General features: G+C 44.0%; 6 protein-coding genes across 10 annotated transcripts in view; 3 read left to right on the forward strand and 3 right to left on the reverse strand.

Moving 5' to 3' along the window:
* The first annotated feature begins 922 nt into the window (after window positions 1-922).
* Window positions 923-16013, forward strand: LOC119170018 (uncharacterized). Its single transcript, XM_037421035.2, has 6 exons — window positions 923-1623; window positions 7492-7803; window positions 9666-9814; window positions 10470-10706; window positions 12617-13382; window positions 15599-16013. The coding sequence occupies exons 1-6, from the start codon at window positions 1168-1170 to the stop codon at window positions 15806-15808; spliced, it is 2130 nt and encodes a 709-aa protein (XP_037276932.2). The 5' UTR covers window positions 923-1167; the 3' UTR covers window positions 15809-16013.
* Window positions 16014-20641: 4628 nt separating this feature from the next.
* LOC119170016 (membrane-associated progesterone receptor component 1) lies at window positions 20642-30952 on the reverse strand. The gene is made up of 3 exons (XM_037421033.2): window positions 30575-30952; window positions 28076-28225; window positions 20642-21014 (listed from the first exon to the last, which is right to left on the reverse strand). Exons 1-3 carry the CDS (start codon window positions 30909-30911, stop codon window positions 20854-20856), a joined length of 648 nt encoding a protein of 215 aa, XP_037276930.2. The 5' UTR covers window positions 30912-30952; the 3' UTR covers window positions 20642-20853.
* An 871-nt stretch (window positions 30953-31823) lies between these two features.
* On the forward strand, window positions 31824-37546 carry mIF3 (mitochondrial translation initiation factor 3). Of its 2 annotated transcripts, XM_075881189.1 has the most exons (4): window positions 31824-32184; window positions 32971-33259; window positions 34520-34683; window positions 37408-37546. In XM_075881189.1, the coding sequence occupies exons 1-3, from the start codon at window positions 31895-31897 to the stop codon at window positions 34679-34681; spliced, it is 741 nt and encodes a 246-aa protein (XP_075737304.1). In that variant the 5' UTR covers window positions 31824-31894; the 3' UTR covers window positions 34682-34683; window positions 37408-37546. The 2 variants fall into 2 exon arrangements, with proteins under 2 accessions (XP_075737304.1, XP_037276931.2); XM_037421034.2 differs by lacking the exon at window positions 37408-37546 and having other exon boundaries at window positions 34520-34929.
* LOC119170015 (uncharacterized) lies at window positions 37224-51846 on the reverse strand. Its single transcript, XM_037421032.2, has 9 exons — window positions 51576-51846; window positions 50636-50751; window positions 50477-50567; window positions 50273-50355; window positions 48558-48631; window positions 45924-46010; window positions 44184-44407; window positions 39288-39344; window positions 37224-37933 (listed from the first exon to the last, which is right to left on the reverse strand). Exons 1-9 carry the CDS (start codon window positions 51705-51707, stop codon window positions 37316-37318), a joined length of 1482 nt encoding a protein of 493 aa, XP_037276929.1. The 5' UTR covers window positions 51708-51846; the 3' UTR covers window positions 37224-37315.
* A 103-nt stretch (window positions 51847-51949) lies between these two features.
* On the forward strand, window positions 51950-52737 carry LOC119169331 (cytochrome c oxidase assembly factor 5). Its single transcript, XM_037420440.2, has 3 exons — window positions 51950-52291; window positions 52407-52508; window positions 52606-52737. The coding sequence occupies exons 1-3, from the start codon at window positions 52184-52186 to the stop codon at window positions 52645-52647; spliced, it is 252 nt and encodes an 83-aa protein (XP_037276337.1). The 5' UTR covers window positions 51950-52183; the 3' UTR covers window positions 52648-52737.
* A 14494-nt stretch (window positions 52738-67231) lies between these two features.
* The window catches only part of LOC119170014 (uncharacterized), a 13752-nt gene continuing 10976 nt past the window's right edge, over window positions 67232-70007 (reverse strand). For all 4 annotated transcript variants that reach the window (XM_037421030.2, XM_037421027.2, XM_075881194.1 and 1 more), the window contains exon 5: window positions 67232-67687. In XM_037421030.2, coding sequence (XP_037276927.1) covers window positions 67545-67687 — 143 coding nt within the window. In that variant the 3' untranslated portion in view covers window positions 67232-67544. The remainder of the gene's footprint in view (window positions 67688-70007) is intronic.

Genomic DNA, 70007 nt, shown 5'->3' on the forward strand with positions numbered 1-70007 from the left:
GCACATCGGAGTGTTGATAGCATGACCTACTACACTCCTGACCTGTTCAGATAGCGGGGTTCCTATGGGAGCGCGTGTCCCCGCTCTCGTTCAATCGCTCGCCGTAGGTGGCGCTACCTATAACCTGTTCGTCTGCTTCTTTACGGTTGTTTTGTAGGCGCTGGTATAAGAATGCCTGCTTTCTGTGGTGAACTGTCGGCATATATGTGACTATTTCTTCCCATACATTGCTGGTCAAGTAAGCTGTTCAGTGCGCTTAAGAATTTATAGCACACTGGTTGACAAACGTGGAAACCCGTGGATTTACATGATTTTGGACAGCCTATGCGTTGTCGCGTGCATTTTATTGCAAAAAAAATTCTGAATGTCTTTTAGTATTATTATTTCTGGATATTTCTAAATTGTGGATCATAAATTCGCACTACGAGTGCTTTGTTGGTTAAAATTTGACTACAAAGAGTGAAGGTGACGTCAGCGAACAGGTGCTGCCTAGCGCCACGCCGCTCGTAGGTGACGGCCCTAGCGGCAGAAGGTATGAACTAGAACGTGGGCGCTGGAAGAGGTGCTCTCTGGGCAGGTCAGGAGTGTAGTAGGTCATGGTTGATAGCACGTGGTTGATGGAGAGGGTGCACTGATGGCGCTGGTAAACATGCTTATGTGTATACTTTCGCGGTATTTGCATTTTCTCACATGCGAGATTTTTCTACTTTATGCCTAAGAATTTAAACAATAACGACACTACTTTTTATTCATTTTGAATGAAACGTTTTTGCTTGGTCAGTGGCGAGTTAGACAATTTGAACGTTATTCAGCGGCATAGCGCAACTGAGCAGGCAACGCTGCACAAAGCTTACTGCAAACATGGCGGCGTTCCTAGTAGATTGTCTCGCCAGCGTAGCTGCGCGTTTCGCCTTCGTGTTCTCGTTTCATTGAAAGGCGATTTCCTCCGCTCATCGCGCAAACACCGCCACTGAGAAGCTCTCGCGTAGCGGTAACTTTAATTTAGCATCTCAGTACACCGCAAATACATGTAGGCTGCACAGACTTTGGAAACTTAGGCTCGCTGTCGGCAGCGTCTGCAGCCGCCGCTTTGCAGCCGTCCCTACTACTACTCGCCGTTCTCATCGGTGCGGAGACTTTCGCGCGAGACCTACAGTTCCTGCAAGGATGTCCTCGATACAGACGTGTCGTGACACATCGGACGCGGTGGAACTGTGCGCTCCTTTGGGACTCTACTTGAAAGCGATCGCCCGCTTGAACGTCAGCATACAGCTGCCTCAAATGAAGACGCCCGGGAGGAGCATATCGAGCTGGGAAGTGATGGAGAAACTGCGGCAGACCATCAAGCCGGACGAGTTCACAACTCTGAAGATTAGCAAGACGACTCTAGATTTCATCCGTTTCGAAGGCGAAGTGGAGAACCGCGGCGCGCTCAAAGCCGTTGTCGCTCGGCTCGACAGCAGTACGGTCAAACTGAGCGGTTTCCCCGAGAACTTGCGCGTTCGTGCTGCGGAAGCCAAGGTTCCGTTCCCAACGCGGCACGATTGGGACTCTTACTTCCGCGATGCCAAAGGTATGGACGAGATGAAGCCAGGTGAACGGCCGGACACCATTTACGTGCAGGTGAGGTGCGAGAGCGTTTGAAGAAAAAGCTTTAAAAAAATGCTAGATTGTGCTATTTAAAATGTGAACGATGTGCGTTGTAACGCGCGCATATTGTCCTCGTTTCCCTGTTTAGTTGTGCGTCGTCACGAACGCATTTATGAACGCGTATAAAACTTCCATGAAAGCGTCCAAGAATTTATGTTTAACGAACAAACCTAAAGAACAAACAACTACTGTTAACCATTGTGCTCTCCGTGTTGCCAATTGCCCACGATATTTTTCAAAGTGTTTGGCTAGGTTAGTTACATCAGAAAACAAAAATTACAGTTTGGATTTCTCATTTGCATTGAGGAGGCAGTAGAGCATACGGTTGTGCTATAAATAATTCAGCATATGCGCATCTCGAGAATTCTCGTAGAATCTGATCTGCTGGCCACATCACATTTATAGGATACCAGGTTCTGTAACCATTTTACCCAAGTGCATTTTTGGTACCTCAGCACAGCTGTTGAAAACTACAAATACAAAAGAATCTAATGAGTGATTACAGATAGAAGGCACAGCATGCTGAGCTCATTATTTCAGCTGACGTGTGCTCAAACACCTCACGATTACAAATGTCCTTGCAGGCAGTCGTGTGCAAACAAAGATCTATGAATGATTGAGAAACGCGGTGGCCATGAAAGAGAGGAAAAAAAATTCTTTGCTGTGAGCACTTAGTTTAATGCAGAATAGTGTTCCTGCTTTGTGGTTTATTCTTTTGCAAAAGTCGCAGTAAGACAGTTTTTTATTCTTGAGATAACCTGAATGTGAAAAATATTGTTTTCTAATCATAAAAAGAAAAATTGACTGCTGATGAACAATGAGAAAGGATCAGGCAACTTACAAGATAATAATGGAAAAAAAAAAAAAAAAAAGCGGCCATGCAGTATGTTGGTTTGTCCTGTGTAACTCTGTAAACATTTTGCTGTGTGACGTTGTTTAATGCTGTAGGCATTTGTTAAGAATCCGTTTAAATCACAAGTGGCATTAAAACCAACTGAAGCGACATTTCGGAAGCATTCAAGTAGTTACATATGTAGAGCTGCTTACACGAGAATATTTCATATTTTAAATATGAATGCAGGTATCTTGAAAAATCTAACAAATAATGTCATTTTGGTTAGAGAAAGGTGAAAAGTGGTTTTGATACCACACATAGAAAATGGCACAAATCTTATGTATTCACTAGCTAGCTTGGCGCCTGAGAATAATCTCCGAGGATGCTGCCACCAAGACACAGGAAATCTTGAAGGCCATGTGTTGAGATCTGCTAAGAGAATATAAACTGGCTCTTAATTTCAAAATTTGAGAAATGTCAGCCATGTAAGGGCTTTCGATAGCATGTAATATCAAGGTAAGAAGAAGAAAAAAATGCCCTTCCGTTTGTAGTGCAAAAGCTACAAAAATGCCCATGTGAGTTCTTGTAAGAAAGGAAGTGCAGTTTACTAGGATAAGTTCAACCTGGTTTTCTGTTCGAACCCTAGCACAACTCGTATCTAGGACAGTTGCTGCACCATCTGAACCAACTAGGAGGTTAGCATATTTATTTCGATGGTTATTTAACATATTGACGCACAAGGACAATGACAATAGATAATCATTTCTTAGAAAGTCCGCGTGACAAAGGGAGATTCAAGAAAGGGAAAAAGTTGTCATCCATGCATAACAAGGTAATTCATAACCAGAGTTTCTCACAAAAAAAAGCTTTGAAGAAAACATTGTCCTGGTCTGCAATTCAACATTGCTGGTTTCCACAGAGCTAACCTGAAGTGATTCATAACCGACTGGGTCAAGATCAAATTCATTTCTAATAGTTCTTCGAACGTCACAGCGTTTTCACTAAGGAACAGTGTGTTAGATATGAAGGCAGTGACACAAACTTCACAAAAGCAGCTCGGGTCACTTTGTCTTCCTGAGATTTGCCTATTGGGCTCATGTAAATGTGAGCTCATTTGGTCTTTAGCAATTCATTGCTAATTAAGCTCAAGCACCACCCTCATAACAAGCTTGTGTCCTCCTTTTTGGATTAGATTATATTCATTGGCAACATTGTGGGTGCAGAAGACTGAGGCGCAAAAAATATATCGTGAAGCAGGAAGAACAGAAGAGAAAAAAAATAACAGCGCCAACTACCAACTGTTTAATGATCGTCTAGGAAACGCGCAGGAAAGAGGACAAAACCGCGCATGCGTGCACAGCCAACAAACATCGCACAGCGTCATGATCAAGGCACTAAGTTATCCAAAAACTGCATTTCTGTTGAGTACAACACAATAGATGTATCACTGATACAATCGGACCCTTTCTTTTTGATAAAATAGGCTTCCAAGAGCTCTCTAGCTATTTGTTTTTTGCTCCTACCAAGAATCACCGTTTTCTCAAACAATGGCACACATCTGCAGGCTTTTCAGTGCGCTGGAAGATGCGCATGCTCACTTTTGCCTAAACTATTGGCATGCTCCCTCAGTCTGTCATTGATGCAACGCCCCGTTTGACCGATATAGAACTTGCCACAGCCTAGGGGAGTCCCATATACCACGCCTTGTGTGCAGCGCCTAAAAAGTCTTGTGGGCTGCTTCTAGCAGTCCCTTTGCTCATCGCATGTGATACACGGGCACAATTGAACAAGTTTGTTGGGAGCTGAAAAGACGACCGGAACGCCGTAACGGGAAGCCACCTTCTTGAGGTTATGGCTCACACGGTGTATATACGGGACCACCTCAGGCTTAACCCGCTCTCTCTCCTTCGGGCGCGCATTTGCATTAGCTACTCTGCCTTTCACCCTCTGCAGCAGGGATTCCACCACAGAACTAACTACAGACTGAGGGTAGCCAACCTTCGAAAGTCTTTGAAGTTGACGCATAAAGTTAGCTTTCATAACATGCTCACGCCATCTGCGTAGTGCCAACTCTAAGCAAAGTAGAGCGATTCTGCGTTTCACAGTCTTTGAATGCGCTGAATCGTGAAGTAACAACTCCTTCTTACTCCGAGGGAGGTACGCACAGCATACGTGATCAGCCGAAATTGTCAGGTGAAGGTCCAAAAACTGCAAGGAGCTATCTTCCAGAAGTTCATTAGTGAACGTGAGCCCCTTAGCATTTGCTCTACAAACATCTAAAACCTGCTCAACCATCACAGGGAAAGGAAAAGGGCATCTATTGTCAATAACAACTAAAAAACCATCTACATATCTAAATACTTTAAGAACATTTGGATGAGATGGAGTAAAAATACTTTGTAGTGCGTGATCAAAGGATGATAAAAAGACTTCACATAAAATCGGGGCTACCTGTGACCCAATGCAAATGCCCTTCCTCTGTAAAAACATGCCATGTTCAAAAGAAATGAAAGTGTTGAGATATGTTTTCAAGAGGGTAACAAAATTAGCAGACGACATGTCCATTTTAGACACAAAGGTGGCTTCGCCACTATTTTCTATACACTGCTTAACTGCCCGAAGTAGCTCCGGATGCGGAACTGAGTAAAAAAGGTCATTTACATCTACGGAAAAAAAAGGTTGCCTATTTCACGGTTTCCGCAAAAGAACCCAAATACTTCATCAGAATTTTTGTCAAGAAAGGGCCATGAACTTCAAGAAGTTTTAGAGCTTTGAGCAAAAAACTACTAACCTGATATTGCCAAGTTCCACGCTCACTAATGATGGTGCGGAAAGGTAAGTCGGCTTTATGCGTCTTAGCACTGAAGAAAGCAGTAAGGGAATCCTTTTGCTCTTGCTTATCTGTTTAGCCAAATTGATTATTGATATGTGGGGTTTAACATCCCAAAACCACCATATGATTATGAGAGACGCCGTAGTGGAGGGCTCCGGAAATTTCGACCACCTGGGGTTCTTTAACGTGCACCCAAATCTGAGCACACGGGCCTACAACATTTCCGCCTCCATCGGAAATGCAGCCGCCGCAGCCGGGATTTGAACCCGCGACCTGCGGGTCAGCAGCCGAGTACCTTAGCCACTAGACTTCTGTTTAGCCAAAGATTCGCACCCAATTTCTTCACACAAAGAGACAACATTTCTCTTGGCTTTAGATAGCATCACATTTACAGGCTGGAAGTTCTTGTTGATAGCTTCTCTTGCTTTTTCATTGTAGGAGTTCCTGGATAAAGCCACAAACCCACCTTCCTTATCTGGAAGCATTAGACAGAGTTCATTGTCTCTAAAATATGTCACTACACGTTACAACACACACTTGTCGCCCAGAATCAGCTTTTGGGGCAGCCTTGTGTAGACTGTCAACGCCTTCCAGCAGGCAGCGTTCACGTTGTTCTTGTGGCGCCTTTCTTGCTAATTGCCGATTCCACGCAAGAAGGTCCTGTGTCGCAACTTTAGGCTCTAGGCCATATTTAGGATCCTTATTCAGGAGACATACTATATTATCATCAACGTTGGTATCCCCTATAATTCTTAGCCTCTCAGTGCGGTCTTTTTTGGTAGATGTCTTGGTCATACTCCTCAGCAGACAGGATAGCATACAGCTCCACGTGCTTTCAATGGCAGTACTCACCACCTTGCGGTAGTTCTTTAGCTTCCTGGTAGCCACCCATGTAGGAAAATTGGTGTGACACAGGCACCTGAGAATGTCGTTGAACAACCTCACTTGGCGGCCCAGCTCAGAACACCAAATCTTGACCATTCTTCTAATATGGCCCCACGAAGAAATAACGGCGCCGAAGAGTGAAGTGACTTCACGGGGCGGGATTCCTTTTCTAATGCAAAATCCTAGATAACGCGCTTGGCATGTCGCCGCCACGATTTTCTGAACCACCGTGTACGCATCAAGGAGACTTGAAGACATAGTATGTCCGATCTAAAGGGAACCGGAGCCCACTGTTTGAGAAAGAACTTGTTTTTGGGCTAGTTGGTGCATACTTGGTGGCTGTGCACGCATGCGTGGTTTTGTCTTCTTTCCTGTGCGTTTCCTAGATGGTCATTAAACAGTTGGTAGTTGGCGCTGTTGTCTTCTCTCCTGCTCTTCTTGCTTCACGATATGTTTTTTGTGTCTCAGTCTTCTGCACCAAGTATGCACCAACTAGCCCAAAAACAAGTCCTTTTGGAACGTTGTGGGCCTCTATAAAGTATATGAAGGCTTCTGGAAAATTTGCGTGCCATGGTTTTAGAAGTACTTCCACGTACATTTTAAAGCAAGTGTTTTGTTACAAAAGTAAATGACTGACGTGCCTTCATTTTCGTGCAAGTGTACTAGGCAGGTGAAAGAAACGAAAATGTAATAGCTTAACTAAAGGTCACAGTGAAGCAAGTGGGGTGCTTGCTGTAAGGAGGCTTTAGTGTTGATTGAAAAGAAAACCCGAGAAACTTCATTCTCAATATAGCCATAAAATGTGAGTAGTAAAATTGAGCTGGTGCATTAGTTTCACTGTTTTAGATTATGTTCTGCTGTGATTTTGCCATTATTTAAAATCATTTTGATTGTTGAGAATGATAACTAGCATTAGTAAAGGTTGAAAAAAAAAACGAAAGATAAAGTGGTGGCATTCCAATAAAGGAAAAACAAACAATTTCTTATGTAGATATTTGCAATAACTATACAACGTAGCGGTGGCCTATCTGAGAACCATATTTGACCTGTCCTTTTCTGTTCCTGCTATTTAGGCAACAAGAAGAACATCAAGCTAGTAGAAGTATTATTCAACAGTGCCTATTTACTTAGGCTGAGGAGTATAATGGAACACCTTGAGCGGTAAAAATTAATTATTTAGTCTATGATTGTGAGGCACTGCGGCATGCCTCACAATTATGTTGCTGTTATGGCATGTGAAACTCCAGAAATAATTGCAAGTAGATTGAGCACAGGTGTTTCCCCGCAGGGCCTACCGTGCAAGTGGTTTGCCGACAAACGACGTGATGCTGATCGGCCCAGTGAGCAACTGGTCTGTCAAGCCTTTGGTGGGCCAGGGCTCGTTCGGCGGCTGGACATTCCCTTGCTCGACCCATACCAGAAGGACGCTGAGACATCTGTGGGGCGCATCTCAACATTCTCCTTCAGTCAGGAGCTGACCTTTGATGTGTATGTCCAGTACATGGAGTATATGGGTTTTGTCAAAGCCATGGACTCTCTGCGTGGCATGAAGCTCATGCTGAAGACGCCTGAGGGACGTGCCTTCACTGCCAACATCAAAGTGCGTACCGTGTCGTGCTGGCCACTGGTACGAGGCGATGGGAAGCTGCATTCCGGCTATTGTTGATGTCTTTACAATCCATCATGAGAAAAAGGCACTAATTTATGTATTGCTGCACCAGGGCATTTTTCTTCAATTCAATTATGAAGCTGCACTGAACTGTATAAAGTTAGCCTACTAACAAACTATATATTGCCTCTAGGTATCTCATTTTAGGCAGCTTATAAGATAGAGTAACTGTGCTATTACAGTAGACTCACGATAATTCAAACTCTGATAATTCATACTTTTGGTCAATTCAAACAAAATTCAATTTTTTGGTTGGCCCTCTATTCTTTCAATGTATTTAAAAGCCTCTTAATTCAAACTCCATCATTTGGTCAGTTCATACTTTTTGCAGGTCCATATCAGAAAATATCAGCTGCTTTCACACCACTATTTCAAAATTTGTGTGCTTATATAATCCTAACAGTCTAAAAATAAAAAATAAGCACCTGAGGCTTTCAAGGGAAAAGGCTTTGCAAATAAACAAATGTTTGAAACAAAGTGCGTGCATCGTAAACCGTGATGCATCTCAACTGGTATTGAGAACTTTGTGCTGAAGGCACATAGCTGTACCAATGAAGTAGTTTGAAATTCACGATTTCTTTAAAAGGTCTGATCAGCAGTAAATGGCCAATAAACTTCTGGACATTACACCTCTGCTTTCTGTTCACTGCTAGCAGTTAGGGCTTAAGGACGCTCAAAATTTTTTAAATGTGATAGAATCAATGCCTAATTATAATGTGTGGTGTCACCTCACCAAGAGTTATCTGGAAACTTCTGATAACTTGAACTTTTTGAAAATTCAAACAAAATTCAGAGGTCCCTTCGAGTTTCAATTAACAATAGTCGAATGTTGTTCACCGGAAAAGCACAGTGGTACTTGGTTAACAGTATGCTAAGGACGATCAGTGCTCACATAATTTTGTATCCATAAAGGCCTCGGATTCATACAAGGTGCTTCAGCTATATCTAGCCAAATTTTTTAAATGTGCCAATGCGCTCTGTAACCACGTGACCAAGTGCATGTTGTTCACTATTGCACATGGCAGTTGTGGTGTGTAGTTTTGTGTCTGTTTATATCTGAATAGTTAAAATCAGCACACACTTTAACGAAATCTCAGCAAGTTTTGTCAAGATTAATGAGGAAATTAAAAAAAAGTTAAGTAAGTAGGTTCGATTTGACTTTTCCATGTTTTCTCATTGTGAGCTTGTGCATACCTGCACAAGTAAAACCAATAGTAGTCATAACAATGGACACAGGCAACAGCCATGCCCGGCATTGAATAAATTGATTCACTTGTGTGAGTCATTAGGAAAGTGCCACAACTAGTTTCATGGTTTTCGATGCTAGTGCTGTAAGACGAACACGCTGTATCTTCTACTCCTAGTTGTGCACTTTATGAAAATGCACACTGAGGCTGCAGGCTGTCATGTGTATAACAGAGGAGTAGACGTGCCACTGGGATCTTACTGGAATGGCTGATTTTCGCAGCTTCCGACACGTGGCGGCACCTTTTCAGACAAGTGCTGTCTCGGAAGCATCCAGCTTCCTCGTAAAGGAAGACAACTTGGCATATTTTTTTTTTTCTTAAAAACCAGGCAAGTAATTTTAAAAACCATACAAGTGTCCGGTAACTGCTACATTGAATGGCCCAAATCATGAAACGTCTTTCTGCAAAATACATTATGAACAAAGCAGCAGTTGGTGCAAGGCAACCTTATTGAGATTGTAAGAGACAAATGCACGTTTTTGTGCACATGATTGTGCATACTTTACATTTGTCGGTGTGACTTCAGCATAAATGGCGTGTGTGCAGGTAGATTTTGACCGGTCAAGGCACCTGAGCGAAGAGAGCATCCAGAGACGACAGCAGGAAAGACTCAAGATCGAAGCTCTCGAAAGGGAGCGGGAGGAGCGAGTGCTGCGGGAACGCCTGGAAGAAGAGCAAATGCGAGAGGCTGAAAGGTGGTTACGGTCACAATGGATTTTATAGACAATCATTAATGAGATAAAACCTAACATAAATGTAGGGAAAGCATGTGGAATGTCCGTTTACTTGAAGAAGTACACACCCAACTGCAAAGAAAAAAAAGCAGGTAGAAAATTACAGAAAAAAAAACATTTTTTAACGGGTGGCAAGATCAATTTGGTTCATATAAGTCAAGAAATCTCGATGGGCCTGGCCACGTTCAGCAGCACGCTTTCTCAAATAGAGGTAATTTTCAAGTGTCCCAATCTTGCATCCGGTACGTCTATATTTAATCATCAATGTTTCGTGCACACCATTTCAGGGACACTGTAATATATAATGCTAATGTTTTTAGCAGGAGCCACAAGATATACACAATGCATCGTTTTCCTCCCCTTCTATCTTCCTTTCCCCTACTCTTTCCTTTTCTCCAGAAGGTGAATGGCAGGCATTCTGCCCCTTCAGATGGCAATGGTCAGCCTGCTCTCTTCCTATTTTCTCTGTCTTTTTGTGTATTTGCGTACTCATACCAAGTAATAATAATAATAATAATAATAATAATATTAACTGCAAAATTTGTAAAATATTAATCTGGCCTCAGTCTCTGCTTTCTGATTTTATTTGAAAGCCAAATGGTTCTTCTGCTTGCAGGCGACGCCAGCGTGAGGAAGAGGAACAACGGGAACGCAGGCGGGAGGAAAAGCAGCGTCGTCGTGAGGAGCGTAAGAGGCGCGAGGAGGAGGAGGAAGCAAGGAAAAGAAAAGAAGAGGAGGATGCAAAAAGGAAAAAGGAGGAGGCATCCAGGAAAAAGAAGGAGGAAGAAGAGGCAATGAAAAAGAAGGAAGATGAATCCAAGAAGAGAAGGGATGAAGAAGAGAGCATGAAAAGGTACATGAGCGGGCATATGTACGGGCATACGAGTTCTGCTGTTTCAAATGGCTGGTACATTGTGGCAGTGATGTTGGCGGCACGTATAGAAGTAGAGAGAGTAACGTGTTATTCCGAGTTCTGGGGTCTACAAACCACAGGGAGGCTTTTGAGTCTAAGGCCTGAATGAGGTGCTACCGAGCATCCTTTGTAGGTTCCTTCAAGGGGTACTGACGCAAAATTTTTCAGGTGTCATTTTCTCATGTTGAATAAAAAGTGAAGAACTGAAGAGCCTAGAAAAAGTACGGTGAAGTGTGAGCTCACCTTTGAAATCGTAATTACAGTGTCCTTTTAAAAGTCGGTTTCGGTTTCTGCTGTACCCTGACGTCACAGCACGGTATGAGCTTCTCGTCACCTGTTTGTAAAAGAACTTGTGACCTTTCCATGGCAACTCCTCACCGTAGCTTCGTTGTTGGTGCAAAAGTGGCCATTTCGGAAGTGTTGGTACTTGACGTCACAACACCTAGCCAGAGTGTCGGTTGAAGTCGCCAAAATCAGCACTGTTGCCTGATACCAGTCGAGTATCGAAGGTGACGGCAATGGAAAATTGACTTTCTTGTCAAAATAAAACATCAGCATTTGCTGAGTGTCCCACGTGCCCAGTGCTGTCCCTCCATAGAGAAGATTTCTATGGCAGAGTACATTCTCCTTCGAAAAGCGGTGTCGGTACCCTCTTGAAAAGCTTTATTGCGCTTGTTTTGTGTAAAAGACTGACGGTTACTAGCTGAGAAAATGAAAGTTATGTCTCTTCTTGATGTTCGCACCCACGCTGCAGTGTGTGTGCAGGTGCCCGCAGAATAATCTGGAAGTTCAGGCAGGCAGCTGTTTACTAGTGGTGCGTATTGGTAGGATAGTAGTGGCATGATCTGTGTATGCGCAGCACCCCTAGCTAGCTAGTGCCGCTCACTAGTGCCGCTCACTAGTGCACCTAGAATGGCGTTGGTTGATGCGAAGTATAGTGTTAGGTGCCTCTTAGCTCTAGTTAAAAGATGGTTTTTACCAGCTGTAGTTGCAATCACACACCATAAGTACTATATTTTCTCACATATAACCTGCACCAAAAAAAAAAATGTGCTTGAGAACTCGCCGTGCAGTTTATATCTGAATTTTTTTGCATGTCTACCTTCTTTTTGTAGAGTTAAAGTCAGAGGGTACACATTATACACAGCGGCGGGTTATATGCGAGGAAACACATGTTGGCCAGTCAGGCACGTGGTTTTGAAAAGCTAGTCCAACATAAAGGATAAAAGGTGGCAAAGCACATGAACATGCACGCACACACAGCATGTTACAGAACCCAATCGTCCAGCCTTCCTGTCGCAGTGCTGATGCACACCTAGCATAAGTTATTTAAGACAAAACCATTCTGTATGCACTTGCGAGCAAGCCTTGCTTGCTGGGGAGATCCCATGCGCTCAGACCACGGCAGTATTGTTCCACCAGTGCGCTCTGCCAGTAAATGGCCATCTGTCTGACATTCTGAATTATTGTGCGAGCATCTGTATATTGTTACATCACCGCTTTGAAAGCATTTTTGCATGTTTGGCAGTTTCTTGTGCAGCACGATTGTATGATAGCTTGCTTCGTTGAATTTGTTGTCTCTAACATGCACTGTATTCTATAAAAAGAATGCATTGCTGGGCTAGTTGGTTCATAAACTTGGGAGCGCAAAATCAACAGTGACAGGAAGAAACGCAGAAAGATAGGACAGGGTGCCCTGTCTTATCTTTCTGTGTCCCTTCCCGTCTTCGTCGATTTCGTGCTTCCTAGTTTCAAGAGTGTATCCTGTGTTTATTGCGTAGTCTATAGTTGAGCTGATGGCAGTTTCTTAGCATGCACACTCATGACACACCATTCGTTTTTGTCACTAGGTACCAAGAGGAGCTGAGGAACAAGTGGGAGGAGGAAGAAGCTAGGCGTAAGAGAGAAGAGGAGATGAGGAGGAAGAAGGAGGAGATCAGGAAGGAAGAGGAAAGCCTGAGACGGAAGAAGGTTGAAGCAGAGCTTAAAAGGCACAAGAGTAGCGACCGCAAGAGGAGCGGCGAGCGCAAGAAATCCAAGCGCAAGCGAAGAAACAAGGAGGAAAACTCTTCGTCCGACGTAGATGAGCGGAAAAGGCGGTCAAGCGAGCAGAAGCTGACTGAACACAAACGGCTTGCTGAACGGCAGCGCATGATGGAAGAGCAGCAGTGGTTCATCGAAAAACAGCATCTTGTGGAACAGCAGCGCATTGCTGAGCAGCAACGGCTCACTGAACAGATGTGGCATGCTGAACAACAACGCCTTATCGACCAGGAAAGACTCGACGAGCAGAAGCGTCTGGCCGAAGAGCAACGCATCATGGAGCAGGAGACGCTTGCCAAGCTTGAGCGAATAGCCGAACAGGGGAGTGTTGCTGGACAGCACCGAATAGCTGAACAGCCGTTAATTTCAGAGCAGCTGCAAGTTGTGAAGAGTGATTCTATTGCGGAAGACCTGTGTATCTTTGACGTGGAGCAAGTTGCCGATGAAGAGCGTATTGCCGAGCAGCATCGTTTGGAGCTAGAGTCTCAAGAAAGACAGCAGGAGTGTGCTGCGGAGGCAACACGCAAACTCCAGGCAACCCATTTGCTTCAGGAACTTTTTGATCTTGTTCGGGTGAGTGCACTGAGCAGTGTGATCAATATCCAGACTGGTTTGCTGTTGCAGATGTAGATCTCAGTCATCCTACATAAGTGAAAAAAAGGTGACAGAGTGGCTAGTTTCAAAGCTCAAAATGCACGCACGTTTCTGGTAGAAAGTCCACTTTGTTTTGTGTGTCATTTTACCGCAGAACTGCTTGAAATAAGATTGATGCCCAGAAGTGTGGTAGCTAGTAGATTGTACGTGCACCCTTAGAACAGTATGACCAAGTGCCAAAAATGGGCATGTTTGGGCTATTGTGAAATGAGCTTGTGATGCGGTGGTTGAAGCTCCTTTGTATTTCGATATGAAACGGCCACTGTTAACTCTTTTGCGTTCTGAAACTTTTGCCCACCTTCTGGTTCCTATGTGAAACTACTTTGCCAGTTTGTGGTGTCATTAAGCAAAACACAAACTGTGCAAGAAAAACTCGTAGAATATTTATTTTTTCACTTGCATTCTGCAGGCAGCTCCTTTTCCAATATCTGAGCGGCGTGTGATTTGAGCCACTTACTGGCACTCCAAATTTTTTCACACGCATTGCAGTTTGTTTCACGCACAATATTGTCCATCAGTTGGTCTAAAAAAAAAGCTGAAAATAATCCAGCTCACATTTATGATTGGAAGCGATTACTTGTCATCCTGGGTTCATTGCAGTGAAGGAAAACGAGTGAAATCAGACACATTATCCGCGTTCACCTTCCAATCCGCACCTGTGGTCGCGCACTGTTCCCTTGTGTGTCGACAGAGGTGCTGTCCCTACTGTTGTATTCTTCGTGTCTCACTCCTGTCGAATTCTTTTAAACGAATACTGAACGAATTTGGGAAAACTGAATGAAACATCAAGATTCTACTAGCAAAATGTAACTGTTTGACAAACTGAGCGTATTTCGTATATTTTTTAGCAGTTGACCGCTTTTTTTGAGGATTGTCAGCGTGTGGCATCTGTACGATAGCGCGAACTGTCGCATCACAGGCACCGCAGTGCTCTCGCTGTTCCTTTGGACAGTGAGACTATGACTGAGTGTGTGCGCGTGTGCTGTGTTTATTTTTCTTTCCTCTCTGTCTTTCATCTCCTCCATCCCCCTCTCATGTGAAGGGTAGCAAACCGGCTGTCTATAGACTAATTAACCTCCCTGCCGTTCTTTTTCTTCATTCCTTGGACAGTGAGATGTAAAGGGCTGAGGTATGCCTCTCCATTTAGGGGCTTTACCTAAACCGGGAGAATTGTTCACTGCCAGTGCTGTTGGTGGTGGTTCTGGGAACCCTGTAGTGGAAGCTCAGCAGGTCGAGAGCAGTGGTTGAAAGACGTGGCTGGCATTGTTAACATGCCCAATGCTGGGTGCATGAAACATCACCAAGCGTCACCGCCTCTAGTTCATGGCATGGTCGCTAGATGTGGCAGTTTGTGAAAAAGCATTAAATTGATCATTTTCCTCTAGTTTCTGCCGGAAGTGAGGGTTTTCTATCAATTTCAGGACCACATTTTTGGTTTTGGTTGCAAATCTTAGCAAAAATTTTGTTCAGTATCCAGGGACACTAAAGAGAAACAATGGCTTGGTTTAGATTCACAAACTTCTCTGAGAACTCTAATGCCATATTTTTCACTATCGTAAGTTCGTTATTATAGGAGAAAATCATGGTTAAAGTTTCATTTCTAAATTTCACGTCGGAATCTCCACACCTGACGTAAGAAATTTCACAATATTTTCTCGGTATTTTCGTGGCATTGATTTGATGAAATTTTTTGAAACTCTGTATGCCAAGTCTATGACACCCGCAGATTTGCAATGTACGTACTCATTTTTATTGCTTGAAGGCTATGTAGGACCCAGTAGACGCCTTCAAAATTTCGTACGTCACAGTGTTTAGTGCGTAAACCTCAAAGTGGCATCGCCACCTGCATTTTTTTTCCGTGCATTTTTTCGCTTACTAAGCATCGTGTCGCGGTAAGACTGGTGTTTTTGGGATTGTGAAATCGTGCTTTACGAATATGTGAAGAATCTTTTTGCTCTTTAGAGTCCCTTTAAGGATCATCGTCATCATTTATTTGGCCCTTAAGAACCCTTTAGGGGCATAACATAAGGGGGGAATGAATGATAATGAAGAACACTTAGATGGCAACTAGAAAAAAAAAAGGCATTCTAGGATAGGCCGCTTGATTATCCTTCCTACCTCTTATTTTTTCACAGGCACAGAAACAAAAGGAGGAGGAGGAAAAGAAAAATGCTGAAGCTGAGGAAGAAGAAAGCAAGCTTCGTGAGCACCTTCTGCGACAAGAGCAGCTGCTGCGCGAGAAGTTGCTGCGGAATCTGGAAGCCAAGAAGCGTCAGAAGGCACTCGAGGCCAAAGTGCAATCTGGCAAGAATTCAACCGTCCTCATTCGGGCAAGCCAAAGCTGACAGGAGTGCGGCCTGTTTGTTGTGTAAATATGTGCGCACATACTATATGTCCAAGAGGTGGTGTCTTGTGATCTCCCTAGTTGTGTGGTCCGTGGCCTTACTTCAAAATGAACGATGGGGGAACGATGCAGCAGGGTAAAAGTGGGCTTGGCAATGCTGCGAAACTGATAGTCATGCAATCCAATAAACATGGAGTCCATACCAAGTTGCTCTTGCCATAGTTTGGATCTTCCATAATTCAAATTCCGAGTTGCTTGTGACACACCACCCTGTGTTCTCTTGTGAATCAAAGATGCCCTGCAACACTTTTCCAAGCAAAAATCAAATGGCCTTATTAGAGGTGTTACTGCCTCAGGAATTGACTGGCACAAAATATTTTCGGAATTTGCCAAACACAAACAGAGGTTTATTTGTAATACGCTGTAATTGATTTCTCTCTTCTCTCGTAATGACAAGAATTCTGGAAGTCAAGCAGAGAGAGATGGCATGGGGGAAAGAAGTTACGTGCGTCACGACCATTCAGCAATTGTTTTTTTTTTTTCATTGAAGTTAACTTTCAGTGCGATAGGCGTGCTTTGAAAATTAATTGTCCCTTCCAAGCCACGTGCTGCATGTCCGGCTTGTGTTCTCAGCAGCCTCGACTTCCGATCAGCAGTGTTTCCTGACCATGCTGAAAAAGTGTTGCAGGGCCCCTTTAAAAGTACTGCAACACTTTCGATGTAAATTGCTGAAGCGGCAGTTATAACTTTTGGAAATGAGAAAGCAGGAAAAACAGCAAGCTAACAAAACTACATCACCTATGGCATGGTCGTTGCCTTCTCCAGGTAATCTATGAGGCATGTAGCTTCAGCGTTTCCAGGGACACACCTTCACGAAAACTAAAATGTTTGCCCTTTATTAAGAAAACTACAAGGCTTGTTGACAAAACTGAATTGGTAATTCAGAAGATGCACAAAATTAGGTTGACAAATGCATTGGCATCTGCAATGCCAACATTTAAAGTGTTGTACAGTGTCACAGATTCTCTATTTTGTATTGCTCAGAGAAGTTTAAAACCTTGCCTTTCATTTCTCTATTTTGAACATAGGTCTACATTTAAAAAAAAAATCAAATATACATATGTAGCATTGCATACTAGTTGTCAAATGGTTGATAGTTGCTCTGGAGTCAATTTTTGTCTGTCCAGTCCGTGAAACTATGTAGATGGTATGGTGTTAAAGAGCTGTTTCCGCAGAAGTTCTGGTGCTGGCCTAATTTTTCTTGGTTGTGAACAAAAAATTAGCATGGTGGCTGAACAAAAAATCCAAGATTGATGCGAATTAAATAATAAAAGTCTTAAGTTCAAGTGAGAATCAAACCTAGCCAGGCCTTCTGCCTGACAAAGTGCTCTACCACAGAGTTGTGCCAGTGCTTGAAACTGTTTAAAAAGAAGGAAGTCCAATATGAATGTCATGTAGTACTGGGACTCTTCTCAACACATGCAATCTTCGATGGAACAAGTGTAGAATTGCACCAGGTACCATAACACGTGCGATTGCGCTAAGAGTGGTGGCGTAGACCCACCGATTACAAAGCACTTGGGCATACATAAATGATCAGTAGCAGCAGAATCAACTAAATGTGTAGGTGCGTGTGTTGCCTTACAGACATATAGTGGGTACTTTGCTACTTCCCAAAAGGAAGAGCTATGGCATAATAGGCATTCTAGGTTTGTTTGAATCAGCAAATGTTACGTGCACAGACATTTCTTTCTTTGCCGCACCAAGGAGCGAAGCCTGGCTAGATTGAGAAGGCGATGCGAAGGGTCATGATTATGCTTCTGTGGTGTTCTACTCTTGAAGGAGAAAATGGAGCCTGCTCCCAAGTTTTCTGCAACTCGCGTGCCTAGGCTATAAGTTATATGCCGCGAGACACTTTGAGTGAGGCACCAAACTGCTGGACTGCCACTGGTGGTATGTGGGTACAGTGCTCGAGCAGTCACCCAGAGGTTTCGGAGTCAAATCACGGCTGCGGCAGCCGTTTTTAGGGGCGCAGCTCCCCAAGGCGTGGGTCTGTCCATCCTCCGATGTATGTAGTAGTGGTAGTAGGTAGCTAGCCACCAGTGGCACAAACCCACTCTAGAGCGGGTATGTGCCACAGGGGATGCGAGATGGGAGATGGCGGTACTTGCAGTGTTCACTAGATGGACGAACGGACAGACAGACAAGCAGACAGATGGACGGCCTCACAGACAGACGGATGCGTGGATGGTCGCACGGAAGGACGGAAGCAAGAATGAACGGATGGATGGAAGCACGAACGGGCTGACAGACGCTTCGCCCCACTCATCACCATTCACTCCGGGAATATGCTGCGATTTTTTCATGGAGGTGAAATGTCGAAGCCTTGAATTTATGGATTTAGGCACATGGTATAGCATACCAGATGGTCAACATTTTTAAAGCCCTCCACTATGGTGTAACTCAATTATAACATGGTTCAAGGACGTAAAGCCCCACTGATTAATTTGAAGCAGCTCAAGAAACGAAGGAACACACACAACAGGACAAGCGCTGAAGCACTAGTTAAACTGATGGTTTATTATGATGGACTGTTTCATTCTGAAATTTTGCACAAAGGTAATTCAGTGAAATATATCGTATTTCTTGTAGTTATTCATTTCATACAGTATTTTCTTAAGGTAGCATTATCTGTGCTAACAAATTTCGTGAAGCTACCAAGGTTTCTTAGTTTCCCAGCAGTGGCATTGGAGCATAAGCCACTGCCCGTAAGCTTGCCACTGTCTGCAGACTTGTAAATTCAGATCGAGCCGCTCTTCTTGTTTCACTGTATATTGCAGTGTTATGTGCCCTCAGATTCTTTCTGGAGACAGCGCAGGCAGCGCCTGCCAGCGAGTTTCTCGATTGAAAACCACCCCGTCTACACAAGCACTACATTTTGACCTCCAAGGTATGCCAGTGGGAGATTTCTCCTGTGTGTGTTGAACAATAAAAATTTGCAGCGCGTGCATTAACTGAAGGTAGACTTCGAATCTTTGTCCAATCGTAGGCTTTAGTCTCTCATTGCCCATTAGCAGTGATTGGTATATTCCAGTAGGAAACACGGGTTCATCACTGCATGCTTTGCACCTCCCCAGGTTTCTCTTCAGCGCAACGCCGCATTGAGCACTAGCGTCAGTGCTGCCGCCACGGTAAGCGTAAGCGCCCACTGATTCGCATCGATACACATGGTTTAGCGGGAAATGGTGCAATATATTTTTCTACAGTTTCGCTTCGAAGTATATTAGAAAAATGATTATCTAATTTAATTTGCACTCGCACTTCAACATTCGAATTAGCTTTGCACCAATAATTTTGCTATTTGCACAGCTCTACTTCAAAGCTTGACTTTATCTACAAGATGCGAAGCATGCAAACACTTCTTAAGTGAAAATAGGGCTGAAAACGGAGGGTGTACAGAAAATTTCATTGAAAACAAATTGTGTTGACAATTTTTCAAAACAGGATTATGAATGGTAGTGTATTAGCGAAACTATTTTTTTCTTGTGTAAATATGCATGCCACAGGAAGCACAAGAAAGAGAAGCAACATTTTTGTTTGGAATATCCCACTTTTCTTTCTTTAATCACACAGACACCCACCATGCACACAAGTAGCTTTTCTATACACACTGCAGGTAACAGCCACAGTTGTGTCCATTGTCATCTAAAAGAAAAGTATTTAGAACTGAGGACATGCCCACAAGAATAGTAATTATGTACAAGTCTGTGCGTGGAAACGGGAAGGCAAGAAGCAAAAACAAGCACTTCTCACTCTCCAAATGCAAGACCCAACTGATGCTCCACAAAATATATATGCAATGTTAACCCATGGCTGCATCAGGTGCAGCACTGGGGCAAAGGAGAAATGTGGAAGCTGCCGTGTTGCAAAGGCACACCAAAGATGAATGCAGCCACAGTAGCAGCAGCATCTGGCATTCTTGGCAGGTTTTCCTTTGCTCATACAACAACGCTATAATGGGGTTGGGTGAGAAAAAAAGGGCTGCTCGAAACAGAAGAGAGGAAACGGAACAAAAGACGAATAGACATGCACTTACTTAAAACACACAAGGCCTGAAAATGTGCGACATCATAGTTACTGCTGCTGCACTGGCAATTGTGAACACAGTGGCAGGTCAGGGTGCCGCATCGCATAAGTGAGAGTCCATCGTGAAATTTACACTGGCTGTAAAGCTACCAGTGACAACAATTAAATTGTGTTTAGCTGGGCACACCAGCCTGGGTAACACAGTGGCAGGCCGTGGCAATTGCAAAGTACGACCCAGGGTGCTCGGTCGTAAAGCAAAACCGCGGCGACTTCAATATGCCCACACCTACGCATAACAATTTTTTAACTTATAAAGCATCAACTAACGTTATGTAGATAAGCGTACGACACTCCATCCTGCTCGCTCCATCAAAAAAGCCACATCAGCATTGCGCACAAACAATGTTGCCAAAAGAGGCAGATGAGAGCCAATCATTTGTGTCCCAGAATTTCCCTTGAACTGTGGCTAAAGGAATGCGAGGCTGCTCACTATGCGGAATAGACTGTTGCATCCGCTTAGATGCACAGTTATTTGTACCCTTCTCGAAGCACTGGCGGAAAGCATACAAGGTCCGTCACAGAGCAAGCGTCTGCACTAAGACTGTGTTTACACACCGACCGCTCCAGTCTAGAACAACGGCATAAATTTTCTCGGGTCTTGACTGCCTTCAACCTCTACTTGCATCAAATTACCAGAAAACACCTACCTTCATTTGCACTACAGTAATGCAGAGCATTTGCAAACACGCAACAATCAAGGCAGTTTATGTATTCACCATTTTGCGTAGTACGAGCACAGCACGATACCTTACATCAGCAGCACGACCTCCTCTAGGCACAGTGCAAAGAACCTGGCCACACACGCACATTGGAGAAGAAAACAAACAGTGACAAAATGAAGATATGTTCCCATGGCAGTTGGGCGATTGCGGAGGCAGCAATGTGTGTATGTGTAGCCCCTCAGTCCACATGCGGCTTAGCGTCACCACCCGATGCAGCGGCAGACTGATCACCGCCATCTTTCTTGGCAGCAGAGTCTGTAGCGGATGACTCCTCTTCGTCAGAGTAGTCAGTCGGCTCTTCACCCGGTTTCAGCAGACGCCCCACGTAGTGATACTTCTCTGCAGGTAGATCAAAAGAGAAACGATCAGATGCTTTAAAAAATAAGTGCCAAATGGACCCGTTTTCATAATTAACAGCACATACACTTCACCACTTGTAACGTAAATGCTTCTGAACTCAATAAAATACTATAATTTCAGACTTTTGCTGCCACTTTGGAGAAAGCATCTGTGCCAAAATGATCTGTGCTGCTCTTTGGTTTTTACACTTATGTGTGGAAAGTACCGTATAAACCGGACTATAGGTCGAGTGGGGATATAGGTCGACCCCCCAAGTTCAGGTTACCGAAAAAGAAAAAAAAAATGAAAACTGCCGAACCACATTTATTTGCGAATTGGGTGCACCGCACCCCGTTGTTGGAGCTCCCCTCAACCACCATTGCAACTGCTCCTATTCGTCCGACGAAGCACCACTGTCTTGTGAAGACGAGAGTTTGTCGCTGGCCGCCTCCCACAGGGCGTTGTCTTCAGCGCCATCCAACGAGTTGCCTGTGCAACACTTCTTCAAAGCATTTTCCACCATGGAATCCGGCAAGGAACGCCAGGCGGAAAGCACCCAGCCACAAACAGTCGCAAGCAGAGGCCTCTATAGGCGGCCTGTCGGTGTCTTGGGGTTGTCGCCAGACATCCACTCTTGGTATTCCAGCGGCACTCGGTCCTTGAACGGCTTGTTTAGCACATCGTCGGGCGGCTGGAGGGTGGACATCATACCACCTGGCATCACAGCGAGGTCCGTTTTCCCGTCGCCGAATGCGCGTTTCACTGCGTCGGTTAAGTGGCTACGAAATGCATCCAACACCAGCATGTTGCGAAGACAGCAGTGCACCTGGCAGACAGTTCCACACCACTCTTATCCATTCGAGCATCATGGCCTCGTCCATGTGTCCCTTTTTGTTGATGCAAACAACAACACCGGGGACACACACACACACACACACACACACACTTTCTTCGGCATTGTCTTCCGTTTGAAAATGATGAAGGGTGGAAGCTTTCTACCATCTGCCGTGCGTGCCAGCATAACGGTGAAACACGAGTGCTCGTTGCCAGTGGACAACAGCTTCACATCCTTAGCGCCGCTCTGCGCGACCGTGGTCGACGAAGGCATGTCAAACCACGGGGGGTCTCATCAACGTTGCCAATCTGCCCCATCATGTAGTCGTTCTGCTCCCGAAGCCGGTTCACGAAGCGCTGAAAGTTTATGAGCTTGTCCTTGAACTCCTTCGGCAGCTTTTGACAGATGGATGTGCGCCGCCGAAGACAAAATCTTTTGCGTCGCATAAATCGACGCACCCAAGAGTTTGGTGCACGAAACTTCTCTCGTGAGCCCAGCTTCTCGTGCGAGTTCCACGGCTTTCTTGCGAATGGTATCCACGGTCACTGGCAGCGAGCGCTCACGAACTTTCTGCACAAAGTCGGCTAGCTTATCCTCCAGCTGCGGATGAACAGCACTTCGTCCACGAAACGACATTTTTCGAAGATTGCACATCTGCAGCTTCCCTTTCTCGCCCTCCAATAGCGCACACTTTTTTCCGATACACCAAAGCAGCGCTGAGCAGCCATAATCCCGTTCGCTTCTGCAAACTCAACAACATCTAGCTTAAACGTAGCCGAGTACTGCCTCCTCGCACCGGTACTCATATTCAGTGAACAAAAAAAAAAGACCACTAAATATCCAGCGCAATGTCAAGCAGAGCGAAAACTCTGAACAGATCGGAAGCAAATCACGAACACAAAGAAAACCACGGAGAAGAAAAGGTAGGAGAGGTCCTGACTTCACTCGTGAAGCCGCGATGAAGCCAGAAGTCGGCCATATTGACTGGGTGAATTCTCCTCTCTTGTTTACATTCGAATGTAAAGCAGAAGGCGCGACTCTCTCTCCGGCTCAAAAAGCACGTGGGCTGCGCAGCACGTGTGTCGTGATGATCCTAAACTAATGGAACGGGGCTCATCACTCCGAGCCAGCGGGTCACCTTCGGCGAAATCATTTCGTCTGAGTAATAACAGGGAGTAACGGCTCGCCGACAACGAAGCAACTACGAAATAACGCGCGCTAGATGCACTGACAACGGCGAGTGTTTTCACGTCATTAATTCAGCAACTGTACAGACGACACGATCGGTCGTGCGCCTTCTACGGTTGCATTCCGCCACGGGGCCGACGCAGAGTACGGTCACCGTGTCCGTGTTCCGCGTGAAACTCACCGGCGTCAACATTCTGCGACCGTGGTAACTTTGAGCACGGTGCAAGTGACACTTAAACGCGATTGCTGTTATGTTGAGATTACATGCAATGCTGGTGGAGATTGTACGAAGCGTAACAGAAAAGGTATTTTAATACGCACATGCAAGTTGTTACTGTACACAACACGAAACTACGTATATGCACATGGTCCTCATAGCGTCTTGCTGGGCTCAACCGTGTTGTCCGTTGTCACAAGCAGGAGCACTGCTCAACCGTCACTCACCTGAAAGGCGTTCGTCGTCATTCAGCTTCGTCATGGTGACCAACGCAATTTCGCTGAACACTAAGTGCTTCATCCGCGTCATCCGCCGCACGACACATGTGTATGCACTCGTTCTATGCACTGTCGAAACCCCGTGATGGACAAAGGGATTTGTAAACGTTGCTAAGAGTACAGTAACTGCCAGGAGAACACTGCGTAACCAATAACGCGGCGCAGAGCACGGATACTGTCCGCCACTGCTCAGCACGAGACCTGGGGAGGCACACATGCCGCCGCCAGCCGCGGCCGCTCACTGCTAGACCAGCTCCACTGCGCAACACGTAACCATAGCAATGCCGCCATTGTGCGGAGGGAATATGGCCGCCATGATGTCATTTCCACCACACTTTTCACGCAAAGCACCGGCTGGGCATGCCCCTTCCTACCTTTCCTTCCTCCGTGAAGAAAACAGACGGAGAAAACAAAAAACAGCCTGCGATTGGATTTGGAGGCGGATATGGCCACGTCCGGGTTCTCAAGCACATGCAAGCCACAAGTCGCCAGACAGCGGCGCACTTTCGGCTAGACACCGCTATATAAGACGAGGGGCGGCTTTAGCTTATTTTATTGAAAATATCTCGACTTATATTCCGGTTTACACGGTAGTCATTTCCTTAGATTGTTTATTTCCCTTCTCCGCTCCCCCAACTTTACTTCGTTTGCTATGAGAAAACACTTTACTGTAAAGGACAGCCCTCAGGTATGAAACTTTCATAATTACAATCTTAGAAGGTTGTCAACATTCTGGCTACATGGCTCAATCGCTGGATAACCAACTGCTTGATATAGATGCAGTACAATAGTGCCAGAAAATACGACAAACTATATGTAAAGGAGGACACATTCACACGGTGCACGTTTTCCTCCTCCTCCTCTGATTTCAAGCAAGAACTAAAAAAAAAAACGGTGCCGAAGGCATAGCAGACAAAGGCTATTGGCAGATTCATAGTTTTAAAAGATGCATTGCTAGTGTGGTTGAAGAGTCAGGCTTCGAGGCTGTCCTGAACACTGCTATGCCAAAGTACATTGTGCCATCGCGCACGATTTCAAGAGCAGCAATTCCATTGACAAAATATATCAACATGGCGAGATTTACTGACACTGTGCCTTATTAGACCGATGAAAAAGTGGCTGTGTGTGCAGTCAAAGACCGTAGGGGGTAAATTATAGCCTGCACTTCAATAGATCGAGCTGCTCTAACGGAAGCAGAAGAGATTGTCATAGTCCTAACAATAAAATAGGGATGGACGCAAAATGCTCCATTAGCAAGCATTAGTAGCAATCATCAGCGACTCACAGAGAGCTTGCAGAAACTACATAAGGGGCGAAATTGGAGGACAGGCACTCCAAATATTGGTTGGGACCCAACAGTGAAATACGTTCCGACTGTTACATCAGCACCGGGACATAAGGGCGTGACTGGGAACCTGCACGTAGATAAGGCGGCTCAATGCTTTGCAAATTACCAAGCCACCTCATACTGCAGTATAGAACCTAGCTCCCTTAGACCTTCGCAGCTAAATGATCCTTAGATACTACAAAAAAAAAAAAAAAAGAGGTATCCATCCCCACGTGGTAAACTCACCGCTATGGAGGTGAACATACTATAAGCCTCCCAACCTCGACCAGGTGGCACTCCGATGCGCGCATTTCACCGCCTTTCTAGCAAAAACTGGTCGCTCGTCACATTGCTCCCGCCTTCTCACTGCGCTCTTTCAGCACGTTCACGTGCTCTGCACGCGCTGTCGTCTGGTCATCCTGCACATGTAGCTTGACCCATGATGTGATTCGAAGGTTTAAAAAGATCGAGATATAGAAAAACGTTTTCACGGTGTGAATCACACCACAATTGAGAGCGCTTAATTGATAACCTTTGCGAGACAGATAAATTTAGTCGTCAAAGAGGACGTGTTTGAGCATGTGCTATGTACGTGCCGATGGAGAACAGCAGCATTTTTATGACATTAATAATGAGGCGACAGCACGAACCCTATATGTGTGCTACTGGTAAAACGCGCATTTGCTGCGGCAGTCGTGTCTTCTCGGAGCTGTCAGTAAACCACCACTACCAAGCTTTCGCATGCGTTTGTATATAGCGCTCGAATTTTTATTTCTTAGATGCCAAGTTTGTCGTGCGTGAAGAGCATAAACTGACGTCTGCCCTGCCAGCGTACTCTGCTGTAAAAAAAAAACAAAAAAACACACTGTTCTTTTGACCCTACACCTTTTTGAGCGTGTGGCCTGCAGCCAAGGATGGGGACGGGCGATTCGTCAAAATCTTTTTAGCATTGTTGGCTTTCTCGGCCCACAGCCCAGCTCTGTACTCCCCCAACCAGGAGTGGGGGGTCATGTGACGAGGCCACGGGCCAGAAAAGCATTTTGGCTCATCGTCTGGATGCATGATAAAGGAGCTTAGTTCTCGAATTCACCACCGCGAAAATGTTTAGAATCCGTCAGATACAAGCGGAGTTACAGAAACTTGACACAGCCGGCAATTGCAATCTCTCTTCGCGACGAAAGTGCTGAAAGCCAGGCAGGGAGAGATGGCACAGGGAAAAATAATAGGTCATGCACGCCTCTCGACATTGACCGCTTTTTCTCTTCTTTGAATACGATACCTTAGAGCGATCACACGCACACACGGGGACAAGTCGCTACCTCCCGCGGCGACTGCAATAATATAGCGTGCCATGCTCAAATCAGTCAATGGCTGTGACGAGCAATTTTTCAGTTTGTAGGGTCATTTGTTGAGAAAAAAGAAAGCAATCTTTAGCCAACCTTGGGAATTTATTGTAAATTCCAAGCCACGTGTCGTGCTGTAGTATTTGGCTCGCGCGTTCTCGGGAGCCTTGACTACCCATCGGCAGAGTTTTCTGACCATGCTCAAAAAATGTCGCAGGGTCCCTTTAAGCCATTGTGAGAACAAGTTCGAACAAGACGCTTGATCGAACATTCCTTTTTATAAACACAACGTTTATATCGGCACGAAAACGACGTTGAACTCCAGAATTTTATTTGGTATGCCCACAAAATTCTTAAGAGGCTGGCCACAATGTGAGACTATGGATTGATTTGGATGACCAGGGGGTTCTCCTGCACCGAAGTCCAAGTACAAGAACCCACAAAGCAGTGCATAGGGGTTCGAGGCTCAAATATTTTTAAACACTAGGTCACAGATAAATGGCAGTACCGAATTTTCCTCTTTGATATCTTGGCACAAAACGAAATCTGTATTGTCTGCGTCAGGCTAGCCACACACTACAAGCCCGGCAGGCCGTCTGCATAAAAAAGTGTGCCAAATGTGCAGGAAGTGTGACAGCTGCATAGAATGAAAGCAGCGCAGCTGTTCTGGCCGGCTTGAGAGAACAAACAAGCACATCCGTTACCTCCGTAACATGGGGGCAACGCACTTTGCTTGAAAGTGCGCACTGAAACTTCACACGATGCGGGAACCAAGGCCAGCATTACGCAAGAATTTTCTTCACTCGATTCTACACCTCCAAATTACCACTAACAGACCAATCGTAGTTGATGATTGATTGATTCATTGATATGTGGGGTATAACGTCCCACAAACACCATATGATTATGAAAGAATCCGTAGTGGAGGGCTTCGGAAATTTTGACCACCTGGGGTTCCTTAACATGCACCCAAATCTGAGCACACGGGCCTACAGCATTTTCACTTCCACCAAAAATGCAGCCTCCGCAACTGGGATTTGATCCGGCGAGACCAATTGTAGTGATAACGTTGACAGCATATCATAAACCACTGAGTAACAGAGGAGAGACGTATTAAGAAAGATGTGGCAGTGTCCTGTTCTAGGATCTTAGTTGTATTCTTTTGCCATACTTAGACTCCATTTATGGTTCCAACGCCTCGGATCTGTAGACAAGTTACCTTTTTTCTGTGCAGTCTAACGCAGATGTAGACAGTTGACAGGCCCTGTGTATTGCTTTGTGTTCACACTTATCTTCATAAAGCACTTAAATACTGCTACTGCTGCCCATCAGAAATGGTACACTGACTGGACAGGTCGCCAAAGCTCAGGATTATTGTGCTCAAGTAGGCTTTCTGAGGGAGAACATCCAGAAATGGACAGGAAAAACAACTCTACTACTGCTATGCAATAATTAGTTGTTTGAATGGTCACCACAGTAGACACAGCCCCTCGAACAAGCATAGAATGCTTTTTTAGAACCTCGTTATACCTAGATAGTAATTACAAGATCAAAGTTCGTGGTCACCAAGAATTTAACTGGTATATTAAGTAGAGTTGAACTGTCTATACTAAAAGTTAACATAATAATTTTTAATGAGACACGGAGCCTCTTAACACTTAAATCCTCAAGCCCTGTGCGAAAAAAGCTGTTATTGACTTTCAGCAGCTATGAACTGCGCATTGTGGATAACAATCCAGGTTTTGGTGCTTCCTTAAGCAGAGAGTTCAAGACTAATCCAGAGCCCCTTTATTTCGCTTTTGATCATTTTTTAACTTTTTTGGCATTTCTCTGTAATGTCAGACCCCAGGTATTATTAGATGAAATAGCTTGCCTGTGAACTGCATCTCCCACTCTCGGACACTCTCCATCTCCATTGGGTTCAGGTCAGAGAGGTCATCGTAACCGTCCTTGGGCCGCTCCACGGAGAAAGTGGCCAGACCACGAGAGGCGTCGTAGCCCGCAAAGTTATGGTAGGGTCCACCTGGAATGTCACCACATATCGGATATGTCAAAGAATATAGTGCCACGAGTTATGCAGAAATCTATATGTGCATGCCAGGGTGCTATGCAAACCTCTTACTGCTTATACTATTAACAAAATCAACATTTGCACTGCTATCACTGCTGGCTTGTGTTTCACAGATAAAGGCAGTGTTCCCAAGCCTGAACACGGCAAGTGGACAGGAAGGAAAGTCACTCACAGTATCAAAAACTGAATTGATTCTACAGAACACAAGAGCTTTACACGTGCCAAAGCATGTCTCATACAGGACTAGAAATTCATGACAGTAGAGCAACAGGCTGCACATAGAATATTGTCCCATAACCCAATTGTCTCATAAGACATTACCGAATATATTTAGAAAATACTTCCGATGTTTTCATAGCAAGACAAATGCACAAGAGGTACAGTGGTTAAGGTGCGTGACTGCTCACCCAAAAGACACTACTTCAAGCCCAGCTACAGCCATCACATTTTTATGGAGGTAAAGTATTAGAAGTAATGCGCAATGTGAGTGCATTATAGAAAACTTTAGACAAAAATCCCACAAAGGTCCATATATGTCTTAATCACATTTTGTTTTTGGCACATAAAACCTTAGAGATTAAAACCTTTCATCTGCATTGCAACAATACAAGGGCTCTGGATTTTGCTCAGAATTAGCTGGTGTCCCCCCCCCCCCCACATACACACATTGCACATCTAAGACCTCCAGTAAGTCAGGTGCAACAGATTACTTGTTGTTCTTTGCCAATGCACACAGAACCAAACATGTGCTCAATTTGAAGAAAAAAAAGGGGGCGAGAGCCGATTGTGTACGCAATAGCATTTGTTCTTGTACTAACATGCATATAGAGCATAAATATTTTTGTGGAGTACAAAGTCTTTCAGTGCACACTAAAAAAAAATATGTCATTATGTGCATTGTTTAGGTGCCACAAAAGATCTTAAGACCCAAGCTGCAGTTACAGTAATGTGTAATACTGACAACTGCTACAACAAATGCTACAATTCAGCCACACAAAAGCAAGCTGTCAAAGATACACAGAAATACCACTTTTAATTTTTAACAAACTTGCACTGAAACCAGACTTGAGAATTGTAATTTTGCAATTGCAGCTTCGTAAACTGTGCACTCAACAGATTCACATTTTCGATAGACCATTCATGAGTGCCTGTAAAAAGGGCACTTTTGTCCAACCTCGAAAAGGTGCGATAGTAACAGGAAATATGAGAGCTGCTTCACAACATGCGCTTAAATGTGGCAATGTGGCATAGGAGGTTGAAGATGTACTCCCAGAGTACATACCTTTTTTTTATTTGAAATGCATGATCAAGCATTTGTTTCTCATACGCAATGAATATAATAATAATAATAATAATAATAATAATAATAATAATAATAATAATAATACCTGGGGTTCTTTAACGTGCACCTAAATAAAAGTACACGGGCCTCAGAAATTTTCGCCTCCATCGAAAATGCAGCCACCGCAGCCGGGATTCGATCCCGCATATACAATGCGGATAGTGTACACGTTCAAAACAGGGCTACGTGTTTTGGTAAACAACAGCTACATAAAGAATAAAACCGAGATTACCGATCGGAACAACTTGCGAACGAAAATAAGACTGTGCGACATCGCGCATTTTATTGGTCGGTGTATTTTGTTTCGGCTCGGCGATCAAGAAAACACATACATATTTATGAAAATTCCGCTGTCAATTTGGCGCTTGCCGGCCCCTTGTTGGGGTACACGAGGTGCTCCATTTAAGGCCTGTAATCAGCGAGCTGTCAATGCCGATAAAGTCGCGACGGGCACGTGTCATTGTAGAGACAGATTAAGAGTACAAACACGCTAGTCTCCTCACCCCAGGGCACACTCAGTACACTGATACACGGTGTTGAAAACCGCGATAACATGCGATGTGGATTAAATACAAACGTTTTGTTTGCCCTCCTCGCTGGCGTCTCCTAAGCGGCTGGGACGACGAGTTATGCAATGTGACGGGCGTAGCTCCGTGGCATAAATTTCTGTTGTTACCTCGGTGCTGCTTCTATTGTCAAGCGTTCTCCGAGCTACTCGCTTCCTTGTAGAGACAATAGCAGCTTCTAAAAGCCGGGTCAGACGAAGAAAAAAAAGAAGAAAAGCGAACTCGGCACAAGCGACCGTTTCGCGTTGTGACTAGGGGGACCTGCTGGTCAGCAAGCTAATGTAAACGTTCGCGACCAAAATAAGCAGCGCGCAGATAAATCCTTAAAGTCGGTACAGTCATAACAGCAGCAGCTGCCTACGTGTCTTTACCCAGTCGAAAACAATATCTTACCTGGACCGTAGAAATGCCGTCCTTTCGTGACGTCGAAAACTTTTCCGTTTACAGCCACGAGCACCCTGCCGTCTTCACCAGTGCCATCGTATTTACGAATTTCCTCGAGAGTCATGTCCCGCTTTTTCATAGGAGGAAGCTCGGGCTCACGCTTCACCTCGGAGCTCCGGCTGTGCTGTCTGCTGAAGAATATCTTGTAGATCAGGTAAATGCATATGGAGGCGAGTACCACGTTCAGTGGGCTCAGAAAGACCTCCGAGAAAAGACCGCTCCACGACGCCTCCTCGGCTGTTGCTGTTGAAGCGTCGGCCGATTTGGCCGCCTTGTGCTCCGCCATGACTGCTACGGCCACTCCGATCGTTTGCAGCTTTTGTCAACTTTCTGCGAGGAGGGCAGTTGAAAGGCATCATGGGCAAGCACGCGTTGTACGCAGTTTCGGTTTCGTTTTGTGGTTACGTCTCGTAGTCAAGCACAAAACAACACCGTTAGAGAAGTTCAGTGAAGTTGAAAGTAATAAGAACTCTCGCTTAAGGTAAAAACGTTCCTCCTGAAATGTTATGCAAGTACATTGTGGCTTTCAATGGCATGCACTCTCCGATAGCAACAGGTTGCAAAACAGCGGATCTCGCCACAAGGCGGGACAGAAAAAAGCTCCAACTCGATAGTTGCTATCTGACACTCTAAATTATTCGCCTTGCGTTGAGCTGTAAACAACTAGACCAACAACATGTTTTGAGACGTTGTGCCAGGTTTGGTGTAGAGCATCTGGCATGTCCTAATAGTTACAGCACAGCGCAAAAATATTGCTAGATTTGCCTTTGAAAATGCCGACGGTTACTCAACTTGTCGGTGCGACGACAGGCTTGGAAATGCAAAGCGTGTAATTTGCGTTGCAGTACGCAAATACATTGTGATGTGTTGGCGATGAATGATGAAGAAATATGTATTTGCACGTCTTTGCGCACTTCCACTAAGGTTTCACGAACGTGTTTAATTTCCGTGATGAATAAGATAACCCCAATCAGTAACCTTGTCATGGTGTAAAAAAAGTTCAATTTACTGTCTGAAGCAGGCGCGGCAGGAGGCGCGTCCTTCATTGCGTTCGTTGACAAGTGTGTGCCCTGCTGTCTTTTCTGAGACTTTATATCTTTCACCTTCTGTTTTTTTTTTCCCTTTTTTACCGGCTAGGTCACAATATTTGTGACCACCCGATTCAAAGGGAGCCACCTATCATCATCATCATCATTGTTGATCTCGGAGGCGATCGCGTGTTCACGTTCTGCTGTTAAGCTGGGTGCAACGTGATGCGTTGAGTTCATCATGTTTTTAGGACGATGTTTAGCTCTACGACTGCACTCTTTTACCACCCATCCCGTGAGGACAGTAAGCGTATACGCTGTGCAGTCAACATTAGTACCTAGAGCTAATGCATCGCATTTTACGAGAGTCACTGCGAGTAGCCGTGTGCTCGTGCGCCGATACTGCCAAGATTCTGGAAAGCCTGAAAAACAGAAAGTTGAATTCGTCCTGCTGATAAACACCGATGACAAGGTTCTCGGGACCAAAACAAAGGACGAAGCTATCTTGTTTGCCAAGAAACACGACTATCAGTGAGTGCCACCGTAACTAAGCGCGTGGCGCGTGCTCTCATGTCGCCGTGCCGCCAAAGCACAGCCGTCAAACTAGAGCAAACACTTTGCTTCGCTTATGCCGGTGTCACATGGCGTACTTTCGATCACGGTTGGACAGCCATTGGTCGGGCACGATCGGGGTCGAGTTTTTCGATCGCGGTCAGCTGAATGCGTAAGAGAGCCAATCACAGTCGAGGAATTCGGACTTCATCGAAAGTGCACCGGATAAAATCGGTATTATTTGCGGCATCATAAAATAAACAACAAAATAAGACTATGCACCACAGAGATGGTTTACCAGCAGTTTATTCTTAGTCTGACTCGTAAGTCGAAGAGTTATTACGTACACTACGATGACTCCTTCCCCCCCTTTTTTTTTTCTTTTTGTCTTTCCTTCTCAAAGGCCAGAATTTATGAGCTCAGCAGAATGCAACAGGAGTGTAACTGCTTGTGAAAGTGACAAAATTTTCATAGTACAGCATGTTACCAGTCTGTATGCTTGAAATAAAGTGCGATGGAAGCTGCCCCAAGTGTGTCTGCAACCTATGAACTTTGTTGCCGAAAGCCTGAAAATAGAGGGTGGATGCCTCCTAGTCGCTACCGAAATTTATGGACAACAGTCAAACAATTGCATGAGGCCCCGTGGCCTAATGGCTTAAAAGCTTTTGTATAAAACTGTGCTCCACTATGCTCTGCTTACTGCACTTTGGTATCTCCAGAGAGTCCATCAACAATCTTTTTTTTCTTGTCCATAACCACTCGCAGCTTGGTCAAACTCGAGGATGACAAACATGCCGAGGCCAAGAAGAGGAAAATATACAAGGTCATGACGTCACAACAAATGATTGAATATGAAGAAAAGCTAGCAAAGGCCACTGCAAGAAACAGTGCTACAGGCGCAGCGAAGCAGCGGACTGTTAAGAACGTGATTGCAACCAGCAAAATCACTGAAAATGACCTGAACACTAAGCTCAAGAGCATAGCGAAGTGGCTGGAGAAAAACTGTGAAATACGCGTTGGCATAACTGGGAATCCAGATTCAACGAAACAGTTGGTAAGTTGGGTTGAGAAGCTGGAGACTCTCAGCATTGAGCATTTCATGCTTGAAACCAAAGGTTTCAGTCATGATCAGGTCAGACATTCCTATTCTTCAGGAACTGTATCTTTATAGTGTAGATACTGAAGTTTGTAAAAAATAATTCATATTGAGTAGTAAGCTCATTACATGTGCCTCCTTGGTTTTTTATAAGCCACAAGTTTTATTATAACATAATTTAATGGATTGACGTTGCAAAGGTACCAATCATGAACTTTATTTTATCAATCCTTATATTAATATTTTACTTGTCTAGTGTCTAACAATGACATTTCATCTGTAATATGCATCGATATTGGTGTGTGACAAGTATATGATAGTAATAATTATCGGATGAAGATATTTTCAAGTTCAGCTATACAGTCAAACCCCTTTATACGAGACACAGCAAAATAAGGGTTAAGAAAATGCATACAAGGTACTCTGCTTATAAGAGACATTTCATGTAAAAGACAAGAATTGCTGCCCGGAGCACATCTCTTGTACAGGGCTTTAACTGTATATCTAGTTCTCGAAAAACGCAGCATTGTTGCAAATTCGGAAACAAACACACCTTTCACCGTGTAATTGTGTTTGTTCATATGTCACCAAGGTTGAAAATCAACGTTTTCTAGTTTCAATGTTTCCAGACACAATTTGAATTCTTTTACGTCCGTCTAGTCTGAAGATTTCCAACACTGTCTTTACATAGCTTTACCGATTTTGGTGGTGTATTCACTAGTATTCATTTCTCTGCATATTTGTTTATTGTTCATCTTTCTGTGTGTACATATTATAAAAATTAGAGTGACATATAATACCTCTCTCTTCTTTACCCTTTTCGATCCTCTGATAGATGCTGTTTAGGGTATCACACTCATAGCAAAATAAAACATTTAAGACTTTTTTATGTCTTGCTTTACATGAGAAAATTGCCAAATAAATTTCGTTCTTTCAAGTACTTTAAATTTTCCTTTTAAATACAAAAGAGTTTTAAACACCCGATTTCTATAGTTTAATTATTTAAGTTACTTCTGTGGTAAATACTGAGGCTAACAAGGTTTCACCTACAAGCAGGAAATGTTACTGTATCCAACACAGTGTCATAGTCAATACGTAACACTTACAGAAAACTGCAAGTGAAAGCCCACCTTATTTTCCTCAGTAACCCTCATTGTCATTGTGTAAAAAGTGAGAAATATGTTCGACTACACTCACTTATATATTTTTTTTTCTTAGGAAGCCATCTACACAAAGTTTGAGACCTTTCTGGCAGGGGAAGCAAGGTTTCTACAGAAGAGGATTAACAATGGAGTTCTCAAATTTGTAATCATACCTCCTTCAGAAAAGAAGAGCTCACAAAAGCCCGACTTATCTGAAAAAGAAGCACAAGAAAAGTGACTGTGCGTTCTAAAGTTTTTTTGTTTTTTTTTCACGAGTGTAATATATTACTGTGCAACGACACTGCAACATTAGAGGCAGAGTAAAAGGTCGAAACATTCTAAGGTGTGGCGTTTACTGCAAGGAAATGAACCCTCTTACTTACATTAATGTGGTTGCAGTTTAGTCCTGCATGTTGCACTAATAAACCAGGTTTCAACTTCCTTAAAGAATTCTGCTTTTCTTTATATTAAAAGCCTGTAAGTGAACATCGATTGCTCATTGTTTTGTTTCAGTGGATGGAATAGTGTGGCTAAAACTAAGATTGTGGGTTATTTCTAAGAGGACTGGTATGCAAAAACATTTGTGAATATATTACAGAATGCCAGTTAACCTTAACAGGTCCGGAGCCTTCACCTGTAGCATCTCTTGTTAGCCAAAGAGCTAATTTGGGACATTAGGTTGACACACAAAACACAGCCACTGTATTTGGGATAAGGTAACATATGAGAGATGGATATTAAAGGCAACATTTTGTATCACATCATTTTGACAAAAAAATGATGTGATGATCACGACAGCAATGCTATGTAACAGTGTGTCCATGAGCTATGTATTTCAAGAAAAGAATGTGAGGGATAGGTACGTGAAACACATGCCAGGCATTATTAAACAGCAACTTGGGCACTCGTGAAACTATCACGTGACTGCAGCTCAGGGGTTAAAATATCGGGTTGCTACGGTAAAAAAGACAAGCTTAATTTTCATTGATGGTCATGCAAAGCTACATGGTGTTGGCAATATTTACCCTCTAGAGGCACATAACAGGAAAGCGGGCTTGCGTCAGGCGACCACTTCACAATGCCCACAAGATCACAACGGAAAATGATGGTTCGTATGATGGGAGGTCATCGAAGAAGGCATGTAACTGGACATTTAGGGAAGACCTGCCTTCAACGGGTCGACTGTTTCCCTTAACAATGTTCTTGTGTAAACCAAGTTCCCTATTTCCTGCCCTCAAAGGAGATACAGGAACCACAGTTTGTTAATTGAAAAGCAATATGGTATGCACAGGGATGTTTAGACGTCATACTCAGATACAGTATATTACAGTCCGATACATATTTAAAAAATAGCAGCATTTCCTCCTCAAATGCTGCTCGATGTAAGCCTGTGCCAACAGATTGACGTCATGAGTCAGATGGCCAGTAACTGCATTGTATGGCACTCAAGCTCATCTAATAATGTAAAAGAGTTAAAAAGCCTATGCTGCAGAAATTCCAATGTCGTCATTCGCAGTGGGCGCAAACAAAAATTTTAGTGATAAAACTTGCCGTATGAAAACTATTTGTCTACTTTGGATCAAGGTATTAAGCTGATTTTTAATAGAACTATCACGTGGTGTAAAATGCATCCCAATGTGAAAAAAAAAATGATGTTTTTCACAAATGTGATCTTTTTTTGTAAAATTTAGAAACATCACAGGTCTCAAAAAAAGATATTTTTAATGCAAGATGTACCTTCTATACAGTAAGTATTGATTACTCACATACTGTGATAAGTAAAGTGACCATGCGGCGTGATGTGATGTGGCATAATCGTGTTTGAAATGTGCACCACCAAGACCATCGAAGAAAACAACGCACTGAAATTAAAGCTTGCGGTGTTGCGAGACCGAATCAGATAGGCAGACATGGCTGGATATTGAAGAATCAAGGTGCGGAAGCAATGACCGGTTGGGTTGCGAAGTCGAGGTCTAAGCAGGCACCCATCTGGGGCCAAGCCAGCCGTCCAAGCACTCCAGGCCTGGCTAGGTAAAAGATCCCACCAAGATGTTCTCTCCAAACGAGCTGCGAGTTCTAAGTATATGTTCTAAGTATAATAAATTTTAAAATGTTACGTATTTTACAGGTTATCAGTCGCATTCTACCGAAACTCAAATCTCGCTACTACTCAAGGTTGTTTCGACTTCCTTTGAATGAAAAAAAAAATGACAGTCGCGTAGAGCACCTATTTAAAAAAAAATATTGTGCAGGTTTGTTAGGTCATGATAAATATTCCCATTCTATTATGTCATACATACCGTTCATATTCAATTGGAAATTATTCGACCAAAATCACTATTCCATTTAAACCTAAACTTCGCTATTCACACAAGCCTACTCGTAACCGTCATATTATGAAGTCACGGCAGGGTCAACATTAATTTATAAACATGCAATCAACAGCCAAGTCACGAAAAAAAAAAAAACTGAATTGTGTTTAAATGTTAGCTGTTTTCTTAAAAAATAGGGGCGAAGGCCCTAGTTTTAAAGGGGCTTGAATATTCACCATATGCTCCCCATAAAGCTTCTGTGCACAATGGGATACTTCGTATAACATAATTCCAAACAACACCCACCTGCCCAGTCAAGGGGCGGCGATGAAATATATGGAACTGGTGTAGAACATAATTCTGCGTAAAAAGCAGTGCACACAATAGTATATAGTGTTGAGCAACAATACTGTTAAGGCAGCATGTAGTTAAATGACCGTAAATACTAAAAAAATTATTGCACTATAGTGAAGAGAATTTGAACAAATGTTTTAATCTGATTTCATACATAGAGATGTCATTTTTAAAAAATGCGTCAGTTCCAAGCACCTTTGACATGCTCACACGCTTACCCGCTGAGCTTTTACCGAAGACACTGTAAAACTGCCCTCAAGACCATGTTGGAATTCACTTTTGCTTTCACTGTATGCAGAACTTGTTCCACAATTGACAAGACTTCCAAGAGCTGAGTCCATCGAAGAAAGGCACGTCTCGGTCGCCGACTGCAATTCTTCGATGTGCTGGCACAATTCTGAGCTGGACAATTGTGACTTGTGTTGTTCAAGATCATCCGTCACTGCATGCATCACTTCTGATAAGTCATTTTGTGCAGATGGTTGCCCTAGACCTGACACCAGAGTGTCAGCAAGAGGCTCGTATGCATGCCGAGTGAAATCCTCTGGAAGTGACACATCATCGGCGTCATTGCCCATGCTGAAAGACTGCTCCTGACACGTCCTTAAGGGTACTCTGTGGCTGAGTACTGAATCTCCAGATTGTGATGTGCACTCCCCCTTTTCTTGCCTTTGAGTGAACTCCACCTCCTCAGCTGATGCGATGCATAGGGACAGAAGTTTCTTCTCGGTTTCAGGAGGTGGTGTGTGCCCCGACAAGACAGCGGCTGCGCTCTTGGTGAAAAAATTTCTTGGGCGACATTTTCTTGTGGCCTTTTTGGGTTTCTGCAATTGAGAGAGCAATAAAAAGTAACTTGTGGCCCTAAACACCCCAAAACAAACATATAACTACGGGGCATGCCGAAAAAAATGTCTTGGTATGGGGTTCGAACTCGGGACGAACGCCTTTACGGACAGTTACTCTACCAACTGAACTAATCAGGAAGCTAGCAATTGGCAGCACGAGGGCGAATTCATCGAGGACTCGAAGCACATGGACACAAGTAATGCAGATGAGTTCAGTAGAAACCCGCCAGAATTCGGAACCCACAAGGAAAGGCTTCATGCTACAAATGGGTGGCCATCTTTATCCCTTTCTTTTCTTCTCCAAGAAGGTTTCGAGGCTAGTTTTTAGTACCCAATAAGAAAGAGAGATCAGTATGAAAATCCACTTGTCATGCCTCGAAATTCTTTGGCTACTGCATTTATGCGCGCATGCATCAGTTATGAGTGGCACACACTGAAAAAAAAAAATCTCACAGGGTTCTTTGTGGATTCACCTACGATGACTCAAAGAAAAAAAGCATCTTGTTTATCATTTCAGTCCATGTATTGATTCTACCCCACTGCCCTCCGGAAGTTTTGAGCACCAGTATGATTTCTCATTGCCTATGATCATACAACGTCATGTTATGACAGAACCGCGTGACATTACGTAATGTGACATCAGCCAGAATTTGTGATGCCACAGCCTTTCGCAATCTGTGAGATGGTGTCGTATGGTGGCGCCATCACGCGAAGACAATCTTTTGCATCATTCATGCTTTGCCCGATGCAGCGGGATGCCGTTTGCATTTGATGAGGCACCTAAGGTGTTCACCTTGATAACTGAACACGTGCATGAGGAGTTATTGGTGGCAGACTCAGATAAAATTTTCAAAGTATGAGAGAAAGAGGCACTGCAGGACAATTTTGCCGCACTTTCTACTTTCATCATTATACTCTCATCAATTGGAGCAAATGACATGCGAAACTGTAGCACAGCCATTCGTTTGCAGCACTGCAGAGAACCATAGCTGGGAACATGGTTACACATTACAAAGGGAAGAAAAAGGAAATTTTGAAGAACAATAATGGGGAGTGCATTTATAATGCGAGTTCTTTCGCTGTGTATGTGTGTATTGCATATGTGAGGTTGCAGGACCATGTAAATCTAGTTGTGGCATATTAGTTGTAAAATGAGTAATGATTTATTGTGATGTTGCACCAAACATTTTTTGAGTAAATTCTAATGTGGACACCATACAGTGTTGTTGGGCGACTGCCTGCACAAGTGTTTAGCCTGATGTAATACAGATTGCTTTTATCACCACCCTATAATCACACCTTGTGCGCTCGAAATACTGGGGAACATAGATACCTTTTGAGGTAGAGGTTTGTTTGGGTCATGGGTTGCTTCGTGTTTCTTCAGTGATTGCTGTAAACATGAATAAAAACAAAATGAGCGATTGCATAGGGTAATCATAGACAAAAGTGAGAGGCAATAACAAGTGCATAATGAGTCTAAAAGTAAAGAGAAAAGTTGAAGTTCAATCAATTGAAGAGCTAAGACAATAGCATGATTCAGCTTCCACAGAAATGCACAAAAAGATCGATTTAGTTTCCTTCTCAACAACTCTTCACCACAGGATTAGTTACATCCATTGCCGAGGAGTACCTGTTCACTTGTGTTAATACTTGTAGAGTGGATTGGAATGCTATCTGGTGGTGAGAAATAGAGTTACGCAGACAAAAAACATATATAAAGAAAAAGAAAACACCTATCTCACCATTACAAAAGATGCCATTCATGCTTTCATTTTTTTCAAATTGAAATACTGTTTATGATTTTTCTGGTAAAGTTGCGCCTTCATAGGGACACCTATCCATATTGCACAACATCAACAGAAATAAAGAATGGTCATTAATGAAGTGTTACTGAAAACTTAAAACTTTAAGTTTACCCGTATGCCACAGTAAAGTAAATGTACATGTACTATTCGTATTGCTCACGCGGCATAGAAATAAGTACAGGGTTATAAAAATCTAAGATGGACACCTCATTAAGATTGAAGACCCCTGTGAGGCTTACAATAATCAAACTAACAATCTGAAATTGTGCTTATTGGCACTATGACTAGACGTCATATAACGGGCACTTCTCATGCAGTAGAATAAACATTCTAGTGGTAACAGCTTGAATACTAAAGAGCAGAGACTGGGTTTCTAGGCATTAAAAAAGTGCATTTTATGTGCCAGAAATAGGCAGGCAAAACAGCATTTTAGCTACCGAAAACAGGCAGGCAAGGCACGTCTTAGGCCTCCAATGTCGTAAATGCAGACACAAATAATTTTCACATAAATACAAATAATTTGGAAACATGGACGTGCACGACTTGTATATATGACAGAAAAGCAAGAAATGTTTTCATGATGGAAAAAAGGTGCCAGCAGTGATAAAAAAAAAAAGAAATGCTTGAAACTCGTCTTCAAGAATAGAATGCAATAGCACAATTGAACCCTGCTCTATCACTTCTTGGTGGACCACTTCTTGGTAGACCACTTCTGGAAGGTTACACAAGTCATGCCAGCAGGAAAGGAATGTCTCTGTGTGTAACCTAAGCCTTTTTAAACAATCCTAGACTGCTTACTGCAAGTACAGTTGCAGAGTGCCCACTACAGTATAATTTTTTTTTTTTGCAAGTTGGTGAGGTACCTAGTACACGCCCTTAAAGCAATATGCGCACCTATGCACACATTGTTAATGCTGTTGTTGATAATAATTAATTTTGACTGCATGCTTTGTGACTGGTGGGCCTTGAAACCAATCGCTTGTGCATTTCACATGTTTTGACATGTGATCTTAAACTTGTCACCCACTATTACGTTTGTTAATGTGGCTTGTCACACTAAGAAAACTTCATATAGTGTTCTTTCCGAAGCCATATTGAGCACTTGTGACGCTTGCCAAGCGCAGAAGATTTCAAAATTGTTTAATTCGCATATGTTTCGAATTTTTATTCACACACGGACAGCACTGATTTTCAGCTCACAACCAACAACCCTGATTTCTGCAAAATGAGCACTTCAACGCTATTGCATTAATATAGCTATGCAGGAGGCCTTTTTCCCGCATGGTTCGCAGGATACAACCTCTCCATTTATTCTGTAGCATGGCCAGTGACGTGTCCACTATTGAATCAATGCACTCTGGATTTCTTTTTGGCATGACTGAGCACAGGAGCTGATAGCCAGACGAATAAGAAACCAAAAGGGAGAAATGCCTCGCATTGGTCGCGTCTAATCGCATAGGGTCAAGTTATTTCATCAGTGAACCCTTACAGTAAATTACAAACAAAACAAAAACTGCGTGAACATCAGATTTTTCGTCCTTTTCCACTCCACTATTCTTTCCCCTGATGGCTCATCGCTGCCCTGCATATGACAACCACTCGGCCATGTCAGCATGGCGGTGTACGATGGGCGGCACAAACCGTGTCACCACTGCTAATGGTTGTTGTCCAGGAGTTGGTTGAACCAGAGTACTAGATTGAACCAAATAGTAGAGTTCTGAAGAGTCAATGTTGCTTGGTAATACAAATAATGGTCTCAAACTGCACTCAAAGGCAAACTGATGTTAAATAGTCTTCATAAAAGTGCTCATTTTGCATACAGGCAGTTATTCATAGTCACTACGTATAAGAACACTATAAGAACATTATAAAAGCCCTGCTTAACCTCCAATATGTGCCCACCCAGTCCACACTCATTATAATGGATACGCGTACAACAGACTTTCAGGTAAAACGGAGCATTATTCAGCCTAAGTGTGGTATGTCTTATAGATGAACAAAGCCAAGTTTGATTTTTAACCAACCACAATGAACTGCAGGGGTCATTGGATGAAATTAGCAGCACATTTTTTTTAAAAATTGGGCGCATAAAGCATACTCTTACTCTGTTGATACAGGCTGACAATAAACATTTTTTAACTAGGCAACGCTCTGCACGCTAAAGCCGTGGGAATTTTAAATTTCAGCTGGCAGCATTGGTGGCTTATGGCAAGCCAAGCCTTCAGCCGAGCCACTCTAAGAGCCCATTGTCAAGCCACGGGTACACGTGGTTCAAGTGTTGCAGCAGACTGAAATGCACCCCAAAGTGATTTCATCACATCTCAAGGGTGCTTGGCAACCTCTTACCACAAATTTATTTTTGAGCTAAGCGTAAACAAGAAGTTATTGTTTGTTTTGCAACAGATTTGATTGATTGATTGATATGTGGGGTTTAACGTCCCAAAATCAGCATACGATTATGAGAGACGCCGTAGTGGAGGGCTCCAAAAATTCCAACCACCTGGGGTTCTTCAACGTGCACCCAAATCTGAGCTCATGGGCCTACAGCATTTTCATCTCCATCGAAAATGAAGCCGCCGCAGCCGGGATTCCATCCCGCGAATTGCGCGTCAGCAGCTGAGCACCTTAGCCAGTAGACTACAGCGGCGGGCGTTTTGCACCACATGCTGGTTGCTCATTGGAGTAATGTTAGGCATTGTGACCAAAGTTTTGTAAGATGTTCTGGTGCTCAAAGCAGCACCAGTTCGCCAGTCAAATTAGACTATTATTGCAAGAGGTGTCTTGATCTGTTACATTCAGAACTCTCAGACCAACTTTGTATGGTTCAGAGAGCAGTAGAGGCTGCGTGAAAGAAAGCAATGGCTCCCGTCCTCTCAAATAACTGTTGCTCCTGTCCTCTCAAATAAGAAATAATTTATTCCAAGCCAATCAACGGAAGAGGCTGAAAAAGCCTGCTAGAAACCTTTTATTATTGGGCTAAGATTTCATGCTGTCCGAAGGCCTGCACCGACTGTGATGGCAGTTGCTCATTAATTAGAACTTGCACAGCAATATTGTTAATAACTGCTGTTGTTGACAGAAGACTGTCGTAACCATGCTGTCGATTACATTTAGCATGTATCAGCAGAACTAGCCTGCCTCATACTGCTGCGCGAAATCGAAATGATCGTCATACAACGATGCACCCTCTCACAGAGTTTGGATATTATGGACTTCAGATAATGCGGCATTGTTTTCCCACATCACGATCTGTCGTAACGGGAGTAGACCGTATATCAAAATGGGGCAATAGGAATGCAAGGAATAAAATAATAATTTGTCTAAAATCTTTCTCCCTACTGTTATGTTTGGCCCGGCAATTCGTCTGGGTAGACGCCATTGTGCATAAGCCGGTATACCGGGAAGGCTTTCAACCCCATCGGCGCCCATTCTGCAAGACGCTGTCCGGTAGACATTCCGGGAAGCAGTTGAGTCTCAATGAAAGCTTCGCGAGGCAAGCCTTTTAATGAACAGGCTGGTACTGTGGGGGAACGGTGCCACTGTGGCGGGCCTCCTTAAGACTCTGCTTTTGTCATCTACGCAAGGCCATCTCAGCGGATCGATAGCCCGGAAGCGTGGGAACGCGTCGAAGAAGCCGTTCACCGCACTCGAGCGTTGGGACTGCCTGAAGCTGAAAGTAGCGTGGACCGTTGTTGACCGTCGAGTTAGCGGCCATTTTCCCGGAGGAGCGCAACTTTCCCTCTCCGGACTCTACCTCCTCGCCCTGCAGTGGCTTCAAGGCGTGGGCCAGGTGCCTGTTTGTGTGGTGCGTTCCTGTTACCATTGGACCATTTCGCCCAGCCGAGTGGTGCAATATCTGCACCCTTTCTGGTGGGTGGACCACTAAGACTTCGTCCCCTGCTGTGTGGCAAGAATGATCAGCGCCTCATTCAGACAGCGGTGACGATGGGCTATAAAAGCCGAAGCATTTATGTAAATGAAGCTGAATCATGTGAACTGAATTTTGAGCGGAATCTTGTACGAAATCATGAGCTGAACCTCTGTTGTACATATTGCGGGATCTTCTGGATCCCTGTACAGTTCCTTTCCTTCTTCAATAATATAAATAAATCTTTTGTTCTACCTCTCTTAACGCGTCTCCTCACTGGCGAAGATCGGCAATGCGGACGACGGCGGGGTGCCAGCTACCCTAAAGAGAGCCCGCCGTTCCTGCCATCAACTTCTCTACCCTTTACACTACTAATGAGGTGTTCCTTAGTTGACGTTGACCTTGTGCATGAGCCTTCACTTGACCGATTGTCACATAAATGCTGTCACTGAACTTGCGCTCCAGCACAATAAAGTCATAGCCATGAAGCTAGATAAAGACGAACGACCATGTTCAAGAAGTATCCATGCGCCAGAAATGATCAAAACTGGGTCACCTTGGTGAAAAAGCTCCGTGTACAACCTGGAGCATTGCAGGAGAATCGCTTGTTTTCGTGGGCACTTGAAATGTGTTGCCGGAGATTCTTCTCCTGGAAGTAGAAACGGCTGCAGCCCTCATGAGGGCAACAGAAGCTCTCGCGGTCGGTGCTGTGTGTTTCCATGTGAGTGACCAGGTTCCACTTGGTGAAAAACACCCGGTCACAAGTAGGACACGGAAAGTCTGCATGCACAAAGGTACAGATTAGCTTCCTATGCCCACAAATAAAGTTATATGTACTGTATGTACTCTCATAATGAACACACTTAGTATTTCCCCAAATATTGAAGCAAAGTTGGGTGGTGCATCTAATATGCGTGGTAAATTCAACTACATGCGGAAGATCCCATTAACCTCTGTGGCCAACAGTACATATAGGTTGTAGCACAGCTTTGATTGAATTTGACTTGAATTACTTGCATCTTGAATACATGTCAACATATTTTTGTATTTTTTGCATCACCATCAGTCTCCAAACTTTGCAATGAGTGTGCACAACAAGAGTGTCTCACTCAATAAAAGTGGCAGCTCAGTAATACAACTCATGATAATGAACATGTCATCAAAAACATTAACAACTAGCCAGTCATGGCCAACCACCGAGCCTCTCCCACAATGATGAAGTAGGAAAAAAATAATCTTACTTCCCAAAGCTTGACATAGTACCACAGTGTCTGCAATTGTGACTTTGCACCCTGGCTCTCACAAACAGAAGTGAAACTGCACAGCGCTCACAAAATGAAACATCACACTAAACATTAAGTATAACAACTGGTACTTGCAACTGCTCGAGACAATTTTTTCATGTCACTTCAAATCTGGATATGAAAGGTCATATCAGCTGTGATATAAGTGTACAAGCCAATATTAAGCCAAAGTTGTTGCAAACAAAGGAAGAACAAAATAAAGGTGTCACTAATTGAAGACAATGGAAAAGAAAGCATGAGCATTGCTTAGTTTTACGTTGATGCAATTCATTCCTTCTAATGCTTTCTGTAAGTGTGATTCCACACAAAACAAAGATTTGTGAAGGCCTCGATAAAATGTTTTGTATTACTTTCAGCAGACTCGCAAAACATTAAGAACTCTCTGGACTTTCCTAATTAAGGAGCCCTTTCACCATGCCTGGATATTTTCATTGTAATCTCCTGGTAAAGCTTCCTGAAGTAACAGAACAGGATCAATATTACAGAAAAATCAATCTTTATGCAGTTTTCTTGTTCTGCCTGCCTTCCTCATACCATGTGCTCTGGCACAGTCATATATGCTCTCTGAATTTGCTTTTCTTGTGAGAACCACCAATCCGTGTCCACACTCACGATTTCAGTTGTTACAGCCTGAACACATCCTCCCAGTCTTATATACCAGATAGTGCGAATATGACTCGGAATAGAGAAAGGAAACGGACCCACAGAACAAGCGCTTGTCCAGTGCATCAGTGTTCTTTCTGTGCTCTGCGTCAAATATGCACTGTCCATCGCTCAAGATTATGACCAGAAAATGGCATAGCAAAGAATTTAATTTGGCTATACATCCCCCAAGTTGAGCAGTATCGACATTACAAACTACAAAAAAAAAAGCGTTGCAATCTTTCACATCTTTGTGGCTATCAACAAGCATGTTGATCTCCTCGTTATGTACCACACGAAAACATCACAATATGGGCAAGGTTTTGGAGCACACATTCCGAAAAGCTTACGCTTCTGGTGATCCGTTTTTCTGTGTTTCTGTAGAAGAGTCCACTTGGTGAACACAGCTTCACAGCCTTCCACATCACATGGGTAACCTAAAATAAGATTTGAATTTTCAGAAGTATTCAGTTAGCTTATCATAGTTATTTAAAATGCAGTAAAAGTGCTTGCTTAGCACTGGACTTTTTAAAGGGTAACTGTTTGCGATACAGCAGGCTCACTTTAGAAACGCAACTTACTTGTAACATTTATGCGCCATGATGAGGAAGAGACCACAAACAGTGAGTTAATGATAAAAAAATTACTCTTGTTGCCTAAGTTCATTTATATCACTTCTGGTGAAGTATTTGGCTACATGCATATGCTTTGGTGAAAGCGGTACAGTACTTGATGAGATGTAGCACTCACTGTGTTTTGGCAGAAATTTTTTGTTTTAATCTTCTTTATATACCTTTTTAAGAACGCTCGCTGCCAGCGGACAACTATCACATGTAATTTAGAGGTTTGTTTGATTAAGTTTATGAAGATATATAGAATGACTGACTGTACAATAATTAGATAACTGCTGACATTGTAATTATAATAATTGCTCTAAAATACACTACAGTTTATTATATAATTTCCACAAGCTTTAAATTTATCATTCTGAACCCCTAGCATCAAAATGATATAAATTTCATGAATTTGTTGCAAGTCACCTGCACATCTCAAAGGGGTACAGTGGACATATAATAACTTCCAACATATTGTCGCTCGCGGTACCTAGTGGTAAAGCAGCAATATTGATGGAATGAGCGGTCTTTCTCTTACCAGCAATAATCTATTGGCTTCCTGCAGAAACGACTATTTTCCCACCTGGTGGCAATAAATGTACCTCAAGAGTTCCCATGTTAGCATCATGGTGGCAATCTGACAAGCTCTAATATTTTCATCTAAACTTATTTCGTCTTTGGGTGTGTTCCAATACTCATTATAGACCGCTGAATAGACAGCTAAGTGGACGGTGGCCATCTTGAGTCCCATTCCAATTCTCACATAGCTGGCAAAATCGACAGCTTTGATAAGAAGGCATCGTAGACAAAAATGATGCAGGATACTTAGCTGTCCAAACACGATGGTGGCTCAGTGAATTGCTCAAATAGCTCGAATCTTCCTAGAATTATCGTCTGCACACAAGCAGATGATTTTTCAGGCATTGAATGTCAGTAATGTTCAAGTTTTATTGGATTTGAACATGAAGTAAACTAAAAAAACAGTTATGTTTGTTTATCTTTGCTTGCTCCTCTCGATGTGCAGTGGCATTTTGTCGCGTAGACGCGTTCCGTTTTTTGAGACAACAGGGCTTCGATCCTGTCTTCTAAGCTGTCAGCGTAAACTGTCTACCATGCTATCTAGATTTGGAACAGCCTTTGTATGCAGAGACGCTCTGCCTATAGAAGCTCCATTTTTTGGCTTATGCCAGTTGGGTTTCAACTGAATTTGAGTTATTCACCCATACCTCATTGTAAGAGTGTTGCATCTTACAACAAAATAAGTTTGTTATCTCTGAAAATTCGTCATAAAGGTCATTCCGAACACTGTATCTAATGCAAGACTATTTTTCATTTACTTCAGTATAACTAATATTTCGTTAAATTCATGTTTATTAAATTGAGGTTTGAGTGTACAGGCAAGAGCGATGCACTCAGGTAAAGATTAGTTTGTGGCGTACTTTTTTGAAGGTGTATGACAGAACATTTCGACCATGCTTGCACACCACACTCGACCTATTAGTCGGGGAAGACGTGCTGCAGGCGTCGCCCATTGCATGAGTGAGGAGGGAGCGTATTCTGGCAGCACTTGTTTGTCAGCATGACTCATTCTGTTTGCCCATAGATGACGCCTCCTTGCTCTCCCCCCAAAAAAGCGGACGTGCTTTTTTTAGCTGTCAGTTCATAGCGTTGTAGGCAGCCATCGCAGAGAGCAGGTGACATGATCGTGCGTTTCAGTTCATAAAAGACGATGGGTTACATCGATTAGTTCTGCAATGTGGACTGCTATAAGGCAATGTAAGTGCACAAGTAGCGTATGTTTCTGGGAAGGTTGCAAAATAAATGCCAAACATCCATAAAAGACTTCAAGCCATCAACTAATGAATACATTATTCTAAGCTAGAGCTGCATGCAATATGTCTGCTTCATAATTTAGCAGGACCTTTCTTGATCTTAACCAAAAGGTCGCCTTGAAGGTTTCCTGAATACTGAGTCTTTTTCTTCATTTATTTATAGTACCAGGAGAAGAATATTACACAGGTTTCTTTATATATACACAGTCCCTTTATATTTATATACGACCTCTTATAGCTTTTAAGAACATGAAAAAAAGCGGTTTTCTTATATTAAAATGCCACTTGAGTGCTTTGCTGCAATATGCTAGAATATAATGAAGCTCGTGTGTTGCATTTTTGTTACCCTGTACAAATATGCAGAATAATAACACATCTGCTTAAAAGTTTAGTGAATTGAATGCTTCAGCAACTAAGCAAGCTTCAACAAATGAGCATGGAATCAGCATTGAACAACAACAACAACAAAAAACTGTGATGTTTCAAAGTGTAATAGAGGCGTTCAGCGCGGTGACGAGTTGCACAGCTCGCTAGTCACCTTTATGTGTGTTCTGGTGTGCTCTGAGCTTGCTTGGCAGCAAGAAAGCCTTGTCACATCCTGGTTCTGGGCATCTGGAAATATAAATCACCATATTACACGTCAGGTAACAATACTTTTATTTCAGCCGAGAGATAATGTTCCTAACAACTTATGAGCTGTGGCTGCTATTTACAAAAGTAATAGCTAATAGAAGTAAAAGGAGACTAGAGCGAGAAAGAAATAAAAAATAATAAAAAGTGGCCACCTTATACACGAAGTGTCTCTTGACACGAAGGGTACCAGAATCTTGTAAGAACGCCAGCATCATCTTAATCCATAAGAAAAGAGACGTCAAGGACTTGAAAAATTACAGGACTAAAAGCTTACTGTCCGTTCTCTATAAACTATGTACAAAAAGAATAGCTAATAGAATTAAAGCGACATTAGAGTTCAATTAACCAAAGGACCAAGCAGTATTTCATTCAGGCTATACTCCACAATTGACCATATTCATGCTATCAATCAGGTAATAAATTCACGGAATACAACCAGCCCCTATACATAGACTACAACCAGCCCCTGTACGTTTGATTCAGTCGAGACATCAGCAGTAATGCAAGCACTACGGAATCAGGGCATCGCAGAACCCTACATAAACGTACTGGAAGAAGTCTACAGTGGATCCACAGCCACCATAGTTCTCCATAAAGAAAGCGACAGACTCCCAATAAAGAAGGGTGTAAGGCAGGGAGACACGATCTCTCTAATTCTATTCACCGCGTGTTTACAGTAGGTTTTCAGGGCCCTAGATTGGGAAGAGTTGGGGATAAGAATTATTGGAGAGTATCTTAGTGACTTGCGATTCGTTGATGATATTGCTTTGATGAATAACTCAGGGGAAGAATTACAGCTCATGATTACTGAACTGGACACAGAAAGCAGAAAAGCAGGTCTGAAAATTAATGTGCACAAAGCTAAAGTAATGTGCAACAGTTTCCGCAGAAAACAGCACTTTGCGATAGCCAGAGAGACACTGGAAGTTATAAAGGAATATGTCTACTTGGGACAGGTAGTAAGTGTGGAGCCGAACCATAAGAGTGAAATAACTAGAATAAAGATGGGGTGGATCACATTCTGCAAGCTTTCTCAAATCATGAATGGTAACCTGCCACAACCCTCAAGAGGAAGGTATATAAAAGCTGCATTTTGCCGGTACTTACCTACGAGTAGAAACCTGGAGGACTAAAAAAAGGGTTCAGCTTAAATTGAGGACGACGCAGCGAGCGATGGAAAGGAAGACGATAGGTCTAGCCTTAAGAGACAAGAAGAGAGCAGAGTGGGTCAGGGAACAAACCGTGGTTAAGGATATCATCATAGTTGAAATCAAGAAGAAATGGACATGGACTGGGCACAGAGTATCACATAGGCAGGATAACTGTTGGTTATTAGGAGCCACTGAGTGGATTCCCAGAGATGGCAAACACAGGATGGGGAGACAGAAAGTTAGGTGGGCCGATGAGAATAAAAAGTTTGCAGGTATAACGAAGCAGCAAAAGCACGAGAACAGGTTGATTGGCGGATCGTGGGAGAGGCCTGGGCCCTGCAGCAGACGTAGTCAAGCTGATGATGATGATGACTCTTACATTAATAATCAGCTCTCCAGACAAATTCGAGTCCCTAAAGCATGCTTGAAGGAAAAGTTGTATGGCGGCAAAAAGAGATTTGATACTCACGGATAGGGCAACACCTTGGTGTGTTCAAAGCTGTGCACTCTGAGGTGCTGATGTTTAATGAATGCCTTTGGACAGTGTTCACACTAATAGAAAAGAAGAATGGGAAGAAAGAGAGAGGATTACGAGAGATTTCGCAGTAGCATCCAAACAGATCACGCAAGGTGTGATGAAATAGCGACTAAAAGTTTTCTCTAGAATACTTGCCTGAAACTTCCGCTTCTCGTGGGAATACTTCATGTGCTTGTACAATGCGTTTTCACATGTGAACAACTTGTCGCAGTTGTCATGTACACATCTGTGCAGAAAATACTAATTATTACGACTCTTTTTTTTTAAACAGGAAGATGTGGATTGTACACTCACTTGAACGATTTTACTTGGTCCTTGATGCTTTCATGTGATTTCTTGATGTGTCGTGTCAGGTGAAACTGCCTTGTGTACTTCTTGTTGCAGCCGGTGTATGTGCACTCAAAAGGCCGCTAAATGATACAGCCAAAAGAAGAAGGAAAAAAAAAACCACAGGGATGTTTTATTCGCTGTTCAGGAATATATCACTGCGACTAAACGATTCTCTAGCTAAATTGTGTGTGCAGTACATATTTTCAAACTGGCAATTGGTACTTCAAATCATAATTAATCAGATAGCATTCGTATGAATGAAGCAATGCAGAAAGTGTCAGAAAATTTCACTTTCTACGCGACAAATCCCCCCTTCATTGGGTTTGTGCCAGCTTCAGACGAAGTTAACAAGTTCTTTTAAGCCAAATAATGTAACAGACTTATGACAGTTATACTTCTCACAGATGAACATTCAAGCCCCATATGTTAGTGTTCATACACACTAGACTAGCTTAGCCATCACAAACACACCTAAACACAAAGCGAAACCTTTTTTTTTTTACATCGTCTGACCTTGCACGTAACCAAAGGGTTCATATTTTGCGTTAAAAATAAAAGATTACAACTTTTCATATAACTACTGAAATTAAAGCAAGAAATTTGTGCGTGGGTTCACTCTGAAACATTCAACTGCTTACTAAGATCACGCAAAAACAAGCTATCTGTATCTTGCCGGATTTCTTTGTATCTTTTTAACAGGTGGCACGACTGCTTTAATTGCAGGCTGCAAACGTTTTGTGTGTGTCAAATGATCGCACATATATCAATTCACAGTAACCTGTTCTGATGAAGTCATGTAATGTAAAGACATATCGCGTGTGCTATTCAGGAAGGCGACATTTGACACTCAGGGAAACAATTATAAGGCAAGCTTGCACAAACACTAAACACAACGTGAACTCACTTCTCCATCGTGCACGCGCATGTGCCATTTGAGTTTCTTCCCGTTCGGAAAAGTTGCAGAACAGCCATCGAAGCAACACACGAAGATGGTTTCATTGCTCGTAGAAGGTTGCTTTCCCTTATTACTAGCCATTGCAAGCCTTGCTACTAAGCCTTAGGAATACTACCGAGTCTGCCACTCTGTGCACGTTACAAATTTGACACCGATGTTCTTCGCAGAACACCTAAACATAAGGCACTCGGACCAACGTCGCGAAGGGACCACATGTTTCTTTCCTCCATGGACAAGAGCCACAAGACGACAGAGAAAACTGGCTTCGGATCGATAGTCGGATTGAAAACCGCCACAAAGCCATTATCAGCCATACAGAGCCACAGCCGCATCATGAGCCGCCTTACAGTGTACTACCTCTATTCTAGTACACTGTAGCCGCCTGCAAGTTTTGGATCATGTTTTGGACGCACGGAGCGCACATTGAGCACGCACGGAGGATGTTTGGATGTTAGCAGCCTAGTGTTTCTCGTGAGAAACTCTGTGGTTAACAGTCGACGCGACAAGTGTATTCCCGGGTAGTGGATGTAACGAACTAAGGCACGAATGCAAAGAAAATGCCAATATATACGGAGGAAGACAGTGCATTAGCACCGCACAAAGCTTGCGAAGGAGTCAGGGATGATCTGAAGCGCTGCTTACTAGCCACAGACTGTGTCCGAAAGGTAAGTTCACGTTGGTTTATGCTTGGTCGTAGATTTCTCCAGTTTTCGTATTTGGTGGAAGACCTGTCTTTCGAGTCTCGTAGTGTATTGCTGTTTCTTTATTTCATTTCGACAGGAAAGACTGACGCCGAAAGAATGCTTGCGCGCCGACCATCCCTCCATTCCAGTGGAGTGTCACAATTTGAAACAACTCTTCTTCGAATGCAAGCGTTCAATGGTGAGCTTCGCTTTTTTTTTCTTTAAGCAGTATAAATCACAGTGAGAAACCTTGCGACTTAACTATGCTTTTGTTTTTATTTTCTTCTTCGTTCCAGCTTGACAACAGACAGAGGTTCAGAGGAAAAAAAGGCTACTGATCCTCACGAGTTTCAAGTCGTAGCTTAGGTAAACGACTAGCCGTAGTTACGGCGTACGTATGGTATGAATAAACTTTATTTTGCGTTGTAGCTGTCTATTTTCAACATTGACGAGTAGTGCGTGGCACTGGTCATAATTGTGACGCAGTAAAATTTCAAGAGTTTGGAGTTTACTTGTAAGAGCCCCGCCGCGGTGGTCTAGTGGCTAAGGTACTCGGCTGCTGACCCGCAGGTCGCGGGTTCGAATCCCGGCTGCGGCGGCTGCATTTCCGATGGAGGCGGAAATGTTGTAGGCCCGTGTACTCAGATTTGGGTGCACGTTAAAGAACCCCAGGTGGTCGAAATTTCCGGAGCCCTCCACTACGGCGTCTCTCATAATCATATGGTGGTTTTGGGACGTTAAACCCCACATATCAACCAATGAGTTTACTTGTAAGAGGGCTTGGCCCCATGCAAATGGAGATATTAAGCCCTGAACTGTAAAAAAAAAAAAAAGTGCACAGTCATTATTGTACACATTTTTGACACCCTGGAATTCCCAGTTGTTTTCTTCTAATTCACAGCAGCACAATTTAATTGAAGCGTAAACTCCTAGTGTTTTTCACCTGTCAACATCAAACTTTCGATTCATTCTTTAGTATGCCTAGATAGCTTCCGTTTAAAGCCACACAATTTCATTTTCTTAGTAGTGTGTTATGACAGCACCAGCATCCGTGGGCCGCCCATTCTGGATGGTTTGTCTAGAAACATTCACTTTACGATTGATGCCGCATTAAATCTCTATATGTTAGGCAAGTTTCCAGTTTTCAAGGTGGCATCATTATTTTAATTCGCTGCAATCTATTTTGATCATTTGTCCTATGTATTTTCCTACTTATATTTTATAGGTCAATAATACTAATAAAAGTTTTGCCATAGTACTAATTTTGGATGCCAATGGTGATTGGTTTGGACTCTCTGTAATTAGGCAGCTGACAAAGACTCAATACCAATATTGTAGTGCATCATAACCACGGGGTGACCAACGCGTGAGGGAAAGACTGGAAAAGAGAACGATGAAGACAGTGTTGTGTTCGAGTGAGTGGCTCTTGTACGTTACATTTGGTGGCAGTGGTGAGAACGTTAACCCATGTTTACAATGAGTAAGGCTGCCGCGATGACAGCAACAGTCGGCACTCCACAGATGCACCCTTCGGAAGGCACGTCGTTGACGGCCCTGCAATCTTCTGTTCCGACTACGCAGGAAAGCTTGGCACAGGCCACGGGAGGCCCAGTCTCATCACACATCCCGCCACCAGTGCCCCATCAGCCTCTTCTGTCAGAGTTTGATGTCCAGGATACGCCGAATCACCTTCAACAGTCAAGCGCTAGTGCCATTCTACCTATACCTGACTGCCTGCAAGCCCTTGGTTTACATGTTGAGGCCGACAGACGAGCCCTTATGCAAGATTTCAAAACTCACTTCACAACCCGCTTACTCTCTCTCATGAGGCCACCCTCGCCCAACGTGCCCCGATGGCGGACGTCGTTGCCGACCTAGCTGCGCGGCTCTCTGTCATTGAGCGCAGTCTGGCCTTCACCAACGTGTGTCTACCGCGGTCGAACGAAATGTTCCTCTGTCAGCTCAGCCTCGGTTTTTCAGAGCACAACTTACACTGCCTATCTTCGATGGCACCACGTCGTGGGCAGCATTTTTTGGGACAGTTCGGGTCCCTTGCTGCCTTAAAACGACTGGACAGTTCAAAATAAAGCTCAGGCGCTCGTTGTGCAGCTTTGTGGCTCTGCGGTTGAATACGTCGAGTACATCCCACAAGTCGTCCGCTTGAAATATGAAGCTCTGGTCTCGGCGCTGGAAACCAAATTTGGCGACAGTCGTCTGCTTCAGCTCTACCTCACACAAATGAAGCACGACCGGCAAGGTCACTGCGACCTTCAAGAACTCGCTGCTCGCGTCGACAGCTTGTACCGGAAGGCCTTGTCGGGTTGCCCTTCCGCAACCATGGACTTCATTGGTGCTAATGCCTTCGTTGATGCCATCAATAACAGAAGTGTCCAGCTCTTCGTCCGCCTCGCTCATCCGATTGACCTACGATCAGCTTTAGCTGTCGCTCTTGAAGCGGAGATACACGAACGCTCGCAAGCAGCTGGGGATCCATACCGGAGGCCACCCTACACGGACACACCATCCCGGACCGGGCTTTGGGCTCCTACTCGACTCCATGATCCTACAGCGGTACTCCGGTGCTACCACTGCCACAGTGTTGGGCATTTTGCTCAGAACTGCCCTCGGGTGACCGAGCCGCTGACAAACTCAGCTCCTCCTATGCAGCCTTCCTACGGAAACTGCAATGCGGGCCATCGAGGGCAGGACCCCGCATAATGGCTGAAGCCCCTCTTTTTTCACTTGGCCCCTTCAACGAGATGCCAAGTCTGCCGGTGAAGCTTGGAAATCCGCCGCAGCACGTTGAAGCACTAGTGGACACAGGGGCTGCACTCAGTCTTTTAGCGGCGAGTTTCTTGTCTGGAAGATTTTCGGTGAGCCCTGAGCAGGCCGATCGACCCCATCTTGTCCTAGCTGACGGCGGCACTCTACCTACTCTCAGCGACGTCTGCCTGAATGTGTGTGCGCTCGGGAAGACAGTGAGACTGCGGTTCCTTGTTGTGCCAAACCTGTGTGTGCCAGTGATTTTAGGCTGATTGGTGCGCAGAGTTTGGCATTAGTTTGCAGTTTAACGGCACTGATTGCACCATGGAACTGACATCTACCGCTTCGATACCGATTTGAGCAAGTGTTGAAATCTCCAGTAAAGCTTGCTCTAGGCAGTCGTATTTCCCGTTGAGTCATGTCATTTACTGAACATTTGACAAAGCGCGCTCCGTGCTCGCTGACAACTACCGCATGATAAAAAGTTTGATTATTAAATTTTCTTTGAAAGTCGGCATTCTAACAACGGGCAGGAATACGGCCGGGCGTACTAACGAAACTAAACAACTTGAAATTGAAAAACCATCCCTGCTTCTCAATCCTGTGATAACGGCTACTTCAGTTACCATCGCCTTGTCGTCTGCTGCGTGAGTTCCTGTTTACAGCCCCGACAAATCCTTTGTTGACAAGGACATTCTTGTAGAAAGTACCGTTTGTTCCCGACCTGGAGGCGAATTCGCAATGTCGCGGGCCCTCCATCGCTGTTCCGGCAAAACCTTTGCAGTGCTTCTCTTCAACCTGTCTGACAGTATCCTGTGCGTGCCGTTAGGCACCGTCCTCGGTACCTGTACCTACCTCGAAGCACCGTCTGTCGTAGCAGTAGTACAGACCGTAGCACCTTCATCACCAACTGGATCGCCCTTAGACTGGAATGAATTCAACTTCGGCCCCAACTTGACTCCATCACAGGAAGCTGAGATTCAAGCACTTCTACGAAAATTCCGTGACTGCGTGGCGATGTCACCCAGTGAGCTTGGCCACACTCCTTTGGTGCAGCACAGTATCGACACTGGCTCTGAAGTTCCTGTTCGGCATCACCCGTGTGGAGTCTTTGCCTCTGAACGCGCAGAAACCGCTAAGCAAGTGGATGACATGCTTAAGCGTGGTATCATATCGCGCTCGTCAAGTACGTGGCCGTCCCCCGTAGTTATTGTGAGAAAGAAAGATGGCAAATCCGTTTCTGTGTTGACTATCGACGGCTAAATAGGGTCACCAAGCCTGACGTGTATCCGCTTCCTCGTCTTGACGATGCCCTTGACCGCCTGCACGGTGCCCGTTTTTTCACTACGCTGGATCTTCTTTCTGGCTATTGGCAGGTGGAACTAGACCCGAATGACGCTGAGAAGACCGCTTTTATAACTCAGAATGGCCTATACCACTTTAACTGCCTGCCATTTGGTCTCTCCAACGCTCCTGCTACATTTCAGCGATTAATGGACTGGGTTTTTGGGCATCTCAAGTGGTCGATGGCTTTGGTCTATTTAGACGACATAATTGTCTATGTTGTCTACGCTCCCACATTTCCCGAATACCTCAGGCATTTGGAAATGGTCTTGCGTGCTCTCCAAGACGCTCACCTTTGCATTAAACCTTCCAAGTGGTTTTTCGGCTTTTCGGAAGTTAGTTACTTGGGGCACGTAGTCAGTGCCAAAGTCATCAGCTCTGATCCCACAAAGGTCCAAGCCATTGCCTGTATTTCACCTCCCACCACGGCTAAGCCGCTTAAAATTTCTTGGGCTTCGCTTCATATTTCAGACTCTTTGTCCCTGACTTTGCTTCTCGCGCAGTACCTCTCAACGAACTACTGAAGAAAGAAGCTCGCTGGAAATGAGGACCCGACCAAGAAGCTGCCTTCCGCGACCTCAAGACTGCCCTTCAAGCACCACCAACTCTCGCACACTATGACGAGAATGCCGCGACGATTCTACACATCGATGCCAGTGGTCTTGGCCTCAGAGCTGTTCTCTTGCAAGTTAACGAGGACTGGCAGGAGAAACCGGTCGCTTATTCTAGCCGCCGGCTGAGTGAACCAGAGAGCCGATACCACGCCTCTGAACTTGAGTGCTTGGCGGTAGTTTGGGCACTCGAAAAATTTTGTTCATACGTTTATGGTAAAAGCTTCACGGTCGTTACCGACAACGTCGCCCTTCGCTGGCTTCAAACAAAACAAGACCTCAATGCTAAGTTTCCCAGGTGGGCTCTCAAACTGCAAGATTACAACTTTTCCATTGTCCACGGTAGCGGGGCTCGCCATCAGGACGCTGACTACCTTTCTCGCCACCCGACAGCTTTCAGAAACACCTCGAAGTCTCTGCAGTGCTTGATTTACGAACTACACAGCTACAAGACGCAGAAAATGTTGATACAACCCGACGACTATCCGGGGAAGTACGCACTCCCAAGCACCGTCGTGAAAAAGTCTTCCTGCGTTGTATGTTGTCCGAGAGGGAATTCTTTATCACCGAAATTATCGGGATGGGTCGTGCGTGCCTGTTGTGCCGATAGCCATGCGACAATCGGTGCTATTCATGTTCCACGACGGTGCTATTCATGTTCACCTCGGGCTGCACAAGACGCTGGCACGCATCAAAGAGAGGTTTTGGTGGCGACGCATGCATAGTGACATTTCCCGCTACGTTTTGTTGTGCACAGTCTGTCAAGCACGGAAGGCTCCCACAAATTTGCAACCGGTCCCTATGCAACCCATCCCTCCTCCTAAAACACCTTTTGAGATTCTGGGACTTGATCATATGGGACCGTTTCCACATACGTCGTGCGGCAACAAGTTCCTCATCATTGCGATAGACTATCTCACGAAGTGGACCGAAGTCAGGGTCGTCCCTTACTTTTCGACACGGCACACCACGCTTGCTCATCACTGATCGTGGCACAGCCTTCACGTCCCACGCGTTCACAAACTGTCAAGTTTGGCCTGGAAATTCGTCTGGGCAGACGTCATTGTGCGTAAGCCGGTCTACTGGGGAGGCTCTCACGCTGTCGAAGATTTGAGTAATTACCCAGACAATGCGGCAAGCAAAGGCGAGTTCCCGACTTTCAAATGCGGACCCTTTCGTCGTTTCTTCAAGCAGCAGCGGTGCCTGATGACCTCGGTGATTCATCTGGCGACGGGGAAGCTGTTGTGGCCGGCGCCAGAGCTCACAGGAGAGCGAAGCTCCTTTTAATCCTCAATCAAGTAGCCGACCGGCCGGCTGCCTATGCCCGCCAGGCATTGTCCCTGCTTGTCCCTGCTAGCCGGAGGATGAGACGTCGTGTCGCCATGACATCGTAAACAGTTCCAGAGAGGACAACAAAGAAAGCATCTTCCTGGAAGAGACCGCGGCGGCCACCGCAAATCACCACGCTAATTGAGCGAACCGATCGGCGGACCCTTTGAGGTATGCTGTCAGGACCGTGGGACCTCTCGACTGGCAGCACACACACGACGAGGAAGAGCACTGCTGGCGCCACCTTGCAGTACAGTGTTCACGACTCAATATTGGACGTTCACGTGGACCGTGCATGCTCGTCGCCCTCACCTGTTGTGTGTGTGTGATTGGTGCTCCACTCGGAGAGGAGGAGCCCGACAGGGCTTAAAACGACGCCGCAGAGTGCTGGACGTCGCTCTGAACCATATAACGGTTCAACCACCACGCTCGTGGTTTGTGAAACCCCTAACCTTTCTTTTCTGTAAATATGTGTAAATAGTGCCATAAACCTGTTTGTTTTTCGTATCCTCCAGCGACCTTCCTTCCGAACCTTAACAAAACCTACTGAACGACCATGGAATTCAGCATGCCGCGGCCACTCCTCAGCACCCACAAACAAACGGTCTGGTGGAACGTACAAACCGTACCATAAAGGACATACTGTCGTCATGCGTGAGTCCCAGTCATAACAACTGGGACGAATAAGTCACCGCAGCTGTCTTCGCCCTCAATACGTCACAGCAGGAAATCACACGGGAGTCATCGTTCAGGCTTGTCTATGGAAGGACGCCAAGGCTTCCGCGAGAGAGCTTCTTTGGTTTGAACACAACGCAAAACCGTCTAGATGATACCAGTACTTCGGAGCTTCTTCGGAAGGCTCGCTTTAGAGCCCACCTGGCAATAGCGCATCGTCGGGCGAAATTCCGCTCGCCTTCCAACGAGAACCACACCCCTTTCAAACCAGGAGACCTAGTGCTGGTTCGACGCAACCAGCGTGTTCCAGAGCATTGCTAGAAGTTTTTTCCCCGGTATGCTGGCCCATTGCGCGTGGTGAAAGCCCTAGGCCCTGTTACGTTCCGCCTGTAAGTTCTTCCGGAACTGGGCACCAAAAGCAGTAACCATGTTTTTCCCACCCATGCAAACCAGTTAAAACTTTATGTGCCGCGTGATTTCTGTATTCACGCCTCTTCGTCTTCTGGCTCAGACTCCAGGGGAGAGGGGGCGGCAAATGTAGTGGATCATAACAACGGGGTGACCGGCGCGTGAGGGGTAGACTGGAAAAGAGAACGACGAAGACAGTGTTGTGTTGGATTGTGTTTGAGTGAGTGGCTTTTGTACGTTACAATATACTAAAGGCTCTCTGTTTTGCGTGATTTATCTCCACCTTGTGTGTTACTGAAAAATTGAGTACATGAAACTCCATATATTTTATGACAGAAAAAGAGGCAATCTTCAAGTGCTGGAGGTGCGTGTGTAGACTAATGCCTGGTAATCCGTTGTGGGACTTGGAAACAGATTGATGACACATGCCATATCCAACTCAAATACGTACAGCACGCACTCACAGGCAAGATGTACGAATAACAAGCAGAAGTGTGCAGAGTAATGCGCACCTGTGGCATTTGGTTGATATCCATGTACTAGAGCACATTCTGGAGGCAGACTGAAAAGTGCCTATGTATTGCTCTGAGCTGTTGCTGTACTCTTCCAAACTCATATATGGTGCAGTTCTAAGAAGCCGGCACGAATTTCAAAGCAAATTTTAGCGCTGACCTTGTGACTGCAAAGCGTGAAACAAGAAGCAAAGTGTGTGTGCAACAACAAGCAAATGTATCTTCCTTCATACAGATTGCAGAATGCCTCACACAAAAAACCAGTCTTTCACTATGTCAGTGCCTGCAGCAGAACATAACAAATGGCTCTTCAGTGCCCAAATAATGTGAAGCTTGACACCTTTCAGTTGCAGTTGCTATATCATTCTGCAGCAAAAAGCTTGCATTATTGGTATCGGCACTGAATGCGCATTTAGAAAAACGCAGAATGTAAAAATGATCATGTAACGTGCATTTGGTGGCACATTAAAGAACATATGTGCTCGTAATGATTTTCAAGCTGCCTGCTATGGGATCTGGTATAGCCCACTTCATAGTTATGTTTACTTAATGTTGTTTTGTGGATGAGCTGCTATTTTAAGACAGGCATAATGCAAAAAACAAACATATGTGCCAAGACTTCAAAGTGGATACTGGCTTGTGCTAGTTGGCAACAATACATAATCAGGCTATTAAGGAACCATTTGAAGAATGAGGGCCCAAAATGAACTGACACAAGCATGAACTTTCATCTCGATATAATGGGGTGACTGCACAAGTGCGTGTGGTGTTGCTTCGCAAAATCATGCAGTGGTCACGTATGAGGAGCTTTATTTCAAAGTTTACCAAATCCAGAACAAGCTCAAATGAAGCTGTATTGGCGGATAGATACTCTCAAGTGTCACCTAAAACAGAAACAATAAATTTGTACCAAGTATTATTTAGATTCTTTTTCAGAGGAAAGCTGAGAGTATGTAATAAGCCAGTAGAGTCTTAATTGAGCTATTTTCAGTTTGGATTTGGCCCTTAAAAAAAAACATTGCTCATACGTGTATGTTTAAAACTATTCATCACCCCATCAAACCCAGTTATAGTTAATGCTCATGTCTGATCCTTTTCTGTATCTGCTCATTTAGTGGTGCAGATATAATGGTTTTTTTTTAATGCTTCCCATCTCAAACAACAATCTCTGTGAAGCAGCTTTTTGTAAGTTTTATGATGTGCCTTAATTTTACTTGCTAAAAAAACTTGCACCAGCACAGCTAGCATGAAGCAGTTTTTTTTTAACTGGCAGGAATGGTTGTAGTGATGGCTGAACATTTTCATGTTTTGCAGTGTTTCTAGTGTAGTGTACAATCCCATTAAATGTTGTGCATTTTTGTGGGAGATGCAAAATGTCTTCTAGCTAAAGTATGATACAATGCGAAAAAAAAAAAAAAGAAAACCTTTTTCCTTTGGCGACTGCTGCACTGTTTGAAACATTAGGGCAGGTACAATGTCTAATTTAACATTTTTGATAGTGTACTGAATTCATTTCTGGACACAGTAACATTCAGTCATATGCATTTAAAAAACTGTGCTATGGAAACCGCTAACTGTTGAAATGAAGACAAATGCAACTGGTTGCAGCATGTAGTGGTCTTTATTGAGATCACACAGACAGCAAAATGAAGCTCTCATTGTCATGTGACTAGACTCAAGTTTCAAAATGTAAAAAGAAATCGCAGCTTGTGCCGGTGGAGCAGGAGTGGCATGGCATGCGTATTCTGCATTAAGCGTGCACACAAGCAGCATGGCATGGCTCCTGATAAAACAATAAAAACATCCGAGCCAACAGGCAGCAAAACTTGATACAATATTTTCACAACTGCTCAAAAAACAGACTGTTTACTGTCTTGACACGGTTAAGGAACTGCAAAGAAAAGAAGGCCCACACCCGACCATTGAACATCTAGTACTGTTGAAACGAACTAAAATGGAAAGCTGTGAGAACAGGAAGCCCAACAGCACAGCTACTCTTTCCGAAAATGGTATATCTGTGTTCACTACATGCACATCCTTCTTTATCAATTTAGCATGCTTGTTTGCTCAATTCACCAGTAAACATGCACATGTGATAGTGTGCTGTCAAAAGTTCAGCAAAAAATGCACACCACGTGGAGAGAAATGAGAAACTCTACCTCTCTTATAGCCACCCCGAACAAGCCAACAACCAGTTTTTCTTTTTTTTTTTGACACGTGTGTCTAAAGCCAGTTACTGCTGAAGAAATAAAGTTGTCTTACAAATGTTAAGAGACGATATAGCGCCACAGTTGTCCAGTTCAATGCCCGATAAGCACGAGAATGCCGAAGCAACACTCTCAACTGTCCCATATTGTCATTGCTTAAATGGATTGCATCCTTCCCAAGTCACTGCCAGCATGAATACTGGCACGGCAAATAACGTCCCAGCTAACATTTCACTGCAAGGCGGTACATACACTTCTCAACAAAACACATCATCACTTCATTTTTACCGAGAGTGAAAGCAAAAAAGGTTGAACCCTCTCACCATCTGCAACCAAGCTATCTCTACACGTCACCAAGAACATTTGTTCCATTGAACACCAATATTCTGTTGGGGCAATGAAGAAACCTGCATTCCAGCCCTCTCGGGCTTGATTCTATCTGCTAACGTGATCAACAACATTTCCTATAGTTATGCAACGACACTCATCAGGGAATGAGGAAGCAAATTACTGCAGTGTCCAAGTTACAAGCAAAGCGTGTTAGCACACCAGAAGTAACCCTTCAGCAAGGATATCCTTATATAGGCATAAAGTGTTTGAAAGCATGTTCACGCTAGTCACAATAATCATTTGAGTTACACACTAAGAATTCATAAGTAAAAATCAAGCACTGGGCACTCTTAAAAAAAGAAAATAAAAATCTAGTGTGAGGATGCTTGAGCTTCTTGAAGTGCAACAAGAATGCGTTATTGAGTCCAACTTGCATTGTCTTCTCATTTGCTAGCTATGCTTTGCTTATCGGTCAACATCTCAACTGTGCCGTGAGGGCGGGAATAGCCTTTCCTGTGAAATTAGACAGGAGTTAGGAGCAGTAATCACATCATCCCAAGGGCATACAGTGCTGGAGCGCACACTTGCTTGCTAGAACCACCTTTACTTAGCTTGAACAACGAAGTTGTCATGCAGTTTACATTTACGCAAATTTACCGCAATTTTCAACTCATTTACTTTTTTTCGATTACAGCAGTTCTCCTGAGAAATATAGCTTAAATCTAAGCCTTCTATGCATTCATTGGCGTTTTTTGCTCACGGAGAACAGCAGCACTATTATTACACGGAGCCCTTGACACTGTTTTATTAGAATTTTTATCTTTCATAGCTTATACAGTCCCCATCAGTATCCATACTGTTCGCCTTTATTTTGATAATTGTCCACTCACTCCTTTCCTGCCAAGAATGCTATGAAACAGTTAACATGCATACCGTTTGTCACCCGGAATGACCGAGTGCAAAGTATTACCAATAGCAAGCAGGTTGGATCATGATTACCATTTTGGAACAAGCCGCCATGTTCAGACTCTCAGGGTTCAAATGCAGGACAACAAAGACACTTTATCTGGCACGGGAATGATGACTATACAAATTTATCTGCGCAACCTGAAGGAATTCTCAGTTGTAGCCTAATGTGACACACTTTACGGCTTTACAGAATTGTTTGTACACTAACATGCTATACATCTCAATCACCAGAAACAAAAGAAAAAGCTGCAGGGCATTTACAAAACAAAGCAATACTAAGATTTAGAAGAATTTATAAATAACCCATTATTCTAATGGCAACTAAAGTATTGCAGTAGTGAACACAGGCGTTGAAGCTTATGTTACATTGGCACTTATATATCTTCAGCCTTTTTTGGTCACTTATGCAGTGCTTACAATCAACAAATATTGAAATGAATACTTTTCGCTTGAATTGTTATAAACTTAAAAATATGCACACTTCAATTACGAAGGTCTGGGTCTCACTTCGTTTATGGTATTGTAAATGCACATAAAACGTAATCAGAAGATTTTAACAATTCAAATGCGAGATTGCGAGTCAAATCATGCATAAGAAAGCAGGCCGAAATTCACCTCCATTTCAATTAGTAGAGGTTTGCTAAATTCGGTGATTCTCCCATTTTACGGCAATGTTTGCATCTTATGTTATGGGGCATATCACATCATGACTGCAGCAAGTTCACCTTTTTGGCAAGCTTACATGCAAGGAGTCATGATGAAAGTGTCAAAACAGCCCTGTAGCCCCACACAGGACAAAGGCTGCTACAAGAAGTACAATAAATAACTACAGGTACCGTAATTACTCGAATCTAACGCGCACCTTTTTTCCGGTTAAGCGAGTTCATAAATCGCATGCGCGTTAGAATCGAGTACGAACAAAAAATTACGGTCAATCTATTGCCATCGCAAATCCAAAATGGCCGCTCCCTACGTGCGTCGGCATGGTGCGTCGGCTATTTCTGCCTATGTGTTTACCATGTGCGGCACTTCGTACGTGTGCTGAGGAGTTCGTCATCTAGTAGTGCATTAGCATCGACGACGTGAAAGGGCCGACTCCAAAAACTCAAGTGCACCACGATGCCGCTTTTAAAAGAAAAGTCATCGCGTGTGCAGAAACGGACGGAAGTCGGGCCGCATCGCGGTCGTTCCCGAAACGTGCGTGCGGGACCGGCGGAAACAAAAGCAGAAGATTGTCGACAGCAAAGCTTCACGCAAAGGCTTCAGTGAACCACAGCAGGGTCGGTTTCCGCAAATTAAAGAGCTGCTCCGCGAGTATGTGCTTGAGGAGCGAGCGGCACAGCGGCCCGTGACGACAGAACTGCTCCAAGTGCGGGCTATGCAATTAGTCTTAGAAAAAAGTCTAATGCGGAGCCAGTTTAAAGCGAGCAGGTGCTGGCTAATTAACTATATGAAGAGGAAAGGCTCTTCCCTTCGAAGGGAAACATGCATATGCGAAAACTTTTGCGGAGAAGTACGATGAAAAGCTTTACAGTTTTCAGAGGTTCGTCCTAAACTTGCGGCGCAACAACGGCTACCTGCTTGGGCAAATCTGGAATGCCGATCAGACGCCTCTTTACTTCGACATGCCTGGCACCACAACTGTCGAGAAGAAGGGGGCAAAGCAAGTTCGCGTGCTGACATCGGTCCACGGTAAAACTACAGTGACGGCAATGCTCTGTTACACGTCAGATGGGCACAAGCTTCGCCCGTACCTCATATTTAGATGGAAGACAATCCCGAAAGGAATCGTTTTTTCGAGTGGTGTGATCGTGCGGGCCAGCGAAAAAAAAATGGGTGCGCGTTGCAATCGATGTCTTACGTTTTTTTTTTTTTTCGCGGTGGAAATCGGGTGCGCGTTACAATCGAGGGCGCGGTAGAATCGAGTAAATACGGTATAGTCGGACTCTTTTAGGTTGAGTTTGTTTTTCACTGGAAGGTGGCTTCTTTTGTATCTCTGCATCTGCAACGTGGCTAGCACATACGTAAAACCAAATTACTCTTTCCTGATGTTATCAAGCATAGTTAAGACACTGGGTTTTGGCGCACGTTTAGACAGTAAAGCAAACATCTAGCAATATCACTTATTCAACATTAAGTCAATGATGAAGGTAGAAGACAGTCGGACACTCTTCCTCTGTAAAAAAATGCACTCTCTATTCCCACTTTAGTAGTTCAGAGTTGCAAAAATACCAAATGTGTTAGAAACACAGTGTAGACTGCAGAATACATGTTAGCAAACATGGAAACTTTTTCAATTCATGTTAATTTTTTCAGGATTTCGTGAAGCTACTGTGGTAGCTCAGCAGCTAAGGTGTTGTGCTGATGAGCTTAAGGATATTAAAATAAATAAATATTCAAGCGATTAAATATCCTTGGAACATGCCCGAGGTGTTGCTGGAACCAATATTGCAGCCTTCAACATTAGCTCCTTTGACACTCCCAGCCACAGCAGCTGCAAAATGCAGCCTTGAAGACAAGTCCACTCATCGAAATGTTGGCTTAAGCAACACCCAGTGTTACAAGGATTTTTCATAAGCTTGAGAGTGTCAATTTTGACTACTCATTATAGCCACTCCATTTCAATAGAGGCAACATTAAAAAAATACGTGACGTAGGTGAACAGAACACTACGTGATTATAATCTGGCATTCCCCACTATGATGCACCTCATGGCTGTATCTCGGTTTTGGTGCATGTAACCACAGAAGTTACATTTTTTAGAGATTGATTGATCTGTGGGGTTTAACATCCCAAAACCACCGCAGGATTCTGAGAGACGCCGTTGTGAAGGGCTCCGGAAATTTTGACCATTTGGAGTTCTTTAACGTGCACCCAAATTAGAACACACGGGCCTACGGCATCTTCCCCTCCATCGAAATGCAGCAGCCGTAGCCGGGGTTCGATCCCCTGACCAGTGGGTCAGCAGCCGAGTACTTTAGCCATTAGGCCACCTCAGCGGAGCAGTTTTTAGAGAGCAAAAGCTAATGAAAGAAAGCATTTCTTGCTGCACACAAAAGTTGCCAGACACTAGAGGTGGGCAAAGAGTGGTTTCTGGAACTGAATGGAATAGTGCCAGAAGTTAAAATACGCATCAAAAAGAATATCTACCAAATAGTTTGTGATCAATGTACAGTCCCTGTCACGACTTAACCAAACATTTTTGAAATCCTAGTTTCATAGCTTTATAATATGTGTGATAACAATGCAGATAATGAAGTTTGTCTTATTAAAAGCATGAAGGGAACTTTAGGAACAATTAAAACTAAGCTATTCACTGAACCTTCACACTCCCAACTATGTCAGCATGTATTACAAAAATTTAGAAAGGCAGCCTTGCTTGTTTTTACAACAAAATGAGAAGTGCATACTGCCTGAAACCCTGTCAAGTGCAGCTTAAGGAGTTGCAGCGGATGGTGCCACTGTTGCGTAAATTTTGTTGCAAATGAAGTGTATGTTTTCTCTGATTCGAGGACAAAGGATTTACATCTAGCAGCAGATTCTTAAACTATTTACTGTCAAATAGCATATGCAGCTGACATTCGACTTTGCATAGCTGTGTTTAGCTTTAGAATTTCTGCTGTTAAGCAACAGAGCATGGCATCCACTGGACAAGGACAAAAACCCTTTTTTTTTGCTTCAATTAGGAGTTTCATCATGTGCAGTTGACAAAATAACATACTTAAAAAATAATGTCAAAATTTTTCTGTCAATTAATGCATCATACCTGATTTAAAGAGATAATCAAACAGCTTAATATTTGTTTCAATAGTTCAATCTGATAGTTATTTGTGTGCCATTATGCACCCTGCTGAAATGTTAATGCCGATGTAATATGTACTCGCAAGACATTGCAATTGATGGCATTATGACAAGAGATAGCTGGGCCTCGACATGTCAACACCAAAGCATACTTCTAATGGCCATGCTGCAAAAGGTAGCAGTGGTTCTCGAGTGTGCTGGTTGTATCCCCTTTCATGTGTCTCAAAGCAGCAGCAGCAGTGGCTTCTCTTCTGAAGCATCCGCAGCCAGCCTTTGAAAACTACGTTCACTTCTTCTTGGTCTTTGGCGAAGTGGACTGGAACACGCTGGAGGCAGACATGAGATTCTCAATGTATTGCCCCAACACTTGGTTCTCAGACTTGAGCTTCAGGTTCTCCTCCTTCACGCTATCCACACGCTGGGAGAGGTCTGTGGAAGAGGAGTATAAGAGGTCATTAGAACAGTAAGAGAACTAAGAAGCTATCCTGCCCAGCCAAACATAATCAAAGGGACGCTAACCACCATATCTTAAAATGAAAAATTGACTCATAGTTTAGAATAACAGAGAGCTGAGCTATTTGGTACGCATTGATGTTAAAAGACAAGGCATGCTAACACGGACATAAGAGAGAAAGCATTTGTGATGTCTTTATGTTATCTCTTACGTCTGTGTTTGCAGTCTTTGAACATGAAACACTGACTCGAAGTTTGTTCGTACACTCAATAGAGCTGAGCACAGCATTAATGCTCTACTGAAAATCAGTTATTCCGGAAATGCTGACGAGTTATACCTTTTATGCTGACGTGTGGCACTACCATCAACTTCTCATGCACATGGGCCGTGCATGCTCGTCCCCCTCACCTGTTGTGTGTGTGTGATTGGTGTTCCACTCGGAGAGGAGGAGCCCGACAGGGCTTAAAACGACGCCGCAGAGTGCTGGACGTCGCTCTGAACCATGTAACGGTTCAACCACCACGCTCGTCGTTTGTGAAACCACTAACCTTTCTTTGCTGTAAATATGTGTAAATAGTGTCATAAACCTGTTTGTTTTTCGTATCCTCTTCTTGTCAGCGTTCGTTTCCTGCACCCGGTTACACCACGCTACCACAAGAGACCGGGTACACCCCCCATTCGCAACAACTGGTGGCAGCGGTGGGATGCCATCTACAACTTCCTCCTTCAACCTTAACAACTGGTTGGCAGCGGTGAGATGAACTTCACGACATGGTGCTGTGCTGTGGTGAGTGCTTGATCTTTGCTTTGACTTTCCAGGCTTCAATTGTGCGAGTTTATTAGAAGCTGGATTGTGTGTGAATTAGGGAGATTACCTTTTGTGAGTTTTGGGTTGTAGGGATCACCTAATTATGTGTGAAATGCAGCACCAAAGTACAACGGCAATCATGGAGGTGAAGACACTGCTAAAAGATGGTCTTTTGTATATTTGCGAAGACCTGGGTATTAAGGTGAAGGAAGGAATGGGCAGGTCCGAAATTTTAGAGGTAATTATGCAAAACGCCAGTGAGGAGGATATTGGATACCCGTTAAAAGCTTTAAAAAGGTTGGAGGAACGAAAACAGAAAAAAGAAAGAGAAGAAAAGGAACTAAGGGATAGAAAAGAGCGTGATCGAGCACGCAACTTGGTGATCGAACAATTGGAACAGAAAATCGAGGCACAATGAGATGGAAAATTCAGCCATCCGTAAGTGTAGCTCAAGAGAAGTACGATGTTCAAACGAGTGAGGTGCAGTCCAGAGCTATAGAGAAGGCTAGCACGTTTGAAGAGCGCAGCAGGTTCGAAGACGAACCAAATGTGAGAGCTGCGAAAGATACTGCTCTAATGAGAGAGGTCATTGAAGGTCGGAGCAAGTGCGACGAGGTGCTGTGCCAGTTAAAGGTTAGCGAAACAGCTAGGATAGCTGTAGAAAAGGTGGTACAGACTTCAAATGCGGTTGTCGCAACGGTGGAACTTGCAAACAGTGTGGAAGTACGTAAGGACACCGAAGAAAGCTCAGAAGCAGCGAAAGTAGGTAGCGAAGATAACAGTACAGTTGCCGACAGCCCCCACACATTCGTGGTAGATAGTTTCCAGAAGAACAGCGGCACGGTTCATAAGGGCGTCAAGCTGTCCGCCAGTCTAGAGTGTGTAGTAGGTGATTTTTTCAAAAATCATTTAGACGGCGCGGGTTCAACAGCTGACGAAAGCTGTGAGAGGGTTCACGAGTGTGAGTTGCTATCGGACAGCTCGGAAACGAGCCGCAAGAAGCGGCGCAGACGCAGGCAACGTCGGAGAGTAGCGAGCGAGACAAAATGCACTACGGGTGTAAAGAAAGGCTCGACACGTTGGAGCGTACTAGACAGAACTAGGGGTTCTGAATCGGCGTCAAACTCTGTTTGCATGCATGCGAGCCACCGGACAACAAGTAAAAGAACAGCGGGTTCTTCACAAATGCAATCAAGTGGAAGGCGCCAGTTTCGTTGGGTGCGTGAGCACAAGGTTAGCGCAAGTCAACCGGCCCGACAAGGCAACACAGCCGAGAAATCAAAGTGCCGAAGTAGTAGCGCAGGTGGTGCAGAAGCACCCTTGAGCGGCAAAACCATCGATGACGCGACCTGAGGCCAATTTCCTAACCGTGCAGGAAAAGTCGTTCGCAAACGTTGCCGTAAGAAAGCGAAGCGACGAAGGAATATTAAAGATGGCCATCAGCCGGGCGAACGAGAGAAGGGTAGACCATCGGCCCGTTCAATGGA

Source organism: Rhipicephalus microplus, chromosome 2 (genome assembly GCF_043290135.1).
Source record: "Rhipicephalus microplus isolate Deutch F79 chromosome 2, USDA_Rmic, whole genome shotgun sequence".
In the NCBI taxonomy this organism is placed as follows: domain Eukaryota; kingdom Metazoa; phylum Arthropoda; class Arachnida; order Ixodida; family Ixodidae; genus Rhipicephalus; species Rhipicephalus microplus.

What these genes read in the sequence shown, in the direction of transcription:
- LOC119170018 (XM_037421035.2), top strand. Translation starts at nt 1,168, where the DNA reads ATGTCCTCGATACAGACGTGTCGTGACACATCGGACGCGGTGGAACTG. An exon ending in CCTTCACTGCCAACATCAAA is followed by an intron (nt 7,804 to 9,665) that starts GTGCGTACCGTG and finishes GCGTGTGTGCAG; the next exon opens with GTAGATTTTGACCGGTCAAG. An exon ending in AACTTTTTGATCTTGTTCGG is followed by an intron (nt 13,383 to 15,598) that starts GTGAGTGCACTG and finishes ATTTTTTCACAG; the next exon opens with GCACAGAAACAAAAGGAGGA.
- LOC119170016 (XM_037421033.2), bottom strand. Translation starts at nt 30,911, where the DNA reads ATGGCGGAGCACAAGGCGGCCAAATCGGCCGACGCTTCAACAGCAACA. An exon ending in ACGGCATTTCTACGGTCCAG is followed by an intron (nt 28,226 to 30,574) that starts GTAAGATATTGT and finishes GTGACATTCCAG; the next exon opens with GTGGACCCTACCATAACTTT. An exon ending in GTGGGAGATGCAGTTCACAG is followed by an intron (nt 21,015 to 28,075) that starts GCAAGCTATTTC and finishes ATCTACCTGCAG; the next exon opens with AGAAGTATCACTACGTGGGG.
- mIF3 (XM_075881189.1), top strand. Translation starts at nt 31,895, where the DNA reads ATGTTTTTAGGACGATGTTTAGCTCTACGACTGCACTCTTTTACCACC. An exon ending in GCCAAGAAACACGACTATCA is followed by an intron (nt 32,185 to 32,970) that starts GTGAGTGCCACC and finishes AACCACTCGCAG; the next exon opens with CTTGGTCAAACTCGAGGATG. An exon ending in CAGATTCAACGAAACAGTTG is followed by an intron (nt 33,260 to 34,519) that starts GTAAGTTGGGTT and finishes TTTTTTTCTTAG; the next exon opens with GAAGCCATCTACACAAAGTT.
- LOC119170015 (XM_037421032.2), bottom strand. Translation starts at nt 51,707, where the DNA reads ATGGCTAGTAATAAGGGAAAGCAACCTTCTACGAGCAATGAAACCATC. An exon ending in TGCGCGTGCACGATGGAGAA is followed by an intron (nt 50,752 to 51,575) that starts GTGAGTTCACGT and finishes TGTATCATTTAG; the next exon opens with CGGCCTTTTGAGTGCACATA. An exon ending in AAAAACGGATCACCAGAAGC is followed by an intron (nt 44,408 to 45,923) that starts GTAAGCTTTTCG and finishes TTGTGCATGCAG; the next exon opens with ACTTTCCGTGTCCTACTTGT.
- LOC119169331 (XM_037420440.2), top strand. Translation starts at nt 52,184, where the DNA reads ATGCCAATATATACGGAGGAAGACAGTGCATTAGCACCGCACAAAGCT. An exon ending in CCACAGACTGTGTCCGAAAG is followed by an intron (nt 52,292 to 52,406) that starts GTAAGTTCACGT and finishes TCATTTCGACAG; the next exon opens with GAAAGACTGACGCCGAAAGA. An exon ending in TCGAATGCAAGCGTTCAATG is followed by an intron (nt 52,509 to 52,605) that starts GTGAGCTTCGCT and finishes TCTTCGTTCCAG; the next exon opens with CTTGACAACAGACAGAGGTT.